The sequence below is a fragment of the Nicotiana sylvestris genome, chromosome 11, assembly GCF_000393655.2.
Source record: "Nicotiana sylvestris chromosome 11, ASM39365v2, whole genome shotgun sequence".
Classification (NCBI taxonomy): domain Eukaryota; kingdom Viridiplantae; phylum Streptophyta; class Magnoliopsida; order Solanales; family Solanaceae; genus Nicotiana; species Nicotiana sylvestris.
Genome location: NC_091067.1, coordinates 8,872,463 through 8,944,551, shown reverse-complemented (window position 1 = coordinate 8,944,551; position 72,089 = coordinate 8,872,463). Strand labels below are relative to the sequence as shown.

The 72,089-nt window shown below is 37.8% G+C and overlaps 1 protein-coding gene and 1 long non-coding RNA gene across 2 annotated transcripts; both read right to left on the bottom strand.

Moving 5' to 3' along the window:
* Positions 1-36,807: 36,807 nt before the first annotated feature.
* LOC138882253 (uncharacterized) lies at positions 36,808-38,685 on the bottom strand. The gene is made up of 2 exons (XR_011403733.1): positions 38,586-38,685; positions 36,808-38,099 (listed from the first exon to the last, which is right to left on the bottom strand). It is a non-coding gene; the product is annotated as an uncharacterized lncRNA (long non-coding RNA).
* A 339-nt stretch (positions 38,686-39,024) lies between these two features.
* On the bottom strand, positions 39,025-51,847 carry LOC104225987 (RNA polymerase II C-terminal domain phosphatase-like 4). The gene is made up of 9 exons (XM_009777869.2): positions 51,692-51,847; positions 49,193-49,413; positions 48,839-48,924; positions 46,677-46,792; positions 46,314-46,494; positions 44,502-44,791; positions 43,002-43,190; positions 42,621-42,659; positions 39,025-39,633 (listed from the first exon to the last, which is right to left on the bottom strand). Exons 2-9 carry the CDS (start codon positions 49,411-49,413, stop codon positions 39,334-39,336), a joined length of 1,422 nt encoding a protein of 473 aa, XP_009776171.1. The 5' UTR covers positions 51,692-51,847; the 3' UTR covers positions 39,025-39,333.
* Between the last annotated feature and the right edge of the window lie 20,242 nt (positions 51,848-72,089).

The window sequence follows — 72,089 nt, the reverse complement described above, 5'->3', positions numbered from 1 at the left end:
GAGTTCGTGGTGTGAAAATGGGGTCATATGGCTTGCCGGAACCGTCGTGGGGCGATTTCCGGTAGGCGGAGGGCGGCGGCTAACGGTGGCGGATCTGTTTGTCTCTGTGAGAGACGATGAGGTGAGGGGGGGTAGGGGCTCGTTTGGACATATTTATGTAAAACATCCTAGGATACTATCAACCGTTAGATCAAGAATTGAGGGCTAGGATTGATTCTGGAAACGACGTCGTTTGGACTTGTTTAGGAACCGGACCGGGTTAATGGACGGGACTGGGCTATTTGGCGTGATTGTTTGGGCTGATGCTCAATTCAGAAGAGGCCCAAGTGTTTCTTTGCCAGAGACAGCCCTTTTATTCCTCATTTTCAATTGTTCTTCTCTTTGTATTTTGATTTTCCAAATTAATTCATCCTTATTTTCCACCTCATTTTTGTTACTAATTATCTAATTTGCAAAGATTGCAAAAAATTAAAAACTAAACTAAGCTAATTAATGTCTAAAAACTTTAAAACTAATTTGTGACAATTTCACAATTAAAACAGTAAAAATGCTAAAGTGAACTATTTTTTGTAATTTTCATGTTTTGTTCAAAAACAAATTAATCCCTAATTAATCCTAAAAATATGAAACTATATCCTAAATGCAAATGCATATTTTTCATGTGAATTAACACGCACAAATAAAATGCAAACAATTAACAGAAAATAACACAAAAATTCACAAAAATTGTAAAAATAAGGAAAAATCATTTTTTGTTTGAATTTTTGGGAATAATTCATATATAGGGCAAAAATCACGTGCCCACACCAGATTCATGTCAGACGAAGTTTTTACTGGATGGAATTATACATATATATTTTTAAAATATTGTTACAAATGTAGATTCCCAAAAGTTGCTAATGCGCATTGTACTAATCCAAACCTTATGCTAACAACTACTACTTGGGAGGCCATTAATGATATTGTTAAATTTTTACATAAAATTTATACAGCTACTGTTGAGTTTTCTGGAGCATATTACCCTACTGTTACTATGGCTTTAGTACATATAGCTGAAATTTCTTATCTACTCTTTGAATTTAAGAAGAAAGAAAAATATAAGGTTGTTGTTGAAAAAATGCAAGCAAAATTCAAAAAATATTTCTTTCCAATTCCTCCGATTTACTTAATTGGTGCTATTTTAAATCTTTCTATTAAGATATCTGATTGTCACCAATTAATCAATGCATTATATACTTATATGGAGATTGGACCAACTGAAACCCTAGATAGATATGTTTGTATGAATAAGCTAAATGATTCTTTAAAATAATTATATAATTATTATGCAAATATAATTGATGATGATGCTCTTAATGTAGGCAATATTCATCCCACTATGTACCACTTCTACTACTATGGATGATGATGAAGGCCTTGATAGTTTTAATATTTTTTCTACATTTTCTAACACTCAAACCAGTAGCAGGAACATTGATGAACGTCAATTCTACTTGCAAAAGCAAAAAGAGCCTCGCACAAAGAAATTTTCACCGTTGGGATGGTGGCATGAGAATGGAAAGCAATTTCCTGTTCTTTCCGTTATGGCTCGGGATGTGCTGAATGTGCTAATTTCAATTGTTGCATCAGAGAGTGCATTTAGCCAAGCAAGACAACAACTTGGAGACACTCGCCACTTATTGGGAAGCAATGCTTTGGAAGTTTTTGTCATGACCCAAACCGATGAGTCGCGACGGGTGCCTGAGTCCTGCCTGTCAAACACCCCTAAGCATGCGTCTAAGATATGAACCTGAATAACATTTGCTGAATTACAAAAATAACACACATGAAGGAGACCAGCCAACAAGGCATAGGTATGTATACAAGCAGAATACAGTGGGCGAGCCGGCAAGGCTGCTATAGACAACTATATATCCAAAACTGAAAGCCGACAAGGCAACATACAACCCAACTAGATATACTATCTACATACCTCTAATGGAAACATAATTGTACAAAGACGAGACTAAGCCACGTCATACCCATATATATATATATAAACATATCATACCAAAATCAAAAGCAGCTCCGGATCTGTCACGACCCCAGTTTGCCCTCCGTGAACCATCGTGACGGCACCTAGTCTCTACGACTAGGTAAGCCTAACAATGCGGAAGATAAACCAATTTGCGGAAGAAATAATTAAAACCAAAATAATGAAATAAACAGTGTTTACAAGTGCCACTCGACATACACAATATCAACTCTCAAAAACTAACAACATTTCCCAAAACCCGGAATCTCATGATCACAAGCCTTTGAATGTCTACAAGCATCTAACTCCAGAATATCTAACAAGGAAACAAAAGTACAGAAGGGCTAATACAAAAAGGGAGAGTAGAAAGGGACTCTTCGGTCTGCGGACGCGGCAGATATACCTCGGAGTCTCTACAAGCGCCTCGCCTCATAAGTGATAAGTCTGAGCGGAGATACCTGGATCTGCACATGAAAAATATGTGAAGAAAGGGCATGAGTACACCACAGTGGTACTCAATAAGTGCCAAGCGTAACCTCGGTCGGGTAGTGACGAGGAAGGTCCGGGCCCTACTGAGATTAAATAAAATATAAGGTATGACAGTATAAGATAAAGCAGCATAGTTGAAAGATAATAATAAAAATTAATATAGGATAATAAGGATAACAACAACTGAAATAGAGTCAAAACAATCACAAGGAATACCACTCTTCATAAAGATAATAACCGGGGATCTCTCAGTATCCCGAGGATATCTTAGTACCCTCAATAAATGTCAGGGATCTCTTGGTATCCTGAGGATCTCTTAGTACCCTCACTATATGACAGGGATTTCTTGGTATCCCGAGGATCTCTTGGTATCCTCAATATATGCTAGGGATTTGTTGGTATCCTCAATATATGCTAGGGATCTCTTGGTATCCTCAATATATACTAGGAATCTCTTGGTATCCCGACGATCTCTTGGTATCCTCAATATATGATAGGGATCTCTTAGTATCCCGAGAATCTCTTGGTATCCTCAATATATGCTAGGAATCTCTTGGTATCCCGTACTTCAGCTCAAATCATAAATACGTACAGGGAATCTCCCGGGATGTCGTCCCGTAGTCCCAAAGTAAAACACACAACAATAGCACAAGGAATACTCAATTAAACTCAACTTCATACCAAAGTAAAATAGGTAATTCTAACGTAGCATGTTCCACATAATACAAATAATGCAGTTTAAACAAATAGAGTAATTAAGTCAATTAGACATGCATCTCTAAGCTAACAACGGGTTTAAATTCCAAGTAGTATCAGAAGGCAAAGAAAATCACAATTTAAGATATTTTAGTGAAAACGTGATTTTCAACAATTAGCACAAGTACGCACTCGTCACCTCACGTACAAGGCATTTTAATTATCACAATACAAATCCTAAGGGGAAAGTCCCCCAAACAAGGTTAGGCAAGCCACTTACCTCGAACCGGCTCAAAGTCAACCCGAAACCACGTTCTTGCCACGAGTACTCAACTCCAAATGACCCAAATCTATTTAATTCAATTGCATAATGTAAATAACACTTCAAGTAACTGATTCTACAAAGAAATTCTAAGCTAATACGCGAACTTAGGAAAAATGACCAAAATGCCCCTCGGGCCCACGTCTCGGAATCGGGTAAAATCTATGTTTTTAGAATCCTCATACTCTCATGAGTTTATGCATACCAAAATTATCCAAATCTGAGGTCAAATTCCCAATCCAAATTCGAATTCTAGGTCTAAGAACTTTCTTCCAATTTTTTCCCAATTTTCACCTCCAATCCGAAATTAAATGACAAAACTAGCAATAGATTAATGGAATACAACTAGAAAGGGATAAAGAATTGTTATCCAATGATTTCCTCTTCAACTTCCTCCCAAAATCGCCCTCCCCCGAGCTCCAATTTGATTTTTCCAAGTTTTGAAACTAAACCCTCGAAATCCCTATTTTTTGTCCAGCAATTCCGCTTCTGCAGTCAAGGGACCGCACTTGCGGTCCCACTCCTGTGGAAAAATGACCGCATCTGTGAAACTCATTAAAGTCCCAAAAATTCGCACCTGCAACCTACTCACCGCATCTGCGGTCACGCATGTGTGTGATCCCTTCCGCACCTACGCCTCCTTCCTTTTCCTAAGCTGGCTGCTTCTACGGCTAAATTCCGCATCTATGGGAGTCACATCCGTGGCCTCCCAACCGCAGATGCGGTTATGACAGTAGCCCAAAGAACTTCAGCTACAAACTCCAAGTTTACAACTTCCCGTTAACCGTCTGAAATCATCCTGAGGCCCCCGGGACCTCAACCAAAAGCACGGACAAGAATATACCACTATCCAAACTTATACAAATCTCCAAAATGCCTCAAACAACAACGAATCAACCAATTAGCATCGGATGCAAGCCTAAGAACTTCAAAAACTCTCAAAATATGTTTCCGATCAAAAAGTCTATCAAACCTCGTCCGAATGACCTGAAATTTTGCACACACGTCACATTCAACACTACAGAGCTACCCCAACTTCCGGAATTCCATTACGACCCTTGGATCAAAATCTCGATATCGAACCAGAAACTTCTAAAAATTCAACTTTCGGCATTTCAAGCCTAAATTAGCTACGGACCTCCAAAACATAATCCGAACACGCTCCTAAACCCGAAATCACCCAACGGAGCTAACGGAACCATCAGAATTCCATTCCGAGGTCGTCTTCACACTATTCCGACAAAGGTCAAAATTCCAAAACTTAAGCTCTTATTTAGGGACTAAGTGTCCCAAAACTCTCCGAAACTCCAAATAAATCCTCCCGGCAACTCGCAATAACAGAAACAAATACGGGGAATACAGTTAATAGGGGATCGGGGCGTAAATTTTTAAAACGACCGGCCGGGTCGTTACATCCTCCCACACTTAAGCATTAGTTCGTCCTCGAACGAGCATAGAGACATATCTGAAGTAGTGAAAAGATGAGGGTAACGGCTGCACATATCCTGCTTGGTCTCCTAGGTCGCCTCCTTGATCGGCTAACCCCGCCACTAGACCTTCACTGATGCAATATTCTTTGACCTCAGTTTTCTAACTTGTCTGTCCAATATTGCCACTGGATCCTCAACATAGGATAGATCTTTGTCCAACTGGACTGAACTGAAATCCAACATGTGCGACAGATCCCCATGATACCTATGGTGTATCGTAACATGAAATACCGGATGAACTCCTGCCAAGCTGGGAGGTAAGGCAAGCTCATAAGCAACCTCCCCAGCACGCCTCAATATCTCAAAAGGCCCAATAAACCTCGTACTCAACTTCCCTTTCTTCCCAAATCTCATAACGCCCTTCATAGGCGAAACCCGAAGCAGAACCCGCTCTCCAACCATATAGGAAACATCACAAACCTTCTGATATGCGTAACTCTTCTGTCTGGATTGGGCTGTACAGAGTCTTATCCTGAATCACCTTAACCTTCTCCAAAGTATCCTGAACCAAGTTTGTGCCCAATAATCTAGCCTCACCCGTCTCAAACCAACCCACTGGGATCTACACCGCCTACCATATAAAGCCTCATACGGTGCCATCTGAACGCTGGACTAGTAGCTGTTGTTCTAAGAAAACTCCGCCAGTGGCAAGAACTGATCCCAAGACCCTCCAAACTCAATCACACACGCACGGAGCATATCCTCAAGAATCTGAATTGTGTGCTCGGACTGTCCGTCCGTTTGAGGGTGAAATTTCGTACTCAACTCCACCCGAGTAACTAACTCATGTTGAATGGCCCTCCAGAACCGTGATGTGAACTGATACCTCTAACTGATATGATGGAAACTAGAATACCATGCAGATGAACAATCTCCCGGATATAAATCTCTATTAATCGCTTCGAAGAACAGGTAGTACATATAGGAATGAAGTGCGTGGACTTGGTCAGCCGATCCACAATCACCCAAATGGCATTGAACTTCCTCAAAGTCCGTGGGAGCCCAACTACAAAGTCCATGGTGATCCGCTCCCACTTCCACTCTGGAATCTCTATCTGCTGAAGCAACCCACCCGGTCTCTGGTGCTCATATTTCGCCTGCTGAAAATTGAGGCACCGAGATACAAACCCAACTATGTCTTTCTTTATCCGCCTCCACCAATAGTGCTGCCTCAAATCCTGGTACATCTTCGCGGCACCCGGATGAATATAATATCGCGAACTATTGGCCTCCTCTAAAATCCACTCCCGAAGCCCATCGACATTGGGTACACAAATCTGAGCCTGCATCCTCAATACCCCGTCATCACTAATAGTCACATCTCTAGCATCACCATGTTGAACCTTGTCCTTGAGGACAACCAAATGAGGGTCATTATACTAACGCTCCCTAATACAATCAAATAAGGAAGATCGAGAAATCACGCAAGCTAGAACCCTACTGGGATCCGAAAGATCCAATCTCACAAATTTGTTAGCTAAGGTCTGAACATCCATCGCCATGGGCCTTTCCGCTGCTGGTAAATAAGCCGAATTCCCCAAACTCTCTGCCTGGCGACTCAAAGCATCGACCACCACAATGGCCTTGCCCGAGTGATACAAAATAGTGATATCATAGTCCTTCAGCAACTCTAACCACCTCCTCTGGCGCAAATTAAGATCCTTTTGCTTGAACAGGTGTTGCAAGCTCTGATGATCGATATAAATCTCACAAGGAACACCATACAAATAATGGTGTCAGATCTTCAGGGCGTGAACAATGGCAACTAATTCGAGCTCATGGACAGGATAATTCATCTCATGCACCTTCAACTATCTGGACGCGTAGGAAATCACCCTACCGTCCGGCATCAAAACCGCTCCAAGGCCAATCCTCGAGGCATCACAATAGACAGTGTAAGACCGCGAACCTGTAGGCAATATCAAAACTAGGGCTATAGTCAAAGCTATCTTGAGCTTTTGAAAGCTCGCCCCACACTCTTACGTCCACTGGAATGGAGCACTCTTCTGGGTCAGTCTGGTCATAGGGGCTGCAATCGATGAAACCCCTCCACAAAACGATGGCAGTAACCTGCCAAGCCAAGAAATTTGCAGATCTCTGTAGCTGAGGATAGTTTGGGCCAACTCTACACTGCCTCTACTTTCTTCGAATCCACCTGAATACCCTCACTCGATACCACGTGGCCTAAGAATGCCACAGAAACCAACCAAAACTCACATTTCGAGAACTTAGCATATAACTTCTTTTCACTCAAGGTCTGAAGCACTGTCCTCAGGTACTGCTCATGATCTTCCCGACTTCGGGAATACACCAGAATATCATCAATAAAGACAATGACGAATGAGTAAAGATACGGACGGAACACACTGTGTGTCAAATGCATGAAGGTTGCTGGTGCATTGGTCAGCCCAAATGACATAACAAGGAATCGTAATGACCATACCGAGTCCTGGAAGCAGTCTTTGGATATCTGGCTCTCGAATGTTCAACTGATGGCACCCTGAACGTAAGTCAATCTTAGAAAACACTCGTGCATCCTGTATTTGGTCAAACAAATCATCTATACGAGGTAAAGGATAATGGTTCTTCATTGTGACTTTGTTCAACTAGCGATAATCGATACACATACGCATAGAACCATCCTTTTTTTTCTTCACAAACAAGATAGGAGCACCCCAAGGTGATACACTAGGCCGAATAAAACCCTTATCAAGCAATTCCTGTAACTGATCCTTCAACTCAGGAGGGGCCATACAATACAGAGGAATAAAAATGGGCTGAGTAATCGGCAACAGATCAATGCCAAAATCAATATCTTTATCGGGCGGCATGCCCGAAAGGTCAGCTGGAAACACATCAGAAAAATCTCGTACTGCTGGGACTGAATCAACGGAAGAGGGTATCAATACTTACATCTCTCACATAAGCTAGATACGTGTCACACCCCTTCTCAACTATACGTTGAGCCTTAAGGGAGGAAATAACTCTACTAGAAGTGTGATCTAAAGCACCCCTCTACTCAACACGTGGAATACCTGGCATAGCCAGCGTCACGGTTTTGGCGTGACAATCAAGAATAGCATAATGGGGCGACAACCAATCCATACCCAAGATAATATCGAAATCAACCATGCTAAATAACAATAAATCGGCTCTGGTCTCAAAACCACTAAGAGCAACCAAACACAATCGATAAACGCGGTCCACAACAAGAGAATCTCTCACAGAAGTAGAAACATAAATAGGGAACTCAAAGAATCCTGAGGTACACCCAAATGCAGAGTAAAATAAGAAGACACATAAGAATAAGTGGAGCATGGATCGAATAGAACCGATGCATCTCTATGACAAACCAGTACAATACATGTGATGATAGAATTGGAGGCAATAGCATCGGTATGGGCAGGAAGGGCATAATATCTGATCTACCCCCCTAGCTGGCTAAGCAGGTGGGGTAGCAACTGGTGCTGTAATCATAGCCTAAGAACTCTGCGGAGCACGCTGTGGCTGAGAAGTCTGTGGAGGTGCACTTCTTCCAAGTCTAGGGCAATCCCTCACCATATGGCATGTGTCACCACACTTAAAACAAGCTCTGTGAGGACGTGGCAGTGGAAACTATGCGATACGGGTACTCCAAGACCCCTGAACATCTAAAACACTATGTGAAGCCTAAAATGCAAACTGAACTGGCTGACCCACAATACCTCTACCATGTCGTACTATGCCTCTAAAATAAGGACCAGTGGATCTCTCCAGTCTACGAGGTCTCCTCACCTCCCTGTACTCTCTCTCCTGACCTCATGTGTCCTCTCTCTCCTAGACCCACCTGTCATCTACTCAACGAGAGGTCCTCACCACTCACTGAACTAGGACCACAAGTTATGTCGTTATGACACTTGGAACCCGACCAATGAGAACTTACTGCTCTGGAGTGGGGGTGGCGGAAGTCTGGGTTCCTTTACCGATCTGTGAAGTAGTTGGTAATACCTGAATTAACCCCGCCTGAACTAATGTACCAAACATGCTCAGGAACTGTGCTAATGTCTCTTGAAGTGCTGGAGTAGTAGTAGCAGTAGACATATCCAGTGCCTGGGATCTGGCTGGAACTACTGGCGGCTCCTCGGTGGCAGCTCGCGCGGGTGCTCTACATGCACCACGTGCACGTCCTCGGCCTCTACCCCGGCCCCGACCTCTAATGGCTCTCGCAGTAGGTGCGGGTGTCTAATCACCTCTGGTAGCACGTGTCCTCACCATCTGTGAGAGAATGGAAGATAGAGGTTTAGGATTGTGATGTCAAAAATCTTGCACGACAGGGAAATAAAATGAGGTGGAATTTTCCTAACGGTTACATAGCCTCCCGTAGATAAGTATAGACGTCTCTGTATAAATCCGCGAGACTCTAATAAACCGACTTGTAATTCATCTCTCCTATGAACCTAGAGCTCAGATACCAACTTGTCACGACCCCAGTTCACCCTCCGTGAACCATCATGACGGCACCTAGTCTCTACGACTAGGTAAGCCTAACAATGCGGAAGATAAACCAATTTGCAGAAGAAATAATTAAAACCAAAATAGTGAAATAAAACAATGTTTAAAAGTGCCGCTCGGTGTACAAAATATCAACTCTCGAAAACTAAAAAAAATTCCAAAAACCCAAAATCTCATGATCACAAGCCTTTGAATGTCTACAAGCATCTAACTCCAGAATATTTAACAAAGAAACAAAAGTACATAAGGGCTAATACAAAAAGGGAGAGTAGAAAGGGACTCTTCGGTCTGCGGACGCGGTAGATATACCTCAGAGTCTCTACAAACACCTCGCCTCACGAATGATAAGTCTGAGTGGAGGTATGTGGATCTGCACATGAAAAACATGCGCAGAAAGGGCATGAGTACACCACAACGGTACTCAGTAAGTGCCAAGACTAACCTTGGTTGGGTAGTGACGAGGAAGGATAGGGCCCTACTGAGATTAAATAAAATATAAGGTATGAAAGTATAAGATAAAGCAGCACAGTTGAAAGATAACAATAAGAATTAATACAGGATAATAAGGATAACAACAACTGAAACAGAGGCAAAACAATCACAAGGAATACCACTCTTCACAAAGATAATAACCGGGGATCTCTCAGTATACCGAGGATCTCTTACTACCCTCAATATATGCCAGGGATCTCTTGTTATCCCGAGGATCTCTTACTACCCTCAATATATGCCATGGATCTCTTGGTATCCCGAGGATCTCTTGGTATCCTCAATATATGCTAGTGATCTGTTGGTATCCCGAGGATCTCTTGGCATCCTCAATATATGCTAGGGATCTCTCGGTATCCCGTACTTCAGCTCAAATCATAAATACATACAAATAAATCTCACGGGATGTCGTCTCGTAGTCCCAAAGTAAAACACACAACAATAGCATAAGGAATACTCAATTGAACTCAACTTCATACCAAAGTAAAACAGGTAATTCTAACTTAGCATGTTCCACATAATACAAATAAAGCCGTTTAAGCAAATAAAGCAATTAAGTCAATTAGACATGTTTCTCTAAGCTAACAGCAGGTTTAAATTCCAAGTAGTATAAGCAGGCAAAGAAAAACACAATTTAAGATATTTTAGTGAAAACAGGATTTTCAACAATAAGCATAAGTACGCACTCGTCACCTCACATACAAGGCATTTCAATTATCACAATACAAATCCTAAGGGGAAATTCCCCCAAACAAGGTTAGGCAAGCCACTTACCTCGAACCGGCTCAAAGTCAACTCGAAACCACGTTCTTGCCACGAGTACTCAACTCCAAATGACCCAAATCTATTTAATTCAATTGCATAATGTAAATAACACTAAGTAACTGATTCTACAAAGAAATTCTAAACTAATACGCAAAATTAGGAAAAATGACCAAAATGGCCCTCCGGCCCAGCTCTCGGAATCGGGTAAAATTTATATTTTCAGAATCCTAATACTCTCACGAGTTCATGCATACCAAAATTATCCAAATCCGAGGTCAAATTCCTAATCCAAATTCGAATTCTATGTCTAAGAACTTTCTTCCAATTTTTCCCCAATTTCCACATCCAATCTGAAATTAAATGACAAAACTAGCAATAGATTAATGGAATACAACTAGAAAGGGATACAGAATTGTTACCCAATTATTTCCTCTTCAACTTCCTCCCAAAATCGCCCTCTCCCGAGCTCCAATTTGATTTTTCCATGTTTTGAAACTAAACCCTCGAAATCCCTATTTTCTGTCCAACAATTCCGCTTCTGCGATCAAGGGACCGTACCTGCGGTCCCGCTCCTTCAAAAAAACAACTGCATCTGTGAAACTCATTAAAGTCCCAAAAATCTGCACATGCGACCTACTCACTGCATCTGCGGTCAAGCAGGTGCGTGATCCCTTTCGCACCTATGGCTCCTTGCTTTTCCTCAGTTGGCCACTTCTGCGGCTAAATTCTGCATCTGCGGGAGTCACATCTGCGGCCTCCCAACCGCAGATGCGTTTATGACAGCAGCCCAAAGAACTTCAGCTACAAACTCCAAGTTTCCAACTTCCTGTTAACCATCCGAAATCATCCCGAGACCCCCGGTACCTCAACCAAATGCACGGACAAGACATATACCATTATCCAAACTTATACAAAACGCCTCAAATAACATCAAATCAACCAATTAGCATCGGATTCAAGCCTAAGAACTTCAAAAACTCTCAAAATACGATTTTGATCAAAAGGTCTATCATATCTCGTACGAATGACCTGCAATTTTGCACACACGTCACATTCAACACTACGGCCTTCTTCCAACTTCTAGAATTCCATTCTGACCCTCGGATCAAAATCTCACTATCGAACCGGAAACTTCCAAAAATTTAACTTTCGGCATTTCAAACCAAAATTAGCTACGGACCTCCAAAACACAATCCGAACATGGTCCTAAACCTGAAATCACCCAACGGAGCTAACGAAACCATCGAAATTCTATTCCTAGGCCGTCTTCACACTATTTCTACTATGGTCAAATTTTCAAAACTTAAGCTCTCATTTAGGGACTAAGTGTCCCAAAACTCTCTGAAACTCCAAATAAACCCTCCCGGCAACTCGCAATAGCAGAAACAAACACGGGGAATGCAGTTAATAGGGGATCGGGGCGTAAGTTCTTAAAACGAACGGCCGGGTCGTTACAGGATCAAGTAGAGCATGCCAACTCTCGCTAATCAGGGATCCTAAGAAAGGGGACCGACAACTTGCCTACATGCACGTGCGAGCATGAATTGCAGGCCCCGTGAAATAGGGCATCAGTACGAAAAATGTACCGAGTATGTAAGGCATGAAAATTAGTACGTGAAAGACATAGTGAAACATGGAATAAAGAAACACATCCTTAAATCTGAATAACTTTGCAAATTCTGAAACATTTATAATGTCATGCACGTGCGTATAAATGTCGTGTCATGCATAAGTATGGGTGTACAAAATATCATCAAGCTACTGAGGGCATCCCATCATATCGTCTCGGCCACTATGGGCAACATTATCAACATATACCACCTGATCAGGTGGTGGTGCGTGTATAACGCCGTAACCTTTTCCCATATCACATATACATATATTTACATATATACGCGTATATAGCGCCATCTAGTCATGGGTCAATGCACATGTATAAATGGGTGAAATGCATGAAAAATACGTAAAAATCTCAATATTCCTTCTGGATGAACTTTTTCAACTGCGTATTATTCTGAGACCCATGAATAGAAGATAATAATAATTCTCATGGAGAATTAAGAATATAGACACCCCTAGTATCTCTATGAATAGAGTAATTTATGGAAACTATGTGTTTGCTCGTTTCTTCAGTATAATTCGGACCATGCTAAAAAGAAAGAAAGGGTAGCCTTAACACTTGGAGTATGAATACTCTGTATAATCTTCTTCGGAAATACTGCACCGTACTCTTCTAAAACCGCAAAATTCCACGTTGCTACTATTCCAACAAATCCTCGTTGGAAAATTTGCTGTTGTTACTAACGTTTTTAAAGAAGATCACAGTGAGTTATTTAGCTTCTACTTCTAACGTTTCCTTTATGAAAATTAGCTTCTGATCTCCAACCTTTCAAACTAATGAAAGGAAGCCTTCTTGCTTTCTTTTGGAATGAGTAACGTTTTTGCTCTCATCATTTGATTTGGATTCGTTGAACGTTAGAATGAATTTACTTCTGAATGGAGCTTTTGTTGAAATGAAATTTTGCTTCAAGGTTTCTTTTGAGCTAAGGTTAATACATCAACCATGATCCATGTTCTGATCCTAAAATGAAATAAGATCCCTACTAAAGTCTTGTCTTGGTTACATGTTATCTTAGGTGGCCACATGGACTTAAATGACTATGAGTCATGTTTATCCATTGTGGCTTTATGTCACGTTTTTGGGGTATAATTTATAAATTTTTATCCACTTATTAGTTAATGGGGTAATGTCCTGTTAGCCGGTAATTAATCAATTACCCACATAATTTAAAAATTATCTCAAGTTACTTAAAAACACTACTCATTTTTAAAATACTTTATATAAGTACATATATATATATATATATATATATATATATATATATATATATATATATATATCATACTAGCACAGCCATATGGTACCTTGTATGGTACTAGTCCTTAATTATCGGGTAGTATCGCTCGACCTATACTTTATCCCAAATTGGCCAATTTTAACGAAACTCATTTTCTTTAATTCGTGTACCCGTTATCCTTCATGACACTTATTTATTGCTTGTTATAAATAGCATAAATACGTTAACCTCAAGATAATGTTATTCCCGGGTCTATGTCAATTAACTGAAGACAAAACTTTTAACGTACGAAAACGCGAGATGTAACATCCTTCCCCCCTTAGAAACATTCGTCCTCAAATATTCAACTCCCCGTGATCTATATAACTTTGGCAGGGTCGCCTTTGTAACAACACCACTACAAACTCTCCCTGTAGAAGCTTAATAACCCAATGCCACATAGGATCACAATTATGAATAACGACCATGGCCTCACATGACCAATGACAATAACCAACATACGAATTTATACATGTACCTTATGGTTATAATGACTCAGTCGGAACCTTCTATGGAGGAGGAAAAAAGTAGGGATATCTAGACTTCATGTCTTCCTCGGCCTCCCAAGTCATTTCTTCCACATTGTTGTTCCTCTAGAGTACTTTTACGGAGGCTACCTCCTTATTCCGCAGCTTGCGAATTTGTCGGTCTAGGATGGTAACCCGAATTTCTTTGAATGGCAAGTCCTCTGTAATATGTACATCATATGAGGAGACTGATAATATACCTGTAACAACATTAGGCGATGACTTCTGGTCCTGCTGTCCTACCAATGCATAAATGCGGTTCTGAGGACTACTCGGGCTAGATGCTCCACCTCTATCTCTACCACGACTCATTGGCGCGTGTGGACCTTTCCCAGGGGAGCGTACTGATGATGACAAACCAGCTATAGATCCCGCTAGCTAAGCTATGTTTGCATCACCTCTCATCGGATAATCCCTCATAACGTGGCCCGGATAACCACAAGTATAACAAACACCTAATCCCGTACGGCATTGCCCGATATGCAGCTTACCACATTGAGCACATCGTGGCAATGACGGCCTTATATGATTTGACTCACCCCTATACTGTAAACCTAAGGCCCTAAAATTCTGACCATACCCTGAATATGAGGAACGATCAAATCTCTTACCGCCAAACTAAGGGGATGCGCTAGCTGATGGCTGGGCTGGATACCTCGGATACTGCTGCCTCTGACCACCTCGAAACTCACCAGAAGGACCCAAAGACCTCACTCTCTTATTTTGGGCCCTATAATGCTCACGATCAGCCCTCTGTTTCTGTTTACACTACTTTACGCCCTAAGCGTATGCCTGGATACGAGAAATATCCATGTCTGGCTGAAGTGAGACTGACATACAATCGTTAAGCAAGTGAGGCTCTAATCCCATCACGAACCGGTGAACCTGATCCTCCATCTTAAATACAATAGTGGGAGCATACCTAGCAAACGAATCAAACTGAATACTGTACTCCCGAACACTCATGTTACCCTGCCGAAGGGTCAAGAACGTATCAACTCTAGCCCGTCTAAGCTCTGGTGGAAGTAATGACGAAGAAAATCTTCTGTAAACTCCTGCCATACTGCTAGAGGGGCATCCTTACCTCTGGATAATTTCCAAGACTCGTACCAGTTAACTGCAACATCTCGGAGTCTATAGGAAGCTAGCTCAACTAACTCAGTCACAGTGGCCTTCATTACTCTTAACGTCCTCTACACTCTATCAATAAATACCTGAAGGTCCTCATTCGGATCTGCCCCAGTGAATACCGGAGGTTCTAAATTAATGAAGTCATGAACCCTCGCACTGATGGACCTATCTGCATGACCAATACTTATTTCCTTATGCCGAGCCTGCACGGCTACTAATCGGGTTAATAGCTAAATAACATCTCTCATCTCCTGACCCAGTGCACCCAACTGGGGTGTTGAATGTACAAGGTCGGGCGCTGGAGCTGGTGCCCCTCGGAGCTCTTCTGGAAAGGGTGTGGTATGTAAAGTCTATGATGGAACATCACCATAAGACTCTCCCCGAGCCCTGGTAACTCGTGGCGCTCGACTAGTAGTCTTAACCAGCCACGGACTTTCCCTTCTGGACGGCCATACTCTTTAGAGGTATCGCTGAAAATATAACATATCATTAGGAACATGAATTCTTATATCGCACGATCTGAGATAAAAAGAGAGAATAACATTCTATATGTCCTGTAGCCTCTTGTCTATAAATGTGGTGCACAACACACCCATAAACAAGACTCTACTAGAAACGGTCTATAGACAACCCTAGGACAGAACTGCTCTGATACCACTTTTGTCATGACCCAAACCGATGGGCTGCGACGGGTGCCTGCGTCCTTCCTGTCAAACACCCCTAAGCATGCGTCTAAGATATGAACCTGAATAACATTTGTTGAATTACGAAAATAACACACATGAAGGAGACCCGCAAATAAGGCATAGGTATGAATACATGTAGAATACAGTGGGCGAGCCGGCAAGGCTGCTATAGACAACTATACATCCAAAACAGAAATCCAACAAGGTCACATACAACCCAACTAGACATACTGTCTACATACCTCTAATGGAAACATAACTGTACAAAAACGGGACTGAGCCACGTCATACCCATATAGACATATTGTCTACAGACCTCTAATGGAAACATAACTGTACAAAGACGGGACTGAGCCATGTCATACCCATATATATATATATATATATATATATATATATATATATAAACATATCATACCAAAATCAAAAGTAGCTCCGGATCAAGTGGAGCACGCCAACTCTCGTTGATCAAGGATCCTAAGAAGGGGGAACGTCAGCTTACCTACTTGCATGTGCGGGAATGAAACGTAGGCCCCGTGAAATAGGGCGTCAGTACGAAAAAAGTATTGAGTATGTAAGGCATGAAAATTAGTACGTGAAAGACATAGGTGAAACATGGAATAAAGAAACACATCCTTAAATCTGAATAACTTTGCAAATTCTGAAACATTTATAATGTCATGCACGTGCGTATAAATGTCGTGTCATGCATAAGTATGGGTGTACATAATATCATCAAGCTACTGAGGGCATCCCATCATATCGTCTCGGCCACTATGGGCAACATTATCAACATATACCACCTGATCAGGTGGTGGTGCGTGTATAACGCCGTAACCTTTTCCCATATCACATATACATATATTTACATATATACGCGTATATAGCGCCATCTAGTCATGGGTCAATGCACATGTATAAATGGGAGAAATGCATGATAAATACGTAAAAATCTCAATATTCCTTCTGAATGAACTTTTTCAACTGCGTATTATTCTGAGACCCATGAACAGAAGATAATAATAATTCTCACGGGGAATCAAGAATATAGACACCCCTAGTATCTCTATGAATAGAGTAATTTATGAAAATTGTGCGTTTGCTCGTTTCTTTAGTATAATTTGGACCATTCCAAAAAAAAGAAGAGATAGCCTTAACATACCTAGAGTAGGAATACTCCGTATAATCTTCTTGGCAAAGATTGCACCGCACTCTTCTAGAACCGTAAAATTCCACGTTGCTACTATTCCAACAAATCCTCGTTGGAAAATTTGCTGTTGTTACTAACGTTTTTAAAAAAGATCACAGTGAGTTATTTAGGTTCTGCTTCTAACGTTTCCTTTATGAAAATTAGCTTCTGATTTTCAAACTAATGAAAGGAAGCCTTCTTGCTTTCTTTTGGAATGAGTAATGCTTTTGTTCTCATCATTTGCTTTGGATTCGTTGAAAGTTGGAATGAATTTACTTCTGAATGAAGCTTTTGTTGAAATGAAATTTTGCTTCAAGGTTTCTTTTGAGCTAAGGTTAATACATCAACCATAATCCATGTTCTGATCCTAAAATGAAATAAGATCCCTATTAAAGTCTTGTCTTGGTTACATGTTACCCTAGGTGGCCACATGGACTTAAATTACTATGAGTCATGTTTAGCCAATTGTGGCTTTATGCCACATTTTTGGGTATAATTTATAAATTTTTATTCACTTATTAGTTAACGGGGTAATGTTCTGTTACCCGGTAATTAATCAATTACCTATATAATTTAAAAATTATCTCAAATTATGTAAAAACACTACTCATTTTTTATATATATATATATATATATATATATATATATATATATATATATATATATATATATATATTATCACGGTCATATGGTACCTTGTATGGTACTAGTCCATGATTATCAGGTAGTATCGCTCGATCCATACTTTATCCCAAATTGACCATTTTCAACGAAACTCGTTTTCTTTAATTCGTGTATCCTTTATCCTTCATGACACTTATTTATCGCTTGTTATAAATAGCATAAATACATTAACCTCAAGATAATCTTATCCCCGAGCCTATGTTAATTAACTGAAGACGAAACTTTTAACGTACGAAAATGCGAGATGTAACAGTTTTAGTATGTTTCAGAGATTGGATTAGATCGGATCGAAGAAATCAAGGACATGAAGACGTTGATAGCCTAAAAGACGAGGAACTTGGAGATATATTAACACATGGTAACCCATCTGAATTTAACACTCTAGAAGAGGCCAATCAGTTCATATTAATTATGAAGAACTTACTAAGGCAATGCAAAACCTTTGAATTTACTCTTTTTTTGTTAATTTACTTGTTAAATGTTAACCTTTCAATTTGTAAGTTTGAATTTTGAAATAAATGTAGCACTTGCAATTTATAAGTACAATTTTTTTCCATCTTCATGGTATTATTTATATTTTTACTTTATATTAATATAACTTACAATAGTTATACAAAATACAAAAAAAAAATTACATTAACCCGGCCCTTGTATCCGTAACCCTTACGGTTTATTTTTTTACCCGGATGAATCGGAACCCGTTAAGCCCGCTAACCCCTAACCTGTAACCGGCCCGGTTCCAAACCCGTACGGTTCAAAAATTTCCCTACCCAGCCCAGCCCGGCCCACCCGTTAGACGCCCTTATTCAAGCCTAAGAACTTAGAAACTTTCAAACAAACAACGCCGAAACCTATCAAAGCACCTCCGAATGACCTGAAATTTTGAACAGACGTCACAAATGACACTACCGACCTACTTCAATTTTTAAAATTCTATTCGGACCCCGATATCAAGATTTCCACTGCCGACCGGAAAACGCCAAGTTTCCAATTTCGCCAATTCACACCTAAATCTACCACGGACCTTCAAACCACATTCCGAACATGCTTCTAAGCCCAAAATCACCTAACGTAGCTATTCGAACCATCAGAATTCACATCTATGACCTTCTACACATGAGTCAACATCCGTTTGACTTTTCTAACTTAAGCTTACTCAAAAGAGACTAAGTATCTCATTCCTCTCTAAATCCACTCCAGATCTGAACCAACCAACCCACTACCACATATTACAGCTGAACAACACATAAAAAGGAGAAATGGGGAAAACGAGGCTGAAATTCATAGAATGACCGGCCGGGTCATTAAACTCATTAGGAACACTTTCAAATACTTCATTTTCTATACAATAAACTAAAGAATCATTCAAGAATTTATCAAAAATCTACTTCAAAAGTCATTTTTACTGTGCTTTATCGAAGAAAAAGCTCTCTCTATCATTGCAATAGCGACAAGCAATATCAAAACCCATCTATCTGATACCCATATAGTAAATAAAAGATATGGAACATTAATTACCACTAGAGGATAATACTATTTCATCATAGGGTAATACTATTCACATAGCATTAGGCAGGGGTGCAGCTAGCTTATCACCTTCGGGTTCGACTAAATCCAGTAGATTTGATCTAGACCTTGTATTTGTCTTATGAAATTTATTGAATATGTACTAATTATTAATTTACAACCCAGTAACTTAAAAAGATTAGAACTCCAAACTCATAACCTTCAAATTCTATCTCCGCCTCTAGCATTAGAGGAATTGAAAAGTACCCTGAAAGAGAAAACACTTATTATAGAGGATTTTGATTTCAATCGCTATTTCACCAAAAACACTTATTATTGTTAAATAAGTAATCACTTCATCTCGGCTAGGGTGGCTTATGGGTCAGGCTAATGAAACTAGGGGTGTACAAAGGAAACCGATAAATCGCACCAACCCAATAATCCGAGTTAAACCGAGAAAAAAAACCCGACTATGGTTTGATTTGGTTTTGTTAGAAAAAAAACCCGGTCATAATTGGTTTGGTTTGTTTTTAACTAAAGAAAGTCAAACTATAACCAAACTGTGATGACCCAAAAGGTCATCACTTATTTTAGAAACAAATCATGTGTTCTGAGGCCGTAAAACCTCCTTTTTACTTCACATCGATCTGCGTATGTGGTCCGGACCTATATCCGGAAAGCCTTTTATGTGAAAATATGAGAAATAGAAATTTCTAGAGTTAAAATCTAATTATGATTGACTTTGGCCAATATTTTGAGCAAATGGACCCGGATCCGTGTTCCGACGATCCTGGGAGGTCCGTAGTAAAATATGAGACTTGGGAGTATGCCCGGAAATAAATTCTGAGGTCTCAAGCCTTAGAAATCAATTTTTAAAAGAACTTATTTTGCTGAATTATCTATGAAATAAAGAAAAATATCAATGTTTGAAACCACTGGTATCGGGCCCGTATTTTGGTTCTGGAGCCCAGTACAAACTTTTATAGTATTTAAATGATAACTGTGAAATTTGGTGAAAAATAAAGTTTATTTGACGTGATTTGGACCTTCGGTCGAAGAGTTATGAACTTTAAAGTGTTCTTGATGAAAATGATGAGTTTTGAGGATCAATTCATAGTTTTACATGTTATTTTCATGATTTAGTTGCACTAACAAGTCCGTATGAAGTTTTAGGTTGGTGTGCATGTTTGGTTTGGAGCCCCGAGGGCTCGGGTGAGTTTTGGATAGGCCACGGAGTGGAATTTAACTTAGGGAGTTGCAGGTTTTTAGCTGTTGTGTTGCAGGCCTGACTCGCAAATGCGAGCAATGGGTCGCAAATGTGAATAGTGTCCTAGGCTGCCTTGGTCGCAAATGCAAAGTACTTGTCGCAAATGCGAAGGCAGTATCGCAAATGCGAAGAGGACTGGATTCCTCAGGGTTCGCAAATGCGAACCCCTGTTCACAAATGTGAGGTTAGCAGCCTGAGAGGTTCGCAATTGCGAACCCTGGTCGCAATTGCGACACCTGCACCTCCAAAATCATAACTTAGACGCATTTCAACTATTTTTCAAACCCTTTCAAAACCAAAACACTCTTGGGCGATTTTTCAAAGACAAGTACTCTTCCAAATCGATTGTAAGTCATTTTTAACCTGGTTTCATCAATTTTTAATATCTTTTCTCATGATTTCAACTCAAAATCAAAGGTTTTCATGGGGAAAATTGGGTGTTTTGAGTAAAACCTAAGTTTTTCAAATTTTAGAGATTTGGACCTCGATTTGAGGTCCGATTTAAAAAAAATTATATATTTGGGTTTGTGTGGGAATGGGTAATTGGGTTTTGGTTTGAACCTTGGATTTTGACCATGTGGGCCCGGGGTGATTTTTGACTTTTTGGGAAAAACTTTAGAAAACCTATTTTCATGCATTGGAATTGATTCATTTAGCATTTATTGATATAGTTAAGTAACTTGTGGCTAGATATGAGCGAATTGGTGGTGGAATCAAGAGTTAAAGTGATAGTTGAGACTTAAATTGTGTTCGTGGCATCGAGGTAAGTGTTTGGTCTAACCTTAGCTTGAGGGATTAGGAGTTATGTCCTATTTGCTATGTGTTATTTGTTAAGTACGATGTATAGGCATGGTGATGAGTATCTATACGTTGGTTTCAAGCATGCCCATGAGTCTTATATTATGACTCCGTTTGTATTGTTCATGCCTTATGTGATGGTTTCTATTGTTGAACAAAGCTTGTGAAAGTAATAGTGGTATTTTAACATTGAAGAGCGTTGGCTCAAGTTGTATAATGAATTGTGGAAGTATAATTGGCAATTGAACCTTATAGAGCATTGGCTCAAGTTGTGGAGTAAGTTGTGAGGTAAATGTGGAAAAATAGAAGAGGATTTTTATATTTTCTCCCTTGTCGGGATGTTGTTGCTTTTAATTTTATCTTCCTTGTCGGGATGTTTATGCCTTTAATATTGTTTCCTTGCCAGGATTTGGTTGTTAAACTATTGTTCCCTTAGCCGGGATTTTATTGTGATTTTATTTATTTCCTTGTCCTTATTGTTTGTGATTGTTGATTGGGTGAGGAAGAGTGTTAAAGCACGAAGGGTGATGTCGTGCATTATTTTGGTGAGAGAGTGTTAAAGCATGAAGGGTGATGTCGTGTATGATTTTGTGAGGAAGAGTGTAAAAGCATGAAGGGTGATACCGTGTCGCACGATATACAATTTCGTGTTGATTATATTGATTTTTATGGTGAGAATGAGAGTAAAAGCACGAAGGGTGATGTCGTGCAGTTTATATTGATTCTTATGGTGAGGACGAGAGTAAAAGCACGAAGGGTGATATCGTGCACTTGTTTGATTTCTGATTTTTGTTGATAAGTGAGACATGGTGTCCCTCATAATTACTTGTTGTCTTTCTATTTTTAATTGATGTTTCCATGCAGTATGTTTCCCCCTCCTATTCCTAACTGTACATACTTGCTTTTACTTTCTGTTGTACATGATTTAACTACACAGGTTTAGTTGGTAGTCTAGTCCTAGCCTCGTCACTACTTTGCCGAGGTTAGGCTAGGAACTTACCAGCACATGGGGTCGGTTGTGCTGATACTACACTCTACACTGTGTGCAGATCCCAACGCAGTAGCTTTTGGACCTTAGCTTGGGTGGCTGCCTTCAGTCCATACAGAGATCCAAGGTAGTCTTACAGGCGTCTGCAGGCCCTGGCGTCTCCCTCTATCATTTCATCCGGTTTCATTAATGTATTTCAGAAACAGTGTCGCATTTATTTTTTCTTCAGACCTTGTTTGTAGTATTCTTAGACCGTTTGTGAAGTTGTGACACCAGTTTTGGGTAGTCTTGTCGAAGAAATTGTATTTGAAATATTTAAATGGTTTTATTTGTTTTCTCGCTTGTTTAAATTCCGCTATTTATAAACTGTTGGTTTCTAATTGATTAAGGACTAAAAATGGAAAAAAAAATAAATTGTTCAAACGGTTGGCTAGCCTAGCTTTCACTAGTATGGGCCATCACGACTCCCGAGGGTGGGAATTCCGAATCGTGACAAGTTAGTATCAGAGCTCTAGGTTACATAGGTCTCACAACTCACAGACAAGCTTAGTAGAGTCTGAGGGATCAGTACGGAGACGTCTGTATTTATCCCTAGAGGCTACAGAGTTAGAAAAAACTTCACATCTATTCTTTCCTGTCGTGCAGTTTGGTTTCTCAATGCTAATTGAATTTCTACTATGTTCTTTTGCAGATGGAGAGAACACGCGCTTCCTCATCCACTGATCAGCAGTCGAGCCCCCAGCAGCAGCTCCCACGAGGGGCAGAGGGCAAGGGCGAGGCCATGCTAGAGGTCGAGGTAGGGGCAGAGCTCAGCCCAGAGCGGCTCTCAGCATCAGGGTTCCCATGCCATGGTTCATGCACCGAGTGCTCCACAGCCTACTCAATCAGGTAAAGGTGAAGGTAGAGGTATTAGAGGTGGAGGTCAGGCCGCTAGAGGTGGAGGCCAGCCAGCAGCACACCATCCTAGAGATGTAGTTTAGGGTGGTGGGGCCCATCCCCGATGTTATGCCCTTCCAACCATGTCTGAGGCTGAGGCTTCTGATATAGTTATCACAGGTACGGTTCTAGTTTGTAGTAGAGATGTTTCAGTTCTATTTGATCTAGGATCTATGTACTCCTATATGTCATCTTATTTTTCACCGTATATGGTTATGCCTAGTGATTCTTTGAGTGCTCTTGTATATGTGTCTACACCGGTGGGTGATTCTATTGTGGTTGATCGAGTCCATCGTTCATGTATAGTTGTGATCGGGGATCTTGAGACTCGTGTAAATTTGTTGCTTTTGGACATGGTTGATTTTGATGTCATATTAGAGATGGACTGGTTATCACCTTACCACGCTATCTTGGACTGTCATGCCAAAACTGTGACTTAGCCTTGCCGGATTTACCTCATTTAGAGTGGAGTGGGACTCCTGTTCATTCTAGCCGTAGTGTTATCTCATATATAAAGGCTCGGCATATGGTCGAGAAGGGTAATTTGGCTTATTTGCATATGTTCGTGACTCTAGTGCCGAGGTTCCTTCTATTGATTCTGTGCCTGTTGTTTGTAAGTTTCCTGAGGTATTTCCTTTAGACCTGCCGGGTATGCCACCCGACAGGGATATTGACTTCTGTATTGATTTGGCTCTGGGCACTCAGCCCGTTTCTATTTTGTCGTATCGTATGGCCCTGCCTGAGGTGAAAGAATTGAAGAAGCAGTTGCAAGACTTGCTTGAGAAGGGCTTCATTAGACCTAGTGTCTCTCCTTGGGGCGCGCCGGTATTGTTTGTTAAGAAGAAGGATGGATCGATGCGAATGTGTATAGATTACCGATAATTGAACAAGGTTACCATCAAGAATAAGTATCCATTGCCGAGGATTGATGATTTGTTAGATCATCTTCAGGGTGCCAAGGTATTTTCAAAGATTGACTTAAGATCTGTCTACCATCAGTTGAGGATTAGGGCATCTAATGTCCCTAAGATAGCTTTCCTCACTTGGTACGGGCATTATGAGTTCTTGGTGATGTCATTTGGATTGACAAATGCCCCAGTAGCTTTTATGGATTTGATGAACCGAGTGTTCAGGCCTTACTTGGATTTGTTCATGATAGTCTCCATTGATGATATTTTGATCTATTCTCGTAGCCGGGAAGAGCATGAGCAGCATCTAAGAGTGGTCCTCCGGACTTTGAGAGATAGCCAGTTGTATGCGAAGTATTCGAAGTGCGAGTTCTGGTTGAGTTCAATTGCATTCTTGGGTCATGTTGTATCAGCAGAGGGTATTCAGGTAGATCCGAAGAAGATTGAGGCAGTCAAGAACTGGCATAGACTAGCATCAGCTACAGAGATCTGGAGTTTCTTGAGATTGGCAGGCTATTATCGTCGGTTTGTGGAGAGGTTTTCATCTATTGCAGCCCCGATGACCAGGTTAACCCAGAAGGGTGCCTAGTTCAGGTGGTCGGACGAGTGTGAGGCGAGCTTTCAGAAGCTCAAGACAACTTTGACTACGGTGTCGGTGTTGGTTTTGCCCACAGGTTCAGGGCCTTATATAGTTTATTGTGATGCATCTCGTATTGGACTTGGTGCGGTGTTGATGTAGGATGTCAAGGTCATTGCATATGCTTCGCATCAGTTGAAGATTCATAAGAAGAACTATCCATTTCATGATTTGGAGTTAGCATCCATTATTCACGCGTTGAAGATTTGGAGGCATTATCTATATGGCATGTCATGTGAGGTGTTCACGGATCACAAGAGTCTACAGTACTTGTCCAAGCAGAAGGAGCTAAATTTGAGGCAGAGAAGGTGGTTGGAGCTATTAAAGGACTATGATTTCACTATCTTATATAATCCGGGAAAGGCCAGTGTGGTGGTCGATGCTTTGAGTAGGAAGTCAGGCAGCATGGGCAGTCTTGCTTAAATTCCGGTCGGTGAGAGACCGGTTGCTTTGGATGTTCAGCCTTTGGCCCATCAGTTCGTGAGGTTGGATGTTTCTGAGCCCAGCCATGTGTTAGCTTGCACAGTCGCTCGTTCTTCATTATTGGTGCGTATCTGATATCGGCAGTATGATGATCCTCATTTGTGTGTCCTTAGGGACACGGTGCAGCACGGAGGTGCCAAGCAGGTGACCTTAGGAAATGATGGAGTTTTGAGATTGCAGTGTCTAGTTTGTGTGCCTAATGTGGATGGGCTCCGGGAGTTGATCTTAGAGGAGGCCTATAGTTCCCGGTACTCTATTCATCCGGGCAACGCTAAGATGTATTAGGATTTGGGATAGTATTATTGGTGGAGGATAATGAAGAAGGACATTGTTGCATATGTGGCTCGGTGTTTGAATTGTCAACAGGTTAAGTACGAGCATCAGAGGCCTGGTGGTTTGTTCCAGAAGATTGAGATTCCTGAGTGAAAGTGGGAGCGTATCACTATGGACTTCGTTGCTGGACTCTTACGGACTCAGAGGAAGTTCGATGCAGTGTGGGTTATTATTGATAGGCTTACCAAGTCAGCACATTTCATTCCGGTGGCAGTCTCCTATTCTTCCGAGAGGTTCGCTGAGATCTATATCTGGGAGATTGTTCGTCTTCATGGTGTGCCCATGTCTATCATTTCAGACCGAGATACGCAGTTTACCTCACATTTTTAGAGAGCAGTTCAGCAGGAGTTGGGCACACGGGTTGAGTTGAGCACAGCATTTCATCCTCAAACGGATGGGCAGTCCGAGCACACTATTTAGATTTTGGAGGATATGCTCTGAGCTTGTGTCATTGACTTTGGAGGATCGTGGGATCATTTTTGCCTCTAACAGATTTTGCCTACAACAACAGCTACCAGTCGAGTATCCAGATGGCTCCTTATGAGGCTTTATATGGTAGGCGGTGTTAGTCGTTGGTTGGATGGTTTGAGCCAGGAGAGGCTCGGTTGTTGGGTACGGATCTAGTACAGGATGCCTTGGACAAGGTCAAGATCATTTAGGATATGCTTCGTACGTCTCAGTCCAGGAAAAAGAGTTATGCCGACCGTAAGGTTCGAGATTTGGCATTCATGGTCGGTGAACGGGTATTGCTTCGGGTGTCGCCTATGAAGGGCGTGATGAGATTTGGGAAGAAGGGAAAGCTTAGCCCTACGTTCATTGGACCATTTGAGATTCTTGATCGAGTGGGAGAGGTGGCTTACAAACTTGCATTGCCACCGAGCTTGTCAGCCGTGCATCCAATGTTTCATGTGTCCATGCTTCGGAAGTATCAAGGTGATCCATCCCATGTGTTAGATTTCAGCACTGTCCAGTTGGACAAGGACTTGTCCTATGAGGAGGAACCGGTAGCTATTCTAGACCGGCAGGTTCGTCAGTTGAGATCGAAGAGTTTCCCTTCTGTTCGTGTTCAGTGGAGAGGTCAGCCTGCTAAGGCATCGACCTAGGAGTCCGTGTCCAATATGCGGAGCCGTTATCCCCATCTTTTTCCTAACTCATGTACTCCCTTCTTATGTCCGTTCGAGGACGAATGATTGTTTTATGTGGAGGATGTGATGAACCAAAAGGTCATCACTTGTTTTAGAAACAAATTCTGTGTTTCGAGGCCTTAAAAAAACCTCCTTTTTACCTCACCTCGATCTACGTGCGTGATCCACACCTATATCCGGATAGCCTTTTATGTGAAAATCTGAGAAATAGAAATTTCTAGAGTTAAAATCTGATTATGATTGATTATGGTAAACATTTTGAGCAAACGGACCCGGATTTGTGTTTCGACAATCTCGGGAGGTCCGTAGTAAAATATGGGACTTAGGCGTATGCCCAGAAATGAATTCCGAGGTCCCAAGCCTTAGAAATCAAAATCAAAGGTTTTCATGGGGAAAATTGGGTGTTTTGGGTAGAACCTAGGTTTTTCAAATTTTAGGGATTTGGACCTTGATTTGAGGTCCGGTTTCAAAATAAATTATATATTTGGGTTCGTGGGGTAATTGGTAATCGGGTTTTGGTTCGAACCTCGGGTTTTGGTTTGAACCTCGGGTTTTGGCCATGTGGGCCAAGGGGTAATTTTTGACTTTTTGGGAAAAACTTTAGAAAACCTATTTTCATGCATTGGAATTGATTCATTTAGAATTTATTGATATAGTTAAGTAACTTGTGGCTAGATACGAGCGAATTGGTGGTGGAATCAAGAGGTAAAGCGATAGTTAAGACTTGAATTATGTTCGTGGCATCGAGGTAAGTGTTTGGTCTAACCTTAGCTTGAGGGATTAGGAGTTGTGTCCTATTGCTATGTGTTATTTGTTGAATACGACGTATAGGCATGGGGACGAGTATCTATATGTTGGTGTCAAGCATGACCGTGAGTCTTATATTATGACTATTATGACTTCGTTTATATTGTTCATGCCTTATGTGATGGTTTCTATTGTTGAACAAAGCTTGTGGAAATAATAGTGGTGTTTGAACATTGAAGAATGTTGGCTTAAGTTATATAATGAATTGTGGAAGTATAATTGGTAATTGAACCTTATAGAGCATTGGCTCAAGTTGTGGAGTAAGTTGTGAGGTAAATGTGGAAAAAGAGAAGAGGATTTTTATATTGTCTCCCTTGCCTGGATGTTGTTGCTTTTAATATTATCTCCCTTAACGGGATGTTTATGCCTTTGATATTGTTCCCTTGCCGGAATTTGGTTGTTGAACTATTGTTCCCTTGCCAAAATCTTATTGTGATTTTATTTATTTCCTTGCCCTTATTGTTTGTGATTGTTGATTGGGTGAGGAAGAGTGTTAAAGCACGAAGGGTGATGACGTGCATTGTTTTGGTGAGAGAGTGTTAAAGCACAAAGGGTGATGTCATATATGATTTCGTGAGGAAGAGTGTAAAAGCACGAAGGGTGATACTGCGCCGCACGATGTACAATTTTGTGGCGATTATATTGGTTTTATGGTGAGGACGAGAGTAAAAGCAATAAGGGTGATGCCGTGCAGTTTATATTGATTCTTATGGTAAGGACGAGAGTAAAAGCACGAAGGGTGATGTCGTGCACTTGTTTGATTTCTGATTCTTGTTGATAAGTGAGACATGGCGTCCCTCATATTTACTTGATGTCTTTCTATTTTTAATTGATGTTTTCTCGTAGCATCTTTCCCCCTCCCATTTTTAACTGTATATACCTGCTTTTACTTTCCGCCGTATATGATTTAACAACACAAGTTTAATTGGTAGTCTAGTTCTAGCCTTGTCACTACTTCGCCGAAGTTAGGCTAGGCACTTACCAACACATGGGGTCGATTATGGTGATACTACACTCTGCACTGTGTGCAGATCTCGGCGCAACAGCTTTTGGACCTTAGCTTGGGTGGCTGCCTTCAGTCCATACGGAGATCCAAGGTAGTCTTGCAGGCGTCCGCAGGCCCTGGCGTCTCCCTCTATCCTTTCATCCTGTTTCATTTATGTATTTCAGAAACAGTGTCACATTTATTTTTTCTTCAGACCTTGTTTGTAGTATTCCTAGACCGTCTGTAAAGTTATGACACCAGTTCTGGGTAGTCTTGTCGAAGAAATTGTATTTGAAATATTTAAATGGTTTTATTTATTTCTTCCGCTTGTTTAAATTTCGTTATTTATAAACTGTTGGTTTCTAATTGATTGAGGATTAAAAATGGAAAAAAATAAATTGTTCAAACGGTTGGCTGGCCTAGCTTTCACTAGTAGGCACCATCACGACTCCCGAGAGTGGGAATTCCGGGTCGTGATACAAACCAACCCAACAGTCGTGTCTTGTTTGCTATGTGTCCATTGTTGAGTACGATGTATAGGCATGGTGACGAGTATCTATACGTTGGTATCAAGCATGCCCATGAGTCTTATACTATGATTAATGTGACTCTGTTTCATATTGTTCATGCTTTATGTAAAGATTTCTAATGATGAACGAGACTTATGAAAGCATTTTGGTAGTTGAACATTGTAGAGTATTGGCTCCAGTTGAGAATTGAGTTGTGAAGTAAATGTGAAAAAGAGAAGAGGTTTATGATATTATCTCCCTTGCCAGGATGTTATTGTTCATAATATTATTTTCCCTTGCCGGGATATTGTTGTTATGCTATTGTTCCCTTGCCGGGATCTTATTTAAATAACATTGATTCCCTTGCGCAAATTGTTTGTGATTGTTGCTTGGGTGAGGAAGAGTGTAAAGCACGAAGGGTGATACCGTGCATGATATTTGTGAGAGAGTGTAACGCACGAAGGGTGATGTCGTGTATGATTTTGAGAGTGTTAATGCACGAAGGGTGATGCCGTGTGAATATTGTGAGGTAAAAGCATGAAGGGTGATGTTGTGCCACACGATGTACAATTTTGTGCCGATTATACTGATTTTATGGTGAGGACGAGAGTAAAAACACGAAGGGTGATGCCGTGCAGATTTTATTGATTCTTATGGTGAGGACGAGAGTAAAAGCACGAAGGGTGATGTCGTGCACGTGTCTTTTATTTCTTATTCTTGCTGGTAATTGAACTTTGGTGATCCTCATATTTATCTGTTATTTTTTTGTTATTATTTGATTCCCCCGCAGCATGTTTTCCCCTTCCATCCGTAATTGTACATTTCTGCCTTTATTTTTTGTTGTATATGATTTAACTGCACAGGTTCATTTGGTAGTCTGGTCCTAGCCTCGTCACTACTTCGCCGAGGTTAAGCTAGGCACTGACCAGCACATGGAGTCGGTTGTGTTGATATTACACTATACACTATGTGCAGATCCCGGTACTGGAGCTTACGGACCTTAGCTTTGGGTTGCTGCCTTCAGTCCATTCGGAGATCCGAGGTAGTCCCGCAGGCGTCCCACAAGCCTTGGCGTCTCCTTCTATCCTTTCATCTTGTTTCATTTATGTATTTCAGAGACAGCATTGTATTTATTTTTCGGACCTTTGATTGTAGTATTCTTAGACCGTCTGTGAAATTGTGACATTAGTCCTGGGTAGTTTATGCTTAAGGATTTGTACTGGTAATATTTAAATGATTATGTTCTGTTTTTCCGCTTATTAAATTTTGATATTTACATAATGTCGGTTCTTAATTGTTAAGGGATTAAAATGGGAAAAAGGTAAATAATATAAATGGTTGGCTTGCCTAGCTTTCACTAGTAGGCGCCATCATGACTCCCGAGGGTGGGAACTCCGGGTCGTGACATACACACACACTACACTCTATTAAAAAAATTAGGCAAAATACCTTGAAATACATAGTTTGAAAAGAAGAGTGTACAATTGCAAGAAATTACAAGTGCAATTGTACACTCTTTTTATTTTTTCTTTTGATGTAATGACTATTTATTTCAATTATGTATATTTTATAATTTTTTAAATGTCTTGACTATTTATTTCAATGGTATAAATCTTTATTTTCAAGTCAAATTCATAAAAAGATTAAGTAAAACTTTATTATTTTTGGCCAAATAAAAATATTTAGCCTAAATAATATAGTTCTATCCAAGTTTTATTATAAATTGTGTTCGAAAAAAAATATCTAAAAAGTAATATTCTTAAAAAGGTAAAAAAATATTTTATTTTTCATAAAAATGTCACATAGACAGAAAAATCCAAGTGGCAGGCGAGTGCACCCACATTTTTTGTCACATCAGCATCTAGGGGTAATGGCCCTCAAAAGGCCAAGTTGAGGGGGGTAATTAAGACCGGGCATAGTTCGAGAAGGATACTAATAATCTGATCCAAGTTTAAGGGTGGTTTAAGGTATTTTGCCAAAAATTTAATATAGTACACTCTATTAAAAGAATTTTTGCTCTCTTATTAAAATTTGGCTTTAAGTCATCGATTTACTTGAACCGCCCTTACATCGCGACATTCTTCCCCAGACGAGAGGACAACATAGTACAGAAATTTGGCTTTGTGGCGCAACATTAAGTCTGCTATTTAAACACAACTGCTATAATTGATAATTCGAGTCTTGATGACTACTATGGTCTACACTAGAAGAAATTAATGGTGTCTAATGAGCCAAGATGACTCAATTTTGGCAAGGCCCTAACCGCTATTAGACTGGCCTATACTGGCATGTGACAATGGGGGCTGAGCTAGCGTCGAAAAAGTGATAATTCTGTTCAAATTTGGCAACTGGTGGATTAGGACCTTTATTCCAATCTCTAAAACAGTCCTTTCTTGAAAAAATCACCCAAAACCATCCAAGAATTAAGCTAGCATGGTATTGATAACAAAGTTGACTTTTTAAAACTTGATCATAAAATATGCAATTCAACAATTAATAAAAGATTTAAAATAAAAGAATTAACCAACCCCTTCACCGTTCTAATAAATCAACTTTCTATTAATTTAATTTTTCTATAAGATTAGAACTAACACCTAACCAGAATTTCTTTTTTATTTTTGTAACACCACATCTTTGAGATGATCTTACGTCTATGCAACCTTCTAGTGAAAAAACTTTAAAATATTTATCGCATTTAATGTCATAATCTTTTTGGATCATTAAGTTTAATGAAATATTTAATGACTTTATAGCACTATGATAACAACTAGTAAACTCAGTATACCAAACCCCAAAGCCACATTAGATGAATTTGGTGGATGCACTAGGATAGGAAAAGTGTTTTAGAGGGGAAAATTAGAAGTAACTAGATTTACAATTAATAATTGAAAAATAGTCACGGTTTCAAAAGTAATCGAAATTTAGCCAATTTTTCATGTAAAAATAAATATGAACAAAAGCACCCTTAAAATACCAAAAAAATTACAACATAATATATTGGAGTTTGAATTTTTATATATGAGATTCCAGCATAGTGTGCTGCAATTTCATAATGTGCTGCAGTTTCAATATAATATGCTGGAAGTTTAAACGTATGAGCTCCATAATCCGGCATATTATGCTAGAACTTTCAGTGTGCTGGAGTTCCAACATAATATATTAAAAGTTTATACACAGGAGCTCCATAATCCAGCATATTGTGTTGGAACTTTTAGTGTTTCAGCAAAACAATGGTTATTTTTTAATGACTTTGCAAACGTTGGTTATTTTTCGATTACCAGTCTAAAAGCTAACGCAGCAGCTCCATAATCCAGCATATATGCTGGAACTTTCTATGTGCTGGAATTCCAACATAATATACCGAAAGTTTATACGCATGAGCTCCATAATCAAGCATATTGTGCTGGAACTTTCTATGTTTCAACAAACCAATGACTATTTTTAATGATTTTGGAAACGCTGACTATTTTTCGATTACCAACCCAAAAACTAACCTACCCGTGCTATTTTTACATTTTATTTACTCCAGATTATGAACACCCGATCGGATCTGTCAAGAACGAGCTGACGACTTTCCTGCAACCCCCCACCCACCCACCAAAAAAAAAGAACCTTCGTCCTCCAATATAAACCAACAATTTACTCAATAGAGAAACACTGGAGTTAAGAATAAAATTAGAGCTTCGTGCTGATAACGTGTTATGAAATATAACCCAAAATAACAATATAGAACAAGCAAAAACAAACTAAGAGATATAGAGAGAAAGAGAGGAAGAGAGATTCTTATTTCTTCTTCAATTGTGTATTTTTCCTATCTATTACAAGGCCTTTATATAGGCATAAAAAGTGAAGAAAATATGTCATGGAATATGTCATTGAACATACAAATTATGTCATTGAATATGTCATTAAGCATTTTAGATGAAGATCATGGAAGAAGAGTAGACATCCACCATAATGTGATATTCATCATAGCACTCCCCCTTGGATGTCCATAGATAATGTGCCTTGTTAAAAACTCTCTAAAAAAATATTGGGATGTACATAGTTATTTATAATATGCATTGCTTGCTGCCTCATTAAAAACCTTACCAGGAAAACCCAGTGGGACAAAACCTTGGTTAAGGAAAAGAGTGCAGCGTGTAGTTACTCCCCCTGATGAAAAATCACTTAATGTCTCGAAGACGACGCATTCCAATCTTATATATCAGCTTTTCAAATATTGAGGTTGGTAATGCCTTAGTGAACAGATCAGCCAAATTATCACTTGAACGAACTTGTTGTACATCTATTTCACCATTCTTCTGAAGATCATGAGTGAAAAAGAATTTTGGTGAAATGTGTTTTGTTCTATCTCCTTTGATATATCCTCCTTTCAATTGAGCTATGCATGCAGCATTGTCTTCATACAATATTGTTGGAATATTCTCTTTCGAAGAAAAACCACATGTTTGCTGAATGTGTTGAGTTATAGATCTTAACCAAACGCATTCTCGACTTGCTTCGTGAATGGCTATTATCTCTGCATGATTTGAAGAAGTAGCAACCATAGTTTGTTTTGTCGAACGCCATGATATGGTTGTACCTCCACTTGTAAATAAATAGCCTGTCTGAGATCGACCTTTGTGTGGATCAGACAAATATCCTGCATCTGCATAACCAATCAATGATGGCTTGGATTCGTTTGAATAAAATAAACCCATATCAATGGTCCCTTGGAGGTATCTGAATATATGTTTAATACCATTCCAGTGTCTTTGTGTTGGCGAAGTACTAAATCTTGCCAATAAACTTACTGAGAAAGCTATATCTGGTCGGGAATTATTGGCAAGATACATTAATGCCCCAATTGCACTAAGATATGGTACTTCGGCACCAAGAAGCTCTTCATCATTTTCATGAGGTCGGAATGGATCTTTCTTTATATCAAGTGATCTCACAACCATCGGGGTACTCAATGGATGTGCTTTATCCATATAGAATCGCTTTAAAATCTTTTCGGTGTATGTTGATTGATGGACAAATATTCCATCTTTCATATACTCAATTTGTAGACCAAGACAAAATTTTGTCTTTCCAAGATCTTTCATTTCAAATTCTTTCTTCAAACAGTCTACTGTTTTTGGAAGCTCCTCAGGAGTTCCAATGATATTTAAATCATCAACATACACAGCGATTATAACAAATTCAGATCCAGACCTTTTTATAAAGACACAAGGACAAATTGGATCATTCTTGTACCCTTCTTTCAACAGGTATTCACTCAGGCGATTGTACCACATACGACCTGATTGTTTCAATCCGTATAAAGATTTCTGAAGCTTTATTGAACAAGTTTCTCGAAAACTTTTATATGCTTCTGGCACTTTAAATCCCTCAGGTACTTTCATAAAAATTTCGTTGTCTAATGATCCATACAAATAGGCTGTAACAACATCCATTAGATGCATATCAAGTTTTTCTTGCACTGCCATATTTATGAGATACCTGAAGGTGATAGCATCCACTACAGGAGAATATGTCTCCATATAATCAATTCCAGGCCTTTGGGAAAACCCTTGTGCCACAAGTCGTGCTTTATATCTAACGACTTCATTTTTATCATTTCGTTTCCGCACAAAAACCCATTTATACCCTACTGGCTTTATGCCTTCAGGTGTTCGAACTATGGGTCCGAAGACTTCACGTTTTCCAAGTGAAGTTAACTCTGCCTGGATAGCGTCTTTCCATTTTGGCCAATCATTTCTCTGTCTACATTCATTGACAGATTTTGGTTCAAGATCCTCATCTTGTTGCATTATTTCAACAGCAACATTATAAGCAAAAATGTTATCGATAACAACATTATTTCGGTTCCATCTTTTCCTGGTTAAGACGTAACTTATTGATATCTCTTCATTTTCATTATTTTCAGGTACCTGGACCTCCCCTAAGGTCTTATCATTTGTTACGTCTTGGGGCTCTTCTTGAGCCACTACCTCCGTGTTATGTTTACTTTGATCATTTGCTCCTTTTCTTCTTCGAGGATTTTTATCTTTAGAACCGATTGGTCTACCACGTTTCAAGCATGGCTTAGACTCATTTGCTTTAATTAATTGTCCTGCCGGGATATCAACTCGAATTGGTGCATTAGCAGCTGGAATATGTGACTTGGTCACCCTTAGTAGGTCAGTGAATGCATCTGGCAATTGATTTGCAATATTTTGCATATGAATAATCTTTTGAACCTCTTGTTCACATTGATTTGTTCGAGGATCTAAATGAGACAGTGATAATGCATTCCAATCTATATTCTTTTTCAGCTGCTTATTTTCTCCCCCTAATGTTGGATATACTGATTCATCAAAATGGCAATCAGAAAATCTTGCCGTAAATAAATCTCCAGTCATCGGCTCTAGATATTTTATAATTGAAGCAGATTCATATCCAACATATATCCCCAACCTTCTTTGAGGACCCATCTTTGTGCGTTGTGGTGGAGCAATTGGAACATATATCGCACAACCAAAGATCCTAAGATGGGAAATATTTGGCTCCTGACCAAAAGCCAATTGCAATGGGGAGACTTTATGATAACTTGTGGGCCTTATCCGCACAAGTGATGCTGCGTGCAAAATAGCATGACCCCATACTGAAATGGGAAGTTTTGTTCTCATAAGCATTGGTCTAGCAATTAATTGGAGGCGTTTGATCAATGATTCTGCTAGACCATTTTGTGTATGAACATGAGCAACCGGATGCTCAATTGTTATCCCAGTTGAAATACAATAATCATTAAAGGCTTGGGATGTAAACTCACCAGCATTATCAAGACGGATTGTCTTAATTGCATAATCTGGAAATTGTGCTCTTAGCTTTATTATTTGAGCCAACAATCTCGCAAATGCCATATTGCGAGTTGATAGTAAGCACACATGTGACCATCTTGTAGATGCATCTATCAAAACCATATAATATTTGAATGGTCCACATGGAGGGTGAATGGGCCCACATATATCACCTTGTATACGTTCCAGAAATGCAGGGGATTCCATCCTAACTTTAATAGTTGATGGTCTAATAATTAATTTTCCTTGAGAACATGCAGCACAAGAGAATTCCTTAAATTGAAGAATTTTCTGATTCTTCATTGCATGTCCATGTGAATTCTCAATTATTTTACGCATCATATTAGAACCAGGATGGCCCAACCGGTCATGCCAAATAATAAAATTATCTTGATTAGTAAACTTCTTGTTTACTACGGCATGTATTTCAATCCTGCTAATACTTGTGTAGTATAAGCCGGAGGAAAAAGCGGGTAACATTTCAAGCACATATTTCTTACCGGACGTTATTGTAGTAATATAAAGATATTCAATCTTTTCATCATTTGTAGTCTCAATATGATAGCCATTTTGGCGAATATCTTTGAAACTTAATAAGTTTCTTTGAGATTTACTACAATATAGTGCTTCATCAATAGCCAAATTTGTTCCTCCTGGTAGTAATAAATTGGCTCTTCCAGAACCTTCAATTAATCTTGTACTACCGGATATTGTATTAACATTCGCTTCTTTCATTACCAAATAAGAGAAATATCTCTTATCTTTTAAAATAGTGTGTGTTGTAGCACTATCCAGAAGACATATATCATCTTTATTAATCTTGAGTCCAACTGAAGACTGTGGAATTTTCATATTCTTCATTAAAAAAAAAAAGACAAATAATACATCATAAGAAATATTAAAGACAAGCAAAAAAAACATTAAGAAATACATTAGAAATATAGAAACTAGCAACACATGATGCATTAGGAAAATACACTCAAGAAAAAATAAACTAGTTGCAAACATAAACATAACAACTTTTATAACTTCATTCCCCAGTAAGATGATTCATTCTTCAGTCAATATCCTCAAAGAAGTCTCCAACTTCTAAATGAGTAATATTTGTTAGGCCTTCAAAATCATCATCTTTATATGCAGGATGTGCCTTAGAATCATATTTATTTGAGGGACCTGCTTCATCATTATTATTTTGAAAGGTCAAGTGTGCCTCCACATTATTTTCTTTTTTCTTGAGGGAGGCTTGATAAAGTTTGACAAAATGTTCTGGCGTACGACAAATGCGTGCCCAATGACCTCTCATACCACATCGGTGACACATACTAGCTTTACCTTTTGAATGATTAATTTGAGAACCCTTATTGTTCTCCAATTTATTTCCACCATAATGACGATAATTGTTTCGCCCCCTGCCATGTCCACGTTTACGACCATGTCCACGACCACGGTAATTATTTTGTTTTCTTTCAAACTTATCATATGTTGCTACAGCATTCACTTCCGGAAATGGAGCTGACCCAGTAGGACGGGCTTCATGATTTTTCATTAATAGAGTATTATTATGCTCAGCCACAAGTAGGCATGTGATTAACTCAGAATATTTCTTAAAACCTTTTTCACGGTATTGTTGTTGTAGCACCACATTTGAAGCGTGAAAAGTAGAAAATGTTTTTTCCAATAAGTCCTCATCTGTGATAGTGTCTCCACATAATTTTAATAGAGAACTTACTTTAAAGATAGCAGAATTATACTCACTTACAGTTTTAAAGTCTTGCAACCTTAAATGTATCCACTCATACCGAGCTTTCGGTAATACCGTAAGTTTTAGGTGGTCATATCGATCCTTCAAATTAATCCATAATTCAAGTGGATCTTTTACTGTTAAATATTCAGTTTTTAACCCTTCATGTAAATGATGGCGAAGGAAAATCATGGCCTTCGCTTTATCCTGATTTGATGCTTCATTTCCTTATATAATCGTATTTCCAAGACCTTTAGCGTCAAGGTGAATTTCAGCATCAAGGACCCATGATAAATAGTTCTTCCCGGTGATGTCAAGTGCCACAAATTCAAGTTTTGATAAATTTGACATAGTGAAAACTATCATAAAAGATGAATAAGTTAGAGAAATAATTATAATAATAAACAATTAATGAAACAAATCGATTAAGGTAAAAGAAATGAAAATAAAGCTATATCATGTTAGCAATCTACTATTTCATTTTATTCATGCCATAAAATAGAAACTATATATTGTTTCATTTCACTTTATATATATATATATATATATATATATATATATATATATATATATATATATATATATATATATATATGTTAATAGAATTTAACGTTTTATTAGTTGCAGTGACTAGATAATGTATACACTACATACATATGCATACTTTTTTTTTTAATGGTATTGTGTCAGGTGTGAAAAACAACATGATAAACAAAAATATGAAAAAGGGAACAACAACATGAATGATGTAAATTATCAAAAATTGCAAAGAAAAATTTAGGTTGTAAGAATTAAGCATATGATATATGTACTGCCATAAATAAAATGATTATAATGATACATACCTCAATAAAATATGGCTCAACTTAGCTGGAGTTAAGAATAAAATTAGAGCTTCGTGCTGATAACGTGTTATGAAATAAAAGCAATTTAGTAAAACATGAACAAGAAATAGAGAGAATGAAGAGATTTTCTTCTTCAATTGTGTGTGTTTTCCTATCTATTACAAGGCCTTTATATAGACATAAAAAGTGAAGAAAATATGTCATGAAATATGTCATTGAACATACAAATTATGTTATTGAATATGTCATTAAATATTTTAGATGAAGATCATGGAAGAAGAGTAGACATCCACCATAATGTGATATTCATCATAACAAATTTAACTTACTATAATAGGTTAATTATCGATTTTATCCAAATACCATTCAATACTTGATGCATAATTTTTTGTGTAATCATCTTATAAATAACCTGATTGTGTAATTAACCTACAAGTAATTACCTCATAAGTGACATGATTGCATAACTTAGACATAAAACTTAACTCGAAACGTAGTACAGAAAAGCGAGATCCAATGTCTAGACTATATTCAAAGAAAGCTCTGAGAAAGACAATCCAGCATCAAATTCATCCACCTTTTCTCCAGAATATGCTTAACCTGTGCCTGTTCCGATTTTGGTCTGATTCCCCCGTGAACCATTTTTTTGTCATAATCAGATGATTTTGGTAGTGAAATAAACCTGAAAGAATTCTACTACAATTTACAATCACTATATTCCCTATTCAAAACTAAGGTTAGCAAACTGTTATGAACTGACTGGGAAGTTTTCTTCAAGCGGCTTTCGCCATAAATAATTAGCAGCTTCAATCCATCTTGGATGGACCAAAAATTTCTTTTCCTTCACTGCCCAACGCGATTTGTCAGTTCCAGCATCCATGGAGACCACATGTGTCACCGATTGATCGACTTCTGTGGAGCATGTGGCTCCTAATTGCTCAGCCAATTTCCACAAGTGGTGATTTTCTGCTTGGAATTGTGTAGGAAATACCCGGGTGAAGACAATTTTACAACCCTTCAGTATTTCCTTCCGAACTTGTTTCAGCACCTGTAAAAATGCCAACAAATTCTTATTAGACTACACTAAGTGTCCATAAATAAATTCTCTAGACACAAGACTGAGACAGGTTTAAATGAAGCGACATGGACAATTAGGATTCATATAGCTAAACCCAATTTGCTTTGGATTGCTTAGCTGTTAAATTCTCGGAAACATAAGTGATGCCGCAGACTCGCGCCTTGTTGAGGGCCAAAAACGCTCCAATACCCCCATTACAAGTGATATCATTCAGAAGCGATCGTTACACTTTAAGATATACGATCTATGATCATACAACTTCAACTTTCTTTAAAGAACCGAGATCAGCAGAACATAGTATTCTTTCATTTCTTTATTGGAAAGAGCCTCTCTACCTGTTAGGTAGGGGTAAGGTCTGCGTACACACTACCCTCCCCAGACCCCACCTGGTGGGAACATACTGGGTTTTTTGTTGTTGTTGTTGTTGTTGTTCCCCTGGACTGCCCCCAACCTCCACCTCTTTTGGGTAAGGAGGGGGAAGAGCGGAGGTGGGTATTTTCAGGATTTGAAGGTCCCCCATAAGCTCAGTACCCCTTATTATGGTTTCCAAATTTCAGGCATCATAAGCTACATTAAGTTATTGGTAATCAGCAAAAGACAATTATATCAAAGTTCACTCAGGACCAAATGTTAATTAACCTTTCATGGGAAATAGGTATTGCACATAAGTCAGCAATATGTTAGGTTAGTGTTACTTTCACAGACTGCAATACAGCCAATACTTGTTATGTAGAAACAACTAAGCAAGTAAGCCTCAAACCACCTTAGGCAGCAGAAAGGAAGCTTTCGAGTAAAGTAATGAAACTATGGTGATAAACTACGAAATGGACACAAAGCACTCAATAAATATTTATTCAAGAGGTGTACACACGATGTTGAACCAATGCATACCGGGAATATGACATGCAAATACATTCCCTTCTCCGTCACAATTAAATGCAGTCTACTTTGACTAGCACCGTTAAACCCCATAGGAAAACAAACTTTATGGCGATTAGAGTCATGTTGGGAGCTCCAACGTAATTTTCTCAGACATTTGGCGAACAAAATCACATCCATGCTTAGGCTATTAGAACAGGACTTCTAGAGTTTGGAACAAAAACCATGTTCCCTAAAACAAACTTTCTTCACCTCACAAACTTAGTAATTCAAATTTCGTTGCCGAATGCATAAATTCACATCAGTCGGAATCTGTTTTATCACAAATCTTCTAAAATCCATGTTTCCTTAATCAACTTTGCAATCACTTACTAAGCGTAAAATTTTTGGCAGAACATTGAACTTGGTCTTGTCTGACAAGACCAAGGAGGTGGGGAGATCGAAGGGAATGTAACGCACCGTATCGGGGTGGGGTGGATGAAATGGAGGTTAGCATCTGGAGTCTTGTGTGACAAGAATATGCCACCGAAACTTTAAGGTAAGTTCTATAGAACGGTGGTTGGACCAACCATGTTGTATGGGGCTAAGTGTTGGCCAGTCAAGATTTCACATATCCCGAGGATGAAAGTAGCAGAAATGAGGATGTTGAGGTGGAGGTGCGGGCACACTAAGATAGATAAGATTAGGAATGAGGACATTCGGGAGAGGGTGGGCGTGGCTCCTTTGGATGACAAGATGCGGGAAGCGACACTTAGATGGTTCAGGCACGTGCGGAGGAGGAGCCTTGATGCTTGGTGTGAGCGGTTGTGGCTCTGGCAGATACGAGAGGAGGTAGAGGGCGGCCTAAGAAGTATTGGGGGAGGTGATCAGGCAGGACATGGGACGGCTTCAAATTTCCGAGGACATGACCCTTGATAGGAAGGTGTGGAGGTCAAGCATTAGGGTTGTAGGTTAGGAAGTAGTCGAGCGTTTCTCCTTGTTGTGCAGGCTAGTCTGATAGTGTTTTGTCCAGGAGTGCTAGCGGTTTTTGTTGTGTTTCACATTTTTGATGTTTTCACATTTTGGCCTTTCTATTTATTTATTGTCTTTTACGATGCTGATTCTATTTTTCAGTTTTTGTTGTTACGGATCTATTGTCTCGGATACTGCCAACCTAACACTACATAAAAGTAATGAAGGGATTATATTTTATTATACAGCCAACTAAATATCGCATTAGCTATGGGGAGACTATTCTTTTCTAATCGCCGACCAAACATTGCATTTATTTTTATGCTAGAATTGCATTTATGCTAGAATTATTTTCCAAATCCCTCCAACCAAAAGACCCCTTAGTCTTTTACCTCGCTAACAGGGGCAAAAATTAAACTTGATAAACTTCTTAACCACCTAAGTTGCTTGTTAGTGAGATTTGGGAAAAGGGAAAAATAAAATTGGAAAACGACGAAAGAAACCTCCTATTAAATTATGTAAAAGGTAAAGGGCATAATTGGCTGACAAAGAAACCTGCAGGTAATGTTAGCAATGGCAGAGTCGGCTGTAAGCTGCCGTTCTGCAGCAATTTTGCTGGCCACGAGATCAGGCCATGAGGTTACACCTGCCAAAGCTGTGAATGCAATGACGTACGGATTTATTCCTGCAGTTACATTATGTACCATGTATATTCTTAGGTCGAGAAAAGCATATAGGTGGACGAGCCGAGGGTCTCCCGGAAGCAACCTCTCTATCCCTCCAGGGTAGGGGTAAGGTCTGCGTACACTCTACCCTCCTCAGACTCAACTTGTGGGATCCTACTGGGTTGTTGTTGTTGTAACATTGAACTTGGTCAAAAATAATTTAGCAGAGCTTCTTCCTTTTCTATTGTTGTTGGGATAAGTGATTCAGAAGAGTATTTAATAATGTGAAAACTGGATTTTTGGTTTATCTTAATTTGAATTGTGGAGAAGAATATTTTATGAGGGGTTAGGTTTTTGGAATGGGCAGAAAAGAGTAGAAGTTTCTTTTATTAGGACGGACCAACGGAAGGAGTACTAAACTAAAAGTCGTCTATAAATTAAACTGTTTGTCAAGAATTTTACCTGCCTAACATCTCGCTCCATAATATTGTCCCTGCGTTCCTGAAAGAAAAATAAGAAAAAATAACCTCAACAATGGAAGGCAGCTACAATCAAAAGTAACAAAATTAGTAAGTACTACCCCCTTCGAGCCAATATAGATGTCCCATTACATGATTACTTAGGTAAGAACTGAAGTTTTTTTGTATTCAAACGAAGTGGGTCCGTAATTGTAGAATTAGTTTTGAAGTATGAACGTTTTCTAGCATAAAATTCGGTTTCCTTAAAATAAAAGAAGAACTATTTAATTATGTTATGGTTCGTTAAAATAAACTGGACAGATTTTGAGACGACTCAAACAGAAAGTATGAGTTAATTTTGGGGGAGGAATAGCAAAAAACATACCGGGTCGAAGAACAGACTGTGGATCTGTTGCAGTACTTTTAAAACAGAGGCAAGCGCTCCCTCAGCTTCATTTTCATCACTTTTCGTTGCAGAAAGTGATTTACATTTTAAACCAAATTGTCGACAACTTGAGGTAAAGAAATGATAACGCTCCATCAGTATTAGGTTCTCCTTGTGTTTTCCCCATACCTAAAACAACACAAGTTTCAGTTCCCCCAAAAATCAACTCATTTCTCTAACTAAAAATTAGAATTTAGAAAAATATGGAACTTGATAATAGTCTTCGCTCAAATGAGATTACTCAGAGAGCTTTAGACACACAGCAGGCCTTTCAGAGATTCATGCAGTTGGGACCAGATACAAGTTTAAGATAGTCATACAATACAAACATAAGCATTTAACTCAAACTAGGAGAACTCAAACCAACTATCGGCAACATCAAGAAAAAGTATCCATAAATAAAAACACAAGAAAAATAACTAAGACTTTGATCAAATAGGGAGTAATAAGCAACGGAAATTGTTCTACAGTTCTAGACACAAAAGGTTTATAATGTTTGTGCTGAATTAAGAGAGTTTCTGGGAGCAGAAGATTACAGTAAACTACTGTTTTATGAATTTCAGCACAAACAGACCCCATTTTCAAAAAAAAAAAAAAAAAAAAACAGCACTTGCATTTGGGAACATAAATGGGAGTTAAAGAAAAAAAAATTGATGACAGCTATTAGCACAACTATGGTTCATAGAGAACTGACTAAAACATGAAGATATATAATGAACATGTAGAACAAGAAACTGGTTTGTAGATATTAAAAAGTTCCAAAGAGTATCTGACAAGAGATACAATGGAAAGCAAGTGGAGCAGAAACTTGTACATAATTATTAATTGCAGGCAGCCCCTTCAGGGACATACAATAGTGTTGAAATGATAGAACTCAGCACAAGGATAACACACAAAGTGAGAAACCGTCCAATTTATTAATTGCAGGCAAGAGCAGCAAATTGTTTCATTCCATTATTCAAAACTTGCTTTCAGTACGTCAACAGCAACTCCTGCATTTTCTCCACCCCCCAGCAAAGTGCCAGTAAAAAGTGGTAATCAAATGTAACCTGAACATGCTTAACAATCATTAAAAAAGAGGGAACTACAAATGTGAACGCATAACACGAACAAAGAACCGTTGATAACAATCAGGCTCAACGAAGTTCCATGCAGATAAGTTAAACTCCAAAAACAAATCTGAACTGTCAGAATAGCAATACATGAAAAATGGAAAGCTGTCATGGAATTAGGGTGGCGGGAACTTAAATTTAGTCCAATTAACTCTCCCTTTGTATGTATGAGATAAGCCTTCAACGGTATTAGCATTCTTTTTCTTTGAGAAGGAAAATTACTATATGGAATAAGAACTATCTCAATGGTATTAGCATTCTCCTAACCACCAAAGAAATTCTTTCATTCTTCGTGGAGGGAACATGATACTCCTAGAGAATTGCTTACCGCTTCAGTATCATCAAGGATCAGGACAGCACTTTCTTGACCCACAACAACATCAAGGCCCTTTTGATGCCTCTGGGTGCAGTCTCCTTGAGCAATCACTCTAGAATGGAAGTAGATACCTCCAGGGTCAAGTAAGCTTGCCATTTCCAATGCATAAGGACGTTCACCCATTGTGTAAATGTACATCTCGAATAAACTACTGGCTTCTTTCAGGAAGGTGTGGACAAATGGCCTCAACTTTGTCATCATGTGTATCCAATCCAATTTGAAAAGGTTGCTTCTCAAAGCATCTGTATATCACAAGTTGGCAAAAACATCATAAAACAGTGCAGAACAGATACCTACAAAATAACTATCACGACCAAACAACAAGAATAAAAGCAAAAGAAGTCCTTACCATATATGAGGTCTAAGCAAACTAGTATAAGAAAAGACAAAACTTAATGTACACGATGACAAAGATTACCACAAAGAATTAACAAAGTGAAGAGCTTACAAAGCTCTAGGGTTACAGGCCAGGTTATCAAACAGCATAATTTAGATGACCCACATGTCAGAAGTCCCAAAAAGGGAACATCAGTTGCAATCAGAACATGATATATCCATTACACTTTCTAATCAAGAGCGCCAGCTAAACATTCTTTTCCTAGTCCAGGCTTCTGCATCATTACAAGACACTAGTAAACATTAACTCTGCAAAAAACATATACCACATCATCTAAAATAGTGTAATCCCTCCCCCCCCTCTTTCTCCGTCCCTCCCTCCCCCGATTCGTAAAAATGCTCGCTAGGTTGGGAAAGAATTTCTATTAGCTTCAGAATCTGCAATCTCTAAGAAAATTGCAGGTTGGTCTGTCAAGAAGTTACATATTCCATGCACCAAGCAAGTAGATTAAAATGTGCATGGGACCTACTAATGTCAAAAAATCTTCTATTTCTCTCCAAACAGACACACATCAGTACACATCTAGGAATGATGTCCAGTACTAAATTGCTCCAGCAAACAACTGCCTCCAGGCCAGAAGGAATCTAACAGATTGTAACATTATGAATTAGATGCACCCTAATTGCTCGTATAAATGGCTAAAGCACAGATGCATCTAGTCACAATGGAAAGTGAATGAGCTAAAGTCTCCTCATCTATCTTGTGCAAACTGCACCAATACACAAAACCTGTTCATCTTTCTAACGACCCACTAAATTGGACTTTAATTTAACCACTTCTGAAGTTCTGTTTAGGTATTATATGAATGAAATCAAAGAGTAATGTAGTCACAGAGACACATATCTGCCTGCTATCAGATCCCTTTCAAACCTTGGAGATCAAATTAAAGGAATAAGATATTCTCAAAAAAAAATTAAAGGAATAAGATGCTAGTAGTAGATTGAGGACAGAAATTAGCACAGTAAATCTGATCAGAGGGACAACTACTAATTCCAATAACACAGATTTTCTTAACTACGTAGTGTAACATTACCTCGTACTTTCTGTATAGCTTCCTTCTCTATCTAGTTCATTAAACTAGTAGTCACATAACATATATACACCATAAAATCCCATGCAAGCTACATCGTAGAGATCCTAGCAGTACTTCACCTCACTGCTGCAGGTTTCCCTCCAACTACCAATATCTCTAACAGATTTCAGGCTAGGAGACCTAGGCAGTACCGGTATAACCTGTTGGACAAATTTTCTTATTTTGCTTCCCTAGCTTCCTTGTGCAAGTAAAACAGATTTTCATCACTTTCAAGAGCAAGATATAAGCATCGAAATTATAAGCCACTAGCACATAACCAGTAAGAGTAGCATACCAGGCAGTACTTCTCGTTGGTCCTTCAAGTATAATTCTTCTGCTGAAATATCTGCAAGTCTAGTTGAGTTCAGAAGTGTGTGGTCTAAATCAAGAACCAAGTACAGCTTTTTATGACGTAATAAGTTCTTCAGGTCTTTGTCACGCAATCGAGCAATTTCATCATCTGCAAGCCTCAAATTCTGCAAAATTAATTATAGAATCCAGTAAAGATGTAGAAAGTTTACTAGTAATAGCTGTCCCCAGCACATCATATAGTGCCTTCCATTCCTCTCAACCCTCCCCACACCCAACCCAACTCAAAAGAAAAGAACATATGTATATACAAGTGTATTTTAGTGACTCCTGAATCATTAACAATAACCTTGTGTATGTATCCAAAAGCCACACCCGATTCGTTTTCCACCTTCTGCCCACACCTTATACACATCCCTCCCATGACACCAGGATGTGAGCATATATCCAGAGCCAAAGATGCTCCTGCAAACAGGGACATGTCAGGTTTATCACACAGAACCACACACGCACTTCACGCTGGAGAAGCACGTCGATGACTGGAAAGGAAAGAGTCAAAGAACTTATAACTACATGCAAGTAGCTGCAGCCTATTAATTAATTTCATCCTAAAAATTATTTCTTTCCCTATTTCTTGATCTTTTGTCAGGGAAACTAATTTGCCATTTTCTAGTCCCTCCCAAAGAATGAAAGCTCAAAGAAGCATTTTTAGTGTCAAGGAAACCATAGCTGTCATCTATATGGAAAAGGCATTACCTAAGTTTTAAAGAGCTGAAGACCAGCCTATCATCTGATACTTATCGTTGTCAGAATTCAGCAACTAAGGTTTTAATAAGATGATCAGAAGATGGAAAAGGCATTACCTAAGTTTTAAAGAGCTGAAGACCAGCCTATCATCTGATACTTATCGTTGTCAGAATTCAGCAACTAAGGTTTTAAACTTTTAATAAGATGGTCAGAAGATGTAATTAAGCAAAGAAGACTACAGAATCCCATAATGATCCAGTTGTAGTATAATCAGATTGTATTTACTTCAGGCCAATGAACATTTTCTAATAGGTAAGGTCAATATATCCACAAAAAGAAGTGAGTTCGTGGAGAAGAATATACAAAAGTACAAAAGGATTCTTCGCTGTTAGCTGTGTGGCAGCTGACAAAATCAATCAAGTTTTCCATGTCATGTAAATCATTTAAACAAACGATTCAAAAGCTGAAGACAAGCATATTTCCAGGTGCATAGAGGCTGTTTATTTCCTTCGAAGCATTGACTGCTCCTCACTCTCCAACCATGGGACGTACAAAGGAATAGCATTCTACAACTTTCTGTTAACTTTCTGTTTCTTAAGAGTTTCCCTCACCTTCCAGTCTTTGCAAGTTTTCTATGTCATGTAAAACATTTAAACCAAATAACCAAAAGATGAAGACAGTCCTAATTCAAGCTGCATAGAGACTCATTATTTCCTTCAAAGCACTCAGTGTTCCTCTCTCTCCAACCCATGTGACATCTAGAGGAATAGCATTCCACAATTTTCTGTTGTTCCATAGAGTTTTCCTCCCCGTCCAACTACAAAAAATTTCTTCAAGTGATAGGCATATATTGAAGAACCTCGACAAGATAGAAACATGTACCAAATCTCTAATTCTACAAAAATGCAAAAAAAAAAAGTGATTTTAAGTTTCCATCCCATTTTCACACATATAGCAATCACTCAATTAACTAGAGGTCCAACTCACTTTTTAATAAAGTATAAGAGCAAATGAGGGCTTTTTTGGATCTAGAGGTTCTTTAAAACTTACACTTACTTCTACATGCATATACAAGACTACAACCAACACTTAACCTAATGTAAGTGCAATGACAACAACTAGGCATTAACCCCACTCATAGATATCACCTATGTGGATACTTTACTTCATTCATCTCTAACCTTAGCTAAGTCATAATGATGCTAGGAGATTGTAAATCTTGAGACAACTTCTCTCCACGTGATTTTAGGTCTACTTTACCCCTTTATATCCCCGTCAATCAACATACTGTCACACATACAAGCTAGTGCAGTTAAAAGTCTATGTACAATACAGACAAACCATCTCAGGTGACCTTCTCTATCAGCAATTTCCAAACCATTTTTCAGGGCCATGAAATGGTGTTATTCAAATATTATACGCTCGAATAAAAGCTGAAACTCAAAATTATTATGAGCTCATTTGAATTTCAAGGTAGGCTTTCACTTGAGCTCGTGTGCTTTGTTTGAAGCTCATTTTGCATTTAGAGTCAAGCACCAGCAGTAAAACAAGACTGAGCTTGGCTCAAGTATACCTCTAGACCTAAGTAGGTGCTGACATGAATTAAAAAGAATTATTGTCAGGTGTTATAATATCTCTACAACAACATCAGAACATCAAATCATTCAACTCGATCTTGATAAAATGCTAAACAGATTTGTTTAATGTGCGGATAAAATGCTAAACAGCCTATCAGAAGATTGAATAACTCTTCTACAGCCTCACCTGAAGTTTCTGCTGGTTCTCCACGAGATGCTGAACTCTGTGGATACACTGCATCTTCCAAAGCCTCTGCTTTGCGCTTCTTTATCCTATGATAATCAAAATAGACATCAATGAGGAAATGGAACATTTAGTTTAAGCACAAACAATCAAACTGCAATGTTAGACTTTAAAAAGCAATAGTAAATTTAGCAATAAAAAGATTTCCAATTTCAGCAGAACTAACAGTAGTTGGTGACAATCAGCACAACCCTTTTGTAATTTGCTTCTTCTACACGAGCTCTTTTTCATGTTTAACTCAAAAACTTATCTTAGATGAACTAACAAATCCAAGCTTCACACAGAATCTTATAATACCTGCTAGAATCTGAGGCGCCATCATCAAGATCATCACCATCGCCACCATCTTCATCTTGCCCTTCCTCATCTTCCACCTCTTCCTCTCCCTCTGCTTCTTCATTTTCTACTTCGTGTTGGTCAGGTGATACATCAGAAGCAGAGTCCAACTCTGCATCGAGAAATGCTGCAAAATCATCGCTGCTTGATGAGTGCACTGGAGAATCTGCCGTCAGACTCATCTGGCATGCCCGACATGAATTATATAAGAATCATGCTACATTATAAGCAACACAGTTGATACAGCAACATCCTTTTTTACTACCGTGTCAAAAACTCAAAACAAAAACCAATAGCTTTAAAACAATTTCAATTTACATGTGGACTGCAACTTTGTAATTATTCTCTCTCACACACACACACTATGAGGATATCATTAAGGCATAAAGCTCAATCGCATTGCAGAATTGAAAAGACCAACCCATATAAACAAACTTAATGAGTAATTAGTAGTTTATAATTCAGTAAAGTATGCCAAAAATGTGACCTGATTTTATCAAGTTAAATGTTCAAATTTCAGCTTTGTCAGATAGAAGTCTAATCTACAACTCATTCACCTCTCTGTAGCCCTAATTCTCATTCTTATAAATCTTCACTAAAGCCCCAAACAACCCAGCAATAATTCTACATAAGACTAACTAAATGGTACTAGTAAACATACACAAAAAAAATAGCCAAATCAGATGAATTATTCAAATTTTTCCGAAGTATATGGGAATACCCATAAAAAAATTTATGCCAAATGTAAAAAAACTAGAAACAGAAAGTGGTTAATAAGAATTGAAACAACAATCACAGAGAGAACAATGGAGTTCACAGAGACGGAGAGAGAGTGACGGAACCTGAAATCACGGCCGGCGAGTTTTCACAGGCGCAGAAAGGGTTTTTGGCGTTTATAATGTTTGTACAAAGGGCTTTTCAACTTCAGATGAAAATTGAAAGTTAAAAACAAAAATACGTTTGATTTAAGATTAAAAAGTGATCTGATTTTATTTTACTTTTTTTTTTTGCAATAAGAATGATCAGATTTAACTCTCAGATTAATTACAGTTAAGCCTGTCGGTTTTGAGGTATATAAGAGAAATATCATTTTATTAGACATAAAGCTTAGACATAATTTCAAAGAGCTCCTCGAGTTTAATATCTATAATACTAATATCCCTTTTTAGTTTAAAACAAGAGTGAGCGAGGCCTGGTATCCTAGCCTACAGCATTTTGCTTGACTTGGCATGCATGAAGAAACAAGATTCAACAACAAAGAATGCTCCATGAAATGCAAGCAAGGTACCCCTTTATGGATAAAGATAAGGCACCAATCAATAATACTCATTACAAGATTGAGAAAGTTTAAAGCTGACTTCAGATCAGTTGCCTTTACATGGCACTGAGAAGTAAAATGCTCTGCGTCTTAATCTGGCAATCTTATAATGATGGACCTAATTTAACAAAGCGACACCAACTACGAATTGCCAGATTTGCCGTATGCTACAATATCAGCATTTGAAGTAAGGATCTAGGAGGATCAACAATCAGTGCGAGGATAATCTTATATCTTAGAGCAAGCAAGTAATTGACACAGGCTATGACCTGAAGCATGGGAGATCACTTACAAGGGAATACTTTAGTATTAAGTGGAGAAAGGCCAGAAGCAGCTATATGCAGTTAGCTTTCACGGTCACCTTATGTGACTTCTCTTCTTTCATTGTTTGCAGAAACTGACCAAAAGAAGACGGGAAATATGATAAACAGGAAGTTCAAACAAAGTTCCCAAAGCTGAATAACCAAAGGGAACCGCCTTTCACCATGCTTCAGATTTTCTTTCTGCTTTAGTCTTCTTCCATCATAAGGACCAGAAGCATCATCGGCATATTAGCCTAAACCACAACAACATTTCATCTCCCAAACTTTCTAACTTCATTGGTGAGTTCCCACATATCCCTTATAAATTTAACATCAAATTCCAGTTTTGAGATATCACATCAATCCTATGATCACTAATCCAAAGTTATCAAGGGACCCGGGATATAGTGATTCAAAAAGCTATCCTTTTTCTTTTTGTTAACAGATTTCACTCATCAAGTTCTTGTTTGATTGCCACTGTTAGAACTCCCACAATTTTCCTCTCTTGGGGTTAATATGTGATGACTACTGGATTTACACATCAAGAGCGATTCTATATCAAGTAAATTGGAAATATTACTACTCCATATTTACTGCTACTTAAAAAAATGGCCTTTTCTCCGCATCAACTTTATTCATGTTAGAGTTCACAAACTCAGCAGACAAATGAAACCCATTGGACAAACACAAAAAGAGAAAGGAGACCAATTCAGCAGCTAAAATTATCATCTGAATAACAATACAATTCAATACAGCCTTTAAATTTTCATTAAGTAATCACCTTTACTGCAAAAAAATTGGACGAAAACAACGTACCAGAAATTGGACTAGAAAAATTACCTAAAATGGGTATTCAGATTTCACGGCCAGAGCCGGTGACGGCGACGCTGGTCCTTATTGCAGCGGCAGAAAATCTCGGGTAAGACGGAAGAGTGAAGACAGAGTTAGGTCTTTTTTTTCCCACCACAGAGTTAGGTTTATTTACGGGTGTTTTCCCCCGATTTTACAATAATAGCTTTTTATATCTTTTAAATAAATTTACATAGTTAAAAACTAGTACATAATATTACTACAAATCACAAATTTTTATAGTTAAAAATATTTAGAAATGTTTAAGAGAATATAGTCAAAGAAAATAAAGCGCTTGGTACTAGAATAGCAAATGGTGTCATTCTTTTTTAAATAAGATTATAATTTTTTTTCTCTTAATATTAAAAAGTTTTTAATATTATAATGGGACGAAAGAAGGGAAAAAGAGAAGGTAAGGAATAAAATGACATTTGTAGTTTTTTTATATGAATTAGTCTCCCGTTACATGCGTTGTGTGTATCCCTTATATAAGTGAAATTTTATAAAAGCCACATAAATATTATTTTAAAAGTAGTATTTGAGTTATATATTAAAAGTTAAATGTAAGATTATAAAAATTAATGAATATCCATCCTATTTAACTAACTCAATAAAGGAAAAAGTTCTACCCAAAGAAATCCTCAAGAGCCTAAATTTAATTCTACTTGAACTAAAATATTAATTACTAGTAAACTTCGTCGCGAGAGTGTAAAAAAGAAATTAATTTACAAATTGTAAATTGCATATTCACTTTAAAGAGAAAAAATACAGAATGGAACTTTTTATTGTTGATCGTTATAAATAAAGTAAATGTATATGTATCTTCATTTAATTCATCCATACATTATGTACATGTACTACTTGGATAGATGCACTTATTAATTCCTAGCATATATCTAGTGAGTTTTGAATGTATCTTGTATAATATAAATAGGACATTCTTTGCCTATGGAAGAACACATAAGAAACACACTTGAATAAGATAACTTCTACGTTATCCTCCTATATATCTTCTCTCCATTATTATTCTATTTTACTCTCATTTCTTAAGACATTATCAGCACGAAATTCTAATCAAATTTATTATCTCTAGGTTGTGTTTACTTTTATTTTTTCTTTCTGAATAAGGTACATTTCTTCTAAACCTATTCCAATACTGCTGCTATGCATGTTTGTATGTGAAATCTTCTTTATGTTTGAGCTATCTCTCGTGATCATGCTTAAAGTAGTTTCACCTACATAATAAGATGTAATCTATAATAATAATTCATGCGTCTGTAATTCAATGATTTCTCCTATGTAATATTTTACCGAATTCCATCTATCAACTATATAAAGAAACAAGAGGCCTTAATCTCATGCTAGACTCATTATCAAATATGTGTTCAACTGAGTTTCAGTCTAACTGTAAAAAAAAATTTAAAGTAATTAAAGATGTAGCATACGTCGTCTATTATATGTTCTCTTTAATTTAAAGTCAACATGTTAGTTAGAATTATATTCATAGCGATTTTATTATCATGCAATCATGATTCTGGGTTGTGCATCATAAAGAAATGTACTACATATGCCAATTCTTATTCTTAAACAGTAAATAATATCTATTAAAACTAATTGTGAATATGCCCAGAATGATATACAATGTCTTTTCAGTAATTCAGTGTTTTTGTATTTCATGGTTATTCACATGCTTTCTTCACCTTATATATGTCAACGTGTATTTTTTTTTCTATATCCATGTTGCATTTCGGGTTTTACTACCTGTCACAAAATGATGGATTTTGATTTTTTTTAATTTAACTATTTTTTGTGATAGTTTTACTATGTCGAATTTATCAAAGCTTGAATTTGTGGCACTTGACATCTCTGGGAATAACTATTTGTCATGGGTACTTGATGTTGAAATTCACCTTGACGCTAAAGGTCTTTGTGACACTATTAAAGAATGAAACGAAGTATCAAGTCAGGATAAGGCGAAAGCCATGATTTTCCTTCGCCATCATCTCGATGAAGGGTTAAAAAGTGAATATTTAACCTTGAAAGATCCATTTCAATTATGGACAAGTTTGAAGGAACGATATGACCACCTAAAGGCCACGGTATTACCAAAAGCTCGCCGTGAGTGGATGCACTTACGACTACAAGATTATAAGACCATAAGTGAATATAATTCTGTTGTATATAGAATAATTTCCCAACTAAAATTATGTGGGGAACCTATGGATGATGAGGACATGTTGGAAAAGACTATTTCTACTTTTCATGCCTCGAATATGGTGTTACAGCAGCAATACCGTGAAAAGGGCTTTAAGAAATATTCGGAGCTAATTTCATGCCTTTTGGTGGTTGAACAACATAATGCCCTTTTAATGAAAAATCATGAAGCCCGCCCCACTGGATCGGCCCCATTTCCAGAAGCGAATCTGGGAATAATAGATCCAAAGTCTGGAAAAAAACAAAATAATTATCGTGGCCGTATAAATATACGTGGGCGTGGCAAGGGGCGAAATAATAATCGGCACGGTGATGGCCGTTATAAACAAGAGAACAATAAGGGTTCTTAGAATAATCCTTCAAAAGGCAAAGATAATGTCTGTCACCGATGTGGTATGAAAAATTATTGGGCACGAATTTGTCGTACACCTCAACATTTTGTCAAACTCTATCAAGCATCTATAAAAGGGAAACAAAATAAAGTTGAGACTCACTTGACTTTTCAAAATGATGTTGAGGCGGACCCTATGAATAATCATGATAAAGTTGAAGCAAACCTTGCCTATAAAGATGATATTTTTGAAGGTCTGGCAGATATTACTCATTTAGAAGCTTGAGACTTCTTTGAGCATCATAACTGAAAGACTTATTATTGGGAAATATTATAAGAATAAATATATTTCTTTTTATGAAGTTCATATTTTGAATAAAACTTTTTATATTGTCAGTATTTAATTTCCTAAATGTAGTTTCTTTTGTTCTTAATTTTTTCAATATTACTTATGATGTATTTTTTTCTTCTTCTTGAAGAATATGAAAACTTCCCAATCTTCCGTTGGTCGTATGAATAATAAAGAAGAAATATGTCTTCTGGATAGTGCTACGACGCACACCATATGAAAAGATAAGAGATATTTCTCTTATTTAATTATGAAAGAAGCCAATATCATAACAATATCCGGTAGTACAAAATTAATTGAGGGCTCTGGAAGAGCAACTGTATTACTACTAGAAGGAAATATATTGGTTATTGATGATGCATTATATTGTAGTAGGTCTCAAAGAAACTTGTTGAGTTTCAAAGATATTCGTCAAAATGGTTATCATATTGAGACCACCAATGATGGAAATACCTTTATATTACTACAATAAAAGCGGAAAAGAAGTATGTGCTTGAAAAGCTCCCTGCATTTTCCTCCGGATCATACTACACTAATATTAGTGTAGTTGAATCACATGCTATAGTAAATAAGGAGTTCACTAATTATTTTATTATTTGACATTACCGGTTGGGCCATCCCGATTATAATATGATGCGCAAAATAATTGAGAATTCACATGGTCATTCATTGAATAACCACAAGATTCTTCAAATTAAAGAATTCTCTTATGATGCATGTTCTCAAGGAAAACTTATTATTAGACCATCAGTAATTAAAGTTGGAGTTGAATCTCCTGTATTTTTTGGAACTTATATAGGGTGATATATGTGGGCCCATACACCCTCCATGTGGATCATTCATATATTATATGATTTTGATAGATGCATCTACAAGATGGTCACATGTATGGTTGTTATCAACCCGCAATTTGGCCTTTGTGAGGTTACTAATTCAATTAATAAGATTAAGAGCACAATTTCCAGATTATGCAATTAAGACATTTCGTCTTGATAATGTTGGTGAATTTATGTCTCAGCCTTTAATTATTATTGCATATCAACTGGGATAACAATTGAGCATCCAGTTACTCATGTTCATACTCAAAATCGTCTAGTGGAATCATTGATCAAACGTCTCCAATTAATTGCTAGACCAATGCTTATGAGAACAAAACTTTCCATTTCGGCATGGGGCCATACTATTTTGCATACAACAGCTCTTGTGCGGATCAGACCCACAAATTATCATAAAGTCTCCCCAATACAATTGGCTTTTGCTCAGGAGCCAAATATTTTTCATCTTAGGATATTTAGATGTGTAGTATATGTTTCAGTTACTCCACCACAACGCACAAAGATGGGACCCCAAAGAAGATTGGGGATATATATTGGGTATGAATCTCCTTCTATTATAAAATATTTGGAACCTATAACTGGAGATTTATTTACGACAAGATTTGTTGATTGTCATTTTGATGAATCAGTATACCCAATATTAGGGGGAGAAAATAAGCAGTTGCAAAAGGAGATTGATTGGAATGCATTATCACTATCTCATTTAGATCCTCGAACACATCAATGTGAACACGAGGTTCAAAAGATAATTTATTTGCAAAATATTGCAAATCAACTACCTAATGCATTCACTAACCTACCAAGGGTGACTAAGTCATATTTTCTAGTTGTTAATGCTCCTATTAGAATTGATATCTCGATTGGACAATCTATAAATGCAAATGAGTCTAAGTCACGCTTGAAACGTGGTAGACCAATTGGTTCCAAAGATAAAAATCCTCGAAAGCGAAAAGGAGCAAATGATCTAGGAGATCATAATATGGAGGTAATTGCTCAAAAAGAGCCCTATGACATAACAAATGATAAGATCTCAGATGAGGTCCAAGTACCTGAAAATAATAAGAATAAAGAGATCTCAATAAGTTATGTCTCTACGGCAAAAAGGTGGAACCGAAATAATACTATCGTCGACAACATTTTTGCTTATAATGTTGTTGTTGAAATAATGCAACAAGATGAGGATCTTGAACCAAGATCTGTCGATGAATGTAGACAGAGAAATGATCGGTAAAAATGGAAAGACTCTATCCAGGCAGAATTAGCGTCACTTGAAAAACGTAAAGTATTCGGATATCGTGAAGTATTCAGACGTATAGTCCGAACACCTGAAGGATTAAAGCTAGTGGGATACAAATAGGTTTTTGTGCGAAAACAAAATGATAAAAATGAAGTCGTTAGATATAAAGCACGACTTGTGGCACAATGATTTTCGCAAAGACCTGACATTGATTATATGGAGACTTATTCTCCTGTGGTGGATGCAATCACTTTCAAGTATCTCATAAATTTGGCAGTCCATGAAAAACTTGATATGCGTCTAATGGATATTGTCACAGCCTATTTGTATGGCACATTAGACAATGAAATTTATATGAAAATCTCGGAAGGGCTCAAAGTTCCTGAAACTAATAAAAGTTTTCGGGAAACTTGTTCAATAAAGCTTCAAAATCCTCGTATGGATTGAAACAATCAGGACGAATGTGGTATAATCGCCTGAGTGAGTATTTGTTGAAAGAAGGGTATAAGAATGATCTAATTTGTCTTTGTGTATTTATAAAAAGGTCTGGATCTGAATTTGTTATAATTGTTGTGTATGTTGATGATCTAAATATCATTGGAACTCCTAGGGAACTTTCAAAAGCAGTAGACTGCTTGAAGAAAGAGTTTGAAATGAAAGATCTTGGAAAGATAAAATTTTGTCCTGGTCTACAAATTGAGCATATGAAAGATGGAATTTTTGTCCATCAATCAACTTATACCATAAAGATCCTAAAGAGTTTTTATATGGATAAAGCATATCCATTGAGTACCCCGATGGTTGTGAGATCACTAGATATAAATAAAGATCCATTCCGACCTCATAAAAATTATGGAGAGTTTCTTGGTGATGAAACTCCATATCTTAGTGCAATTGGGGCACTAATGTATCTTGCAAATAATACTTGACCAGATATAACTTTTGCAGTAAGTTTATTAGCAAGATTTAGTTCCTTTCCAACAACAAGACACTGGAATGGTGTTAAGCATATTTTTAGATACCTCCGAGGGACTATTGATATGGGATTATTTTATTCTTATGAATCCGATTCACAGTTGATTGGTTATGCAGATGCATGTTATTTGTCTGACCTACATAAAGCTCGATCTCAAATAGGCTATCTATTTACTTGTGGGGGTACAACTATTTTATGGCGTTCAACAAAATAAACTTTAGCTACTACATCTTCCAATCATGCAGAGATAATAGTTATTCATGAAGCTAGTCGATAATGTGTATAGTTGAGATCAGTGACTAACATATTCAACAATTGTGTGGTCTTTCTTTAAAAACGAAGATTCCAACGATATTGTATGAAGACAATACTGCTTGCATAGCTCAACTTAAAGGAAGATATATCAAAGGAGACAGAACAAAGCACATTTCACCAAAGTTCTTTTTCACATACGATCTTCAGCAAAATGGTGAGATAGATGTTCAACAAATCCGTTCAAGTGACAGTCTAGCAAATTTATTCACTAAGGCATTGCCAACATCAACATTTGAGAAGCTGAGACATAAGATTGAAATGTGTCATCTCTGAGATATCAAATAAAGCGTTCATTAGGGGGAGTATAATACGCGTTGTACTCTTTTTCCCTTAACCAAGATTTTGTCCCAAATGTGTTTTCCTGGTAAGGTTTTTAATGATACGGCACTCAATGAGTATTACAAGATTGTGTACTCTTTTTCCTTCACTGAGCTTTTTTCCACTAGTTTTTTTCTAGTAAGATTTTAACGGGGCACATTATCTTTCAAATGAACATCCAAGGGAGAGTGTTATAAATAAAGTGAATGTATATAGATGTTCATTTAATCCATCCATATATTCTATACAATGTACTACTTGGATAGATGCACCTATTAATTCCTAGGATGTATCTAGTGAGTTTTTGGGTGTATCTTGTATAGTATAAATAGGACATTCCTTGCTTATGGAAGAACACATAAGAAACACACTTGAATAAAATAACTTCTATATTCTTCTCCTATATATCTTCTCTCTATTATTATATTATTCTATTTTGCCCTTATTTCTTAACAATTCAATCAATGAATTTAGATATTATCCCTCTTTTTATGAGAAAGAGAACACTCATAAATAACATACATTTGGAGTCAATTATTTAATTACAATTCATATAATGAGTTTAGATATAATATTTTAAAAATTATATACATTTGTCACAAAATTACAATTACCAAGCTTGACATCTTAACCACTGGGTTCCACATCAATATCACCAATCCCCTTACCAATTTCAATATCATCAACTTCAGTCAGTAAGTTCCTAAAGGGATTCGCATACCCCCTGTCACTGTCTTTGATCACAATTATCCCTTATTGAATCATTCTTTCTATTTCCCTTTTCAAAGCACGATAATCTTCGATGCTATGCCGTTGGACATTAGAGTGGTACATGCACCGTATAGTAGGATCAAAACCTTTTGCATATAGGTCCAGAGTATAGCCGAGGAGCAGCTCAATCAGGCCAGAATGTTTTAACTTCTCAAATAGGCTTGTGTAGGATTCTCCGATTAGCGTGAAACTATTTCTTTGCCTTTATTTCCTTCCATGCCTAAGCTTTTAGGGTTATAGGGTGCCTGAAAATGCTGTGAAGGCGCACGAGAATTTTGGGGTGCTGGTGCTCACGCTAGGGAGTGATCTAGTGGTTGGACAGATGGTCGGATGTTGTTCGAAGGATAATACTGGGGTGGATTATGTGGAGCTTAAGGATGTTCATGGGGTCGGTATTGAGGCTGAAAGAGTTTAGTAGGAATGTCCACTGGATCCTGTCGTTGGCAGGGCTCATCAACATCTTTCTATCAATCGGAGGACTGACCCGAGCAACATCTTTCTTTTCTATCTGAGATAGGGAGGAGCAATCTGGGATAATGTCTTCATTGTGTTGATAGTGCCGAACAAAATCTTGAGCCATGTCCCCACATTGTGACGACCCGGCCAGTCGTCTCATGAGTTACCGCTCCATTTCCCTTATTTTTTGCTTCTTATTGTTTTATCTATCGGTTCTATATGTTATCGGGTTGGTTGGATCGGGTTCGGAAAGGATTTGGTAATGTTTGAGACACCTAATCTCTTTTGAGGAAGCTTAAGTTGGAAAAGTCAACCGAATGTTGACTTATGTGTTAGAGGGCTCATATGTGAGTTCTGATGATTCGTATAGCTTTGGGAGGTGATTTGGTACTTAGGAGCGTGATCGGAAAGTATTTTGGAGGTACGGAGTAGATTTAGGCTTGAATTGGTGAAAGTGGATTTTTGGCGTTTTCCGGCTGATAGGTGAGATTTTGATATAGGGGTCAGAATGGAATTTCGAGAGTTTTAGTAGTTCCGTTGTGTTATTTGGGATATGTATGCAAAATTTTAGGTCATTCGAACGTCGTTTGGTTGGATATTTGATCAAAAGCGGAATTCGAAAGATTTTGAAAACTTAGGCTTGAATCCGATGTATTTTGGTTGATTCGATGTTGTTTGAGGTGTTTTGAAGATTGGTATAAGTTTGAATAAGGTTATGGGATATGTTTGTGCTTTTGGTTGAGGTCCCGGGGGGCTCGGGATAATTTCGGATGGTCGACGAAGAGTTTGGAAGTTTGATAAAGCTGCAGATTTTCTGCTTTTGGTGTTTCCGCACCTACAGATTAGGGACCGCAGGTGCGATGCCGCAGGTGCGATGCCGCAGGTGCGAGAAGAGGGGCGCAGAAGCGGAAAGGGCCTGGGAAGGCCGGAGCCGCAGAAGCGGCTGAGGAGCTACATTTGCGATGGCGCATGTGCGGGAAAGGGATCGCAGAAGCAGAAGTGGGCGTCTAAGTGAAAACCGCAGAAGCGGCGCTTGGACCGCAAAAGCGGGATCACAGATGCGGTGGATTGACCGCATGTGCGACAATGCCTGGGTCAGAATGTATAAATTATTTCTTTCGCGATTTTTGAGCTATTCCACCATTTCTAAGTCGGCTTTGGAGCTTTTTGGACGATTTTGAAAAAGGATTTCAAGGGAACTTCATTGAGGTAAAAATTTTGAACCTAAAACTCATTTCTATGGTATTATTTCACGGATTAGGCTTGTAATTAATGGAATTTAAAAGTTTGGGGAAACTAGGGCTTGGTATTAGAGACCTAGACTTGAGGATTTGAGGGACCATTTATGGTCGGATTTTGGTACTTTCGATATATATGAACTCGTAAGGAGATGAGGAATCTATTGATGTGAATTTTATCAAATTCCGAGACGTAGGACCAGGGGTCGGGTTTCGGTAATTTCGAGATTTATGTTTTAAATTGATTGTTTTCGCTTGGGCTTCGTTCCCTTAGCATATTTTGACGCCGTGATTATGATTTTGGATAGATTCGATGCGAGTGGAGGCCGATTCGAGGGGAAAAGGCATTGCGGGCTAGAGATTTGACCGGATTGAGGTGAGTAATGATTGTAAATGATGTCCTGAGGGTATGAAACCCCGGATTTGCACATCGTTGATGTAATACCCTATATTTTTAGTAAGGGTGCATTGGTGATTAGCAAATAATAATAATAACTAATTTAAAAAAAAAGGAAAGCAAATTAATTAAAAAAATAACTAAGGGAAAAAGTAAGAATTTGAAACATAAGGGCCAAGCCCATTAAAATAGCCAAAGGTTAAAAGAGTTTGGGAAAAGCTTCAAACAAAAGCTTCTGAAGAGAAACGAAGCAGCAGCTTCAAAACGGGAAAAGGAAAAACAAAGCCAGAGAAGGAAAGAAAGAAAGAAAGAAAGAAAGAAAGAAAAGAGAAGAAGAAAGCTTTGGGCAAAGGCCTTTAGAAGAACTGGGAGTTGAAATTGAAAGTACTAAAGTTCTCCTTCGACTCAAGAGGTTAACCTTCTTCTTCTCATCTGTTGAATTATTTCATTGTATCTATGCAATTTCATGTAGTACAAAAGAATTCAATATCAATTTTCTCTTAAAAGTGTGTGTGTATATATATATATAAACAATTACTATGGAGATAATAAGGCTATAAAGGTTTGGTTTAAGTACTGATAGGTCTAATTTTAGAGGAATAAATTATACTAAATAGTTTGAAATTGATAGAATTATGGACTAGTTCTATGATTAAATATAAATCCACAAACAAAGACTCAAACATGAACTCTGATGATTGGGTATTCTAAATTAGGGATGGATTTAGTCTAAATGAGGCAATTAACATGAGATCGATATTATGTAATTATACATTGATTGTAGGAAGTTGTACGATTTGCTCGAGGTGAAGCATTTGGTATTTCGGCACGAGTACTGTGAGTAGTAATCTTACCGCAATTTGTGTTTTCATAACTTGCATGATTTACACATCATTTTTAATATTAATATGTTACCGATTATTTTGAGTTGCATGTGGGACAAGTCTTTTACTTGATATGATACCGAAATAGTTATTTGAGAATATTACCGTTATTTTAAATATTTTCGTTGTCACTAGATCTGTTTTACCGTTACTTGAATTTACTGTTATCGAAATAAAATTATATGATTTGATAAGAACCGAAATGCCCTACATTGTTTTAAAATATTTCCTATGAGTATATACGGATTACAGAGACAAGTATAAATGGGAGTAGACTTTGAAGGATTTCGTAGCTAACGGCGGGTTCGTTAGACCTGGTGCACCTTGTATTTACCGATTACAGAGTACAGTTATAGCCCTCGCTAGTGGGAAGGTAGAACTAGCATATCGTTACCGATTTTCCCTCGAGTAGGGACTACCGTTATATTTGACTTCTTGCAAAGAAGTCCAGAGTTATACCGATTACATGATCTGTTCATTAAAACCTCCCAAATGTCAATATTGGTATTACAGTGGTTACCGAGCTTATTACTGAATTGTATTTGTATTATACTACAAGAAAAGCATGATGAGACTGAAAATTATTTGTAGTTTCTGAAAGGGCATTTTTATGTTGTTTTCTGTTTGATTACTAGCATGTTTTCTGACTTGCCCCCAAATTAAATCGGTTTTGGTTAATTATTATCATTCACTAAGCTAGCGACTCATTCCCCGCTAATTTTTTTTATAGAGACAGCAGTTGACACAGGCGAGGATTTCGTTAATTAGAGCGCACAAGTTGATAGTTCTCGGTAAGCCTCGCACTTGTTCGCGTGGGAGGAGATTTTATTTATTTTCATGGCTTTTCTTTGAACTCTTAGAGTCGCTCCATGGTCATTCTTTTAGTGTCATGAGTATTATTTTGTTATTATAGTCTTATGTTGAGTATCGTTCTATATTATTAAGGTTGGAGATAAATTAGTATTTCTGGTTGTTAGTGGGTTGATTAGTAATGGTGGAGACTCGTTTTTTGTTGATTGATTGTTTGTCAATTGTTTGGTATGATATTAGGATGTTTGGTTGTTGATTTGAGACGCGGAAATTTTTGGGATAGTCTAAAAATAGGGAAAACTCTGTCCGATTTTCTGAAAAATACCGATAAGGCTTACTTGGGGGCACTTGCTCCTAGGTGCCGGTCATGATCCTAAATTGGGTTGTGACAGTTGTGCTATATTGAGGTGATGCACATGCTAGATGACGGGCGTGGGATCGTGCACTGTTGGGGATTGTGACTTAGTCCATCTCGAGTGATTGTTTTACCGCGTATTTGACTGAAAACTATTTGCTATCATTATGTTTTGGGCTGAATGCTATATTTTGGCCTCGTGCCAACTATTTGAACCCTTAGGGGATTTTTATTGACATTTTCTCACTGTTTTGACTTTATACTTGTACTCAGTCATGCTATATTCTACTGTTTTCATAACTCAGTCATGTCTACTCTGTTTATTACATTAAATGATATTTTAAATGATAATTTGGGTTGAGCATCATGTTTTATTTTTGCCCGAGTGGCTTGTGAGATTCTGACTGAGTAAGGCCGAGGGCCTATGTTGTGAGGAAACACCTGATTATGATTATGAGGCCGAGGGCCTGAGATTTACATGCCACGAGATGGCTTGTTGATATAAGGCCGAGGGCCTAGTGATGATGCCACGAGATGGCTTGATATTGCGCTTGGGCTGTAAGAGGCCCCTCCAAGAGTCTGCACACCCCCAGCGAGCGCGGGTACCCATTGTGATGTGAGTTATAGCCCGAGGGGCTGGTATTGTTTTGAGATATAGCCCGAGGGGCAGATTTGTTGATATTGAGCCCAAGGGGAGAACCTTTATGTATTTATCTTTCTTATTTGCCTGTCATTTACCTGTTTAATTTTTGAAAAGGCTTTCACGAAGTTTAAGTTGAACTAAATTGACTTTTACGTATCCTTAAATTTATTGTTTTACTGGCTTTTACTACTTCATTATAGCCTGTAATGTGCCTTACGTGTTTTCATATCTCTCAGTAATTTATTTATGATTATTACTCACTGAGTTGGAGTACTCACTTTACTCTCTGCACCCCGTGTGCAGTCAAGCGTTACTGATCCTGCTAGCGCGAGTTAAGAGCTCCCAGCAGACTTCAGAGTCCACGAGGTAGCTGCTTGGCGTCCGCAATCCCGTGTTTCTCCCCCCCCCCCTTATCTCATTTCTATCTCTTTATCAGTTATTCTGTAATAGTTTAGTAGGAATTCCAGACTTGTAGCGTATTGATAGGTGCTCATGACTAGTGACACCCCGGTATCAGGCTGTATTGGGTTGTATTCCGCAAATTGTTTTGTATTGTCACTGTTCACTTTTGGATTATTTATCATGTTTTAGACTCGATTCTTATTGTTTAATTTCTTGAAAACTGAAATGGTAAGTGTCGGTTGGCCTTGTCTTCACGAGAGGCGTCATCACGATCGGGTCCGGGTTTAGGGTCGTGACACTCATGTATGCCACTTACTGTTATCTTGAAGAGTATGCCATTCCAAGGCTGTCCCGGTCAGGCTCTAACAGAAATGCTCCATCAGCATCTCATCTTTCCCGCCAACACCTCTCAGTTCGCTGCAGTAAACCCTCAGATGGGCTACTGTGTCTCCACGCCCTTCATACAAGTTAAACTTTGGCAGTTTAAACCCCGCGTGTAGATGAATATCAAGGATTATACACAAGTCATTGTAAGACATATTAATCTGATTTTCCATCCCTTGCATGCTCCTTAAGGACTGTTCTATACCTTTCAGCTTCCTGGATATCACATCTCGCCCTTCTTTTCGTGTGAACTTTTCATTTTCAACATGAGGCTCGTTCCGAGGGTTATGATTGTATGACTCAGGGACCTTGTGGGCAACTTCTGAGGGGTAATATTGGGCATCATGAGTTTTGAGTGGGTGTTCATTGTTGGATCTATGAAGGGAAGATTGTTGAGAAGTTATGATCGTGGGGATAGTGGATATGACAGGAGGGCAATTTTTGGGAAAGGCAATTGGAGGACAAGTGAGGGAGCTACTAGAGTGGTTGGGAAAACTGTGATAATCGGGAGAATCTGGAGAGTATGGGGGATCATCTGGCACTATGACCAGAGTTTGGGTAAGGGTAGCATCTAGAAAGTTAGGTGGTGGCGGGGGTGGTGCATTCCCAGTCATTCAAACTCAATACATGCCCGCCATGTGTTGTCTTAACATCCTTACCTCTTCAACTAACCTATTGTCATGTTCAACCAATTGTTTTTGGGCCGCAGTATCAACCAACTCAATTATGTCGTCATCTGCCATTGCCTTTCAACTTTATATTATAGAGAAGAGTTACTACTTTAAGAACCACAAACCAACCACCATTCACCTTTATTAAGATAACAAAGAGGAACAAAATGAGGTCATCACGTTAGCATTAGGGTAAATAACAGCTAAAATTATCACATTGCTGTCATACCTCCTTTTTCAAAGCCATTTTTCATTTTTTTATTAAAAACTATTTCAACTGGGTTTGTTCTGTTTTGCCGGACAGCAATGGAGGATTGTTTGTTTGGTTCTTGACTGATACCAGCAAGAAAATGAGGGATAAGAGAAATGGGAGTCGCCGCTGCCTTGTTTCTTTGAAGAGGAGGGGTCTCTTCTTTGTTGTTTTGAGGAAAATGAAGAAGCAACCTGTAGCTTAGGTTGCGCCTTTTTTCTTTTGAGGAAAAGAAAAAAGTTGCGCCTTTTTTCTTTTTGCTCTCCTCCCTAGGTCTGATCCCTATTGGGTCTAGGCTTAGGTTTTATTGAGGGGATCCGGGTCGGGTAGGTTAGTTTGGGCTTGGACAGATTTGGGTTAGGTCCAAAATTTAGGCCTAAAAATGGGTTGCTCGAGCCCAATTTTTATTCTTTCTTCGCGAACGGGACTAAAATACGACCTCACTTATTAATTAGTCCTACTTAAATAAAATAACTGTTAAAATAAGACTGGCCATTAAAATAAACTATTTTTGGTATTTTTCAAGATAAAAATAAAAAATTAAACGTGCACAAAATGCAAACAATTAATAAAATCCTACAAAAATGGCAAATAATTGAAAAAAAATCTATTTTCTTTGATTTTAGAGGAGCAATTCATATAGGGCAAAAAATAAATTCTAATTAATTAAACTAAACGATATTAAAACATGAAACTATTACATATTTTTTGTATTTTTCAAGATTATATAAAGATAAAAATAAGGTACTATTTTTATATATATATTTTTTACTTTATGAAAGGTACATAAAATAAAATATTTTTTTGTAATTTTCATTTTCTTGTAATAAAATAAAGTAAAAGAGTAAAAATGAGTTGAAATAGCTATATTGGGCCTAAATTAAATATTTACGTGCTAAAATATGAAAAATCTTGGGGAGGGTCAAAATTCACATGTCTACAGCTGCCCCTCTTTGACTGGAAAGACGAAGTATTTTCAGACAAAGAACGACTAGACAGGTTTTTTGACCCGACCCTTATTTGGAGAGACTAAAACTAAGAGAAAAAGGGAATGTGATCGAGCCATGGTATCTGAGCTGCCTACATATCCTTCGCTATAAAGGAATCAGGCCACGTGTAGTTCAGAAGTGAGTGAGATGATGGAGTATGCCGAGGTGGGGAGCCAATTGAGGTATCGTCGAGGATCCGGTCAGCGGTCCCGCTATTACATCAAAATCAAAAATGAAAAATACTAGCTAAGCCTACCAGCTAAGAGTTACAAGATTCCTATCTGTAAGTCTTCTGAAGCTTGATCTTGAGTTTTGAATGGTTCTTCATACAGACTTTGGATTTGAACCTTAACACTTGCTAGTTGCAGGTGTTAGTTCGTTCTTCTTCAGCTTTTCAAACCAAAATGGGACATGCAAAGCTTGTGACCTCAGCCCTGTCTTGAGCAGCTCACATCTTTCATTAACTTCTGCATTTGGATTCACTTCTTGTCTTTCTTTTTGTTTTTTTTTCCTTTTTTTTGGATTGTGACTAATTTCTGTTGATCACCTCAGACTGTTGACTCGCATTCTTGCCGCGAGCTTCTTTTGTTGCTGACTTGAATTGTATTCTGAATTGAATTCTCTTATTTTCCAGGCGGGCGCCTGATTACTGAACTTGAACCGTCTTCACTTGTTACATGGCACTGTTTTCCCTTGCACCTTGAACTATTTTTACTTGAAACTTGAACTGTATTCCTTCGAAACTGTTTTCCCTTGAAACTCGGATTGTCTTCCCTTGTTCTCCAGATGGGCACCTGATTACAACAAAACAGACAAAATAAAAGAAATTTTTTCTGCCCCAGTTTGCACTAGGAAGATTTGTGAGTTGTTAGCAAACTTGTAAACCACTTGTACTATTGATGCAAAGATGAGAGTAAACTAAAGAATAGACTAGGAAAACTATAAACTAAGCTTGACTAAAGTAAAGACTGGCCTTATTCTCCAGGCGGGGCCCCTGATTTCTAGAAAACTAAAAATTGACCCTTCTTTTTTCTTAAAAAAAAAAAATCCAGACTTCCTTCTTTTTCCTTTTTTTCATTTTTTCATTTTTTTTCAAATTCAGACTCCCCCCCCCCCTTTTTAAAATTATTATCCTAGGAGAAAATTTATCAGACTAGGTTTTCTATCTTAGGAGAAGGATTCATCCGACTAAGATTTTGATCCTAGGAGATAGTTCATCAGACTAGGTCCTTTTTTTTGGTATCTTAGGAGAAAGATTCATCTGACTAAGACGTTTATCCTAGGAGAAAGTTCATCAGACTAGGTTTTCATATCTTAGGAGAAAGATTCATCAGACTAAGATTTTGTATCCTAGGAGAAAATTCATCAGACTAGGTTTTCTATCTTAGGAGAAAAATTCATTAGATTAAGATTTTTATCCTAGGAGAAAGTTCATCAGACTAGGTCTTCTATCTTAGGAGAAAAATTCATCAGACTAAGATTTATATTGGGAGGAAAATCCATCAGAGTAGGACTTTTTATCCTGGGAGGAAAAATGTGAAGATCAATGGTAAGATTTTATGCACAATAGTAAGATAAATAAAGGCAAAGATTTGAGAAACTTCCCTTTGTCGGCTCTTCACGTCTTATCTTTTTCTCTTTTTTTTTTGTTTTTTTTTCTTTTTTTCTTTTTTTTTTCTTTTTGAATCACTTTCCTTGCACCGCTTTGTTCATGTTTCATACAAAGAAAAATTTGTCAGTTTTGAAAATGGTGGTCGGTTTGTGGCCTTGAGTTTTGGGCAGCTTGACTTCTGCTCAATCAGCTTGAGTCGACTTCAAGAGACTTTTGGTCTGCATCAACCCTAATTGTTTCACACCTAGTATCATTTGTACTTGCAGCTCAATCAGCCTTATCTCAACTGGAGATCTTTGCCTAGGTGACCCTTTCCGATATCTTGAATGACTTTTTTTTTTTTTAGCAATTTGTCTGTCAAAGAGAATCACCAGTTATCTTTCTTGCGCCAAGTAGGCTGAGAAGGGTCTTTTTGGAGAAGCCTTTGTATGAATCCTCAAGGTATATTGACAGTAACAATCGAGTGTACTGGCCAAATTTACTTTGTGCAACCGCAAAGCTGGTAGCAGATTTTGAAATCTTTTCTTGTTTATTTTGACAAGGACTGACTCAGAGGGAAGGACACAATGCTATAAAGAAACAATATTAACAAGAAATGCCCCCTGTCAGAAGGACAGAAGGAAGAGTTTTCTTTCTTTTTTTCCCACTAACTAGCCTTAATGGTCATGACATGCATTTTGGACTTAGTGGTCGATCTATCAAACTAATTCACTCTTCCCTTTTCTATTCTTATGACCTTTGAAGTCGGGCTTGTTTATGCCAATTCTTCACACCAGCTTTATGACTCACTTTCGACTAGTGGTGCCCCGAGGAGTTTTCACCAACAAGTCTCTCTCATTTATTCATCTCTATCACACCTCCTTTTTCCGCCCCCGTAAGGGGTGAAAGAGTTTTTCCAATTAAAGGACAATCGAAACGGGATTTGTTTATTTATTTCAGAGTCGTCACTTGGGAGATTTAGGGTGTCCCAAGTCACCAATTTAATCCTGAATCGAGGAAAAGAATGACTCTGTATTACAGTCCGCGAACCAGAAATCCGGATAAGGAATTCTGTTAACCCGGGAGAAGGTGTTAGGCATTCCCGAGTTCCGTGGTTCTAGCACGGTCGCTCAACTATCATATTCGGCTTGTTTATCTGATTTTATACAATTATGAGCTCATGTGCAAGTTTTAACTTTTAACCGCTTTTGTCATCATTATTATTATATATTTTTTCAAGAATTGCAACATCATGGAAATACATCTCCAACCACGTCACATCAATGCACCCGTGGTTGTTGGCACATTTCAACTCTGTTGAGATTTGGATTTGGGTCACATAAATGTGCACCCGAGTTTTAAGAAAATTAAATTATTAAAAGGCGTGCCTAAAGCGACTAGCGTATCATTTACTTTGGGTAGGGCCGTGAAATTTTGCTAAACGGTCCATCCCGAAGTCTAAGCAATTTTAAAGCAAATATTTACCGAGGGCCCCACAATTTTGTATTTTTATTCGGTGAGGCTCATCTCATTCTTATTTTTTAAAGGAATTTGCAACGTCATGGACATGCATCTCGGACCACGTCACAATCAATGTACCCGTGATTAGAGACACATTTCGACTCCGTTGAGATTTGGATTTGGGTCACATAAATGTGCACCCGAGTTTAAGAATGTAATTTAATTAAATCGCGTCTAAAGAGTCTAACGCGTTATTATCTTTGGGGAAGGCAGTGAAATTCACTAAACAGTCCATCCCGAATTCTAAGTTTTTATTATGACCAATTATTGAGGGCCCCGCAATTTGCATTTTTATTTGGCGAGGCTCGTCTCATTATTTATTTTTTTTTAAAAAAGATAATCTTAGAATGACTACATTTTTTTTATTTTTCGTTTTTTCTCTAAAATAAATGAAGAAAATGTACTACTTTATTTACATACTTTCGAGTTATTATAGTTAAGTTTCGAAAGTGAGTCGTTTAAAGAGTTTACATGGGCAGCGCATAGAATGTTCTACATACAGACAGTAAAAGAAAGAAAAGACTACATTAAACTACAACTTCAAATCTTTCTCATTTTTTGCATTCATGTTTCGAGTAGCTTACAAGATGAACCAGTGTATCGTTTGTGTACCTGGTATTGTCAATACAAGAAGAAGAAGGTCAGCAAAGTAGTATGTAACACAGCAACATACAGCAGCAGAAAGCCCAACACAGTAGCTTCAACACCTCAATCCAGAAATCCCAGCAACACGGAGAAAACTAGTAAAATGGAGAAGAAAAATAGTGCGGAAATCTCTCTTTGTTTTTTCTTTCTAGATTTGAACTCTCTATGGTGTTCTTCCGCTCTCAATATTTCAGAAAATTTGGTTCTATCTTTTTTACTCTTTCCAAAATGAATTATGTCCCTGTATATTCTATGTATCCAGAGTGTATATCGAGTGTATACTGCTCTCTCCGCCCCCTCTTTTCTTCTTCTCTCTCTCTATTTTTTCCTCTTTTTTCCCACCCATTCTTCCTAAATTTTCTCTTCTATTTATAGCAAAATTTTCGAAATTTTCAGATTTATTTTTTTATTATTTTATTATTTTTTTAATTAAAAGAAATCCCACTTACAAATTGCTTTTATTTTTTTAGAAAAAGAAATCCCACCTTTATTTACTTTTATTTTTAAAATTCCAACTTTAATTACTTTATCTTATTTAAAATCCCACTTTTTATTTTTTTAAAAGAGAATCTCACTTTATTTAACTTTTCTTTAAAAAAACAAACCACTATCTTTTCTTTTTCTTTCAAAAATGCTACTTTCAATTACTTTAAATTTTTAAAATTTTCAGATACCTTTATATTTATTTTTTAATTCCAACCTTCTTTTACTTTTTAATTTTTTAAAAATTTCCACAAAACTTTTTATTTTTTTAAATTTTCTACATTCTTTTACTTTTTTTAAAAGAGAATTCCACCTATTTTTACTTTTATATATTTTTTATTCAATACTTCCCTTTTTCTTATTTGTTTAAATCATTCCCAAAATTATTATTTTTGTTTTAAAAAAATATATTTTCGGATTTTTTTATATAAAAAAAAAACAAAAAATAATAATAAAAATATTAATAGTGATAATTCAGCTTTTAATTTTTTTGGTATTTTTATCCTATAACAAAAAGTGTAATAAAGCTAAAATAATAGTAGGTTAAAACCCCCTAAAATATTTACATAAAAGAAGTGATAAAAAAAATTAAATGTTGTCAAAAATTAGGTGTTCACAGCTGCCCCTCTTTGCTCGAAAACACGAACGTGAGGGTTTTCACCAGTAAGACTCTCATTTATTCTCTATTTTTCTTTTTCTTTTGCTTTATTGCGAAAGCATCCTGACAGTGTTCTATGTCGCATGACCGCCGTTGCTCATTACATGCTTCTCTTAGCATTCTTGAAGGCGTATCGGGAGGTCTTTATTTGGAAGGTTTTTGGATAGGGTTGGACAAAAAGGTCGGCATGAAGGCTCAAAATAAACTCAGAATGAGGAGTTGTAGACTTACAACTCTTGGAATCGACTCTTTCAAAAAAATCTCTGCCCCAGTTTCAGATGCTGGAGATTTTTGGATTTTTCTATTTCTCTTTTCTCTTTTTTTTTTTGGCTGGACCGAACCGTGAGGATACCTACATATCCTTATTTTCAAGGAATCAGGTCTAACGTAGTTCAGACATCTTACCTAACTAATTTTTCATTTTTCTTTCTGTTGTTTTTTCTTTCTTTCTTTTCTTTCTTTTTTTCTTTTTGTTTTCAAAACAAGTTACCCAGCTTCTATTTGTTTTTAAGGGCATGGACCTTTGACAAATCTTTTCTTCTTTTTTTTTTTTTTTCACTTGAACTTTCTAAGAATTGCCCCAGTTTGTACTCTTGGGACATGGATTTTTTTTTCCTTTTCTCTTTTTTTTGACTCTAAACTTGATTCCAAAAGAAGGTAGTCAA

Coding starts and splice junctions, on each gene's coding strand:
- LOC104225987 (XM_009777869.2), bottom strand. CDS start 49,413: ATGAGTCTGACGGCAGATTCTCCAGTGCACTCATCAAGCAGCGATGAT. Junction 46,495..46,676: donor CTTTTGGATACATACACAAG/GTTATTGTTAAT, acceptor TTAATTTTGCAG/AATTTGAGGCTTGCAGATGA. Junction 39,634..42,620: donor TGGAGCGAGATGTTAGGCAG/GTAAAATTCTTG, acceptor GCATTTTTACAG/GTGCTGAAACAAGTTCGGAA.